Genomic DNA, 72,089 nt, shown 5'->3' on the forward strand with positions numbered 1-72,089 from the left:
ATGGCGAGGTTGATGACATGGCACCCTCTAATTTGTCGAAAATTCAAAGTTTCATAACTTCTGATCCAAAGATCAAATTGAGGTAAAGTTTTATATCACCATATTTGTCTTGACGATTCGAACATAATGGTGACGCTTATTTCTAGCTCTAGAGACACAAAAAATAAATAAAATAAAAATAAAAAATAAAAATAAAAAATTCCATCTCTCTAACTGCTTACAAGGGAGATTATATTAGCAAGTGAACACTTTTCACCAAGGTTAAGGTGGGGGGTGTTTACATGGACACATCGCCAAATTTAAGGATTATTGGGAGTTTGTTAAACCATGTCATGACACACACGGAGAGTCGTTGACTTTTTAGGATGGTTTTATTATTAATTATAGTGAATTATAATTATAATTATAAATATAATTATTAATTTATAAAATATTTTGATTTTGAAATGAGTTATGGTTTTTGTGCATTTGGTAGTGATAAGGCATAGTATTGGCCCATGATATTGTAACAAAGCCCATTTACAAGTTAATAATATCCATGGTAAAATGGGGTGAATATCCATGGCTAAGAATCTTGTTGTACATTAAATTTATTGTAAGCATTAAATTTTTATGTGATTATTAATTAAATTTAAATATGATTAAAAAATCATTATTTTAAACCACTACACCTCCTGTGCCTTTTTTTAATTTTAGATTTAAAAAAAAAATGGTTATAAAATTAAATTAAAACAAAATATTTTGATTTTGAAATGAGTTATGGTTTGCATGTGGTATTGATAAGCCATGGTATTGTAACAAAGCCTACTTACAAGTTAATAATATTCATTGTAAAATGAGGATGAATATTCATGGTGAATAATATTGTTATATTGTAATTTTGTTGTAAATATTAAGTTTTCTTGTCATCAATTAAATTTAAATATGGTTACGAAATCATTATTTTACACCACTACAGCTCCCCCATACCTTTTTGCTTTTAGATTTAATTTATTAAATGTTATAAAATTAAATTAAAATGAAGTATTTAAAAATTATTAAAAAATGTTGACATACAAATTTTTTTACATTACGCCTAATGCTTAGGCATATCCCCATGCTTGACTATAAAGGGGGGCTGCCCCGAGAGGGATCAAATCTCTTTTCACTCTAAAAGAGGTGTGCAAGAGATTTGATTCCTCTCTACCCTTGGTAGATATAGAGCTAAGATGGATTCAAACTGATTTTCTTATTAATTATAATTATTATAAATATAATTATTAATTTATAAAATAATTTGATTTGAAACTAGTTATGGTTTTTGGGCATGTGGTATTGATAAGACATAGTATTGGCCCATGGTAGTTTAACAAAACCTATTTACAAGTTAATAATATTCATGGTAAAATGGAGTGAATATCCATGATTAAGAATTTTGTTGTATGTAAATTTATTGTAAGTGTTAAATTTTTATGTGCTTATTAATTAAATTTAAATATTGTTACAAAACCATTATTTACATCACTACATCTCCCCGTGCCTTTTTGCTTTTAGATTTAATTTAAAAAATGTTATAAAATTAAATAACATATTTTGATTTTGAAATGAGTTATGGTTTTTGGGCATGTGATATTAATAAGCCATGGTATTGAAGAGAAAGAAGAAAGAAATCATTTTAATGTCCACAAGTCTAAAGATAACCAATGGGATAGATTGCTTCTTCATTTGCTTGATGTATTCAACCCTTTTTCTGTGAAGCTTCGAAATAAATGCTCCCAGCTTCTCGACAAACCCCTCACTAAATAGATTATCCCAAGAGCTAGCTGCCAGCATATCTGCATAATTTTCCCTATTGTCTTTGAAGGCCCCACATTCTAAAATGAAATGTTTTTCTGTTTCCACTTTTCCGGAAGAACAAAAAATGCACACTCTTTCCTCCCACACTTCTTTTAGCCTTATCCAGCATCCAGTTTCACAACGGAGTTGATGAGAATTAGTCCTTAACTAAGCAATAAGAATTTTGGCTCTCCAAGAGATAGTGGCCTCTATGTATGCTTTTGGTTGAGGACTACGAGTGGGATTAAACACTTCAATATAGTATTTTTCTTTCTTCTTAGCTCTTTATCCCAAGTATGCTTGTGGAACTTTTTCATAACAAAAACTTTTATCTCTTTGTTGTTTATGGGACATGCGTTCAAGCAAATACCCCATTTACTAAACCATTTGTTATTTTGTTGCATCCAAGTATTTTTTCTCTTGCACAATCTGTCATTAAAGACAATCTTAGGCCATCTACCCTCTTCCATTTGCTCAATTTTTTTTAAATACCTTATGACTCGCACCATAGCAATTGCTTCAATAGGAGTCGTCCTCGTTTCACTTAACAAGATAGCATAAGGAACTGCACTTTTAATCTTGAATTTGTTTGTAATCAAACGCTTCTGAATTTTCTCAATTTGTCTCCAATGCATGTCGGATGTAGTATTGGTCCATAGTTCACAACCATAGAGAATCACTGGAATCACTAGAAGCCTACTTACTAATAATTTTTAGAGTAGTATTTAAGTGCAAATTTTTGGAAAGTTTTCTTTCTGATCTAATTTGTCTAGAATCCAACATGAATTCATTGGATTCACAAGTTTGACATGTGAACTTTTCACAATCGAAGTGCCCTAGGGGTTTTTTGAGGGTGTTGAATCCATAGATGCAATAAAAAAAAACCAGTTTAAACAACACAAATCAAGATTTGACCACAATTTTTTCGCCGATTCCAGCCATAAATTCATCAGAAACTCCAAAAAATTGCACTTAAAGACTACTCCATAATAATCATGGTAAAATGGGGATGAAGTGAATAATATCCATGGTAAAATGAGTGAATATCTATGGTTAAGAATCTTGTTGTACTGTATGTATGAAGTTTTTATGTGCATATTAATTAAATTTAAATATCGTTACAAAATCATTATTTTACGTCACTACATCCCCATCTTTTTGTTTAAATTTAATTTAAAAAATATTATAAAAATAAATTAAAATAAAATATTTATAAAATATTATGATTTTGAAATGAATTATAATTTTTAAGCATATAATATATACCATGATATTAACAAAACTTACATTAAAAAAATATATATATATATATATCGATATTAAATAATCTTATTATATTATAAATATTAAATTTTTATATAGTTATTAATTAAATTTACATATCTTCACATCAACATTATTTACACCACTACATATTTTCTATACCTTTCACTTTCCAATTTAATTTACAAAATATTATAAAATTTTAATTTTATAATATTTAATTTACAATGATTTATAACATAACTCCAAAAAAAACCACCCAGCACAATGATTTATAACCAGATTTTTTAAAAACTTTTCATCATTACCAACCACTCTAAATTTGTAAATTAAAATTTACTTATTTTATTTATTATCGAAATTTAATTGGGAAGAACAAGATTTGAACAAAAATTTCAATCCAATAAAAGGAGGGTTGAGCCATCAACTAACGGGCCCCACAAATAGCACAAATCACCATCAACTACTAGACCCCACAAATAGCACAATCACCATCAACTACTAGACCATGAGTCTCAGGATTGTTCACGCTCTCGGGAGTTTCTTTAACCACCAAGCCTGATCTGAAAGTCATCCGGATCTGAAAGAGAGGCTTGCACTTTTGGACTTGGGTGTTGGTCGTAGTACTTGAATTTTTGTGTTTAACACCTATGTCTAAGAAATTTGGGGTTATATTATGGTGGGCACTTGGATGTGGTACAAAAGAAATCCTGGTTTGCACTGGTGAGACCATTCAAGGCTCATTAATTAGGTTGTTGCATTAATTTAAGTAATAGTGTCATAACAAACAAGAGGGCATATTTAGTTAAAAGATACCATGCAAAATTATTTAAAATAATTAGTTGTATTGATCTTAGTAATAATAATATAATACAAAATAATGGAGTTTATCAATTTGAATGTAAAAAATGGTTCAATACATTAATTAATTGAAAATTCACATTAAAGAAGTTGATTGGGTACAATGATTTCAACACTAAAATAGTGTAAATTATTAAATGAATGACTTTGAAATAATATAGTGTAAAACAATTTCAAAATATATAAAGTTGGTCTGTTTGGGGTAACTCAATTGGCAATGGCTGTGGAAATGAAATCTCACTGAGCTAAAAGTTTTGGGATCAAATCTTGTACTACCCCCTCCCCGATCGGGGTGAGAAGTTGAACATGATGAAGAAACAACTATAGTTAAAATCTAATGTTCTCAAGTTCAAAGTCTTCATTAATTTTATCACTTGATTTGTGTTTGGATTGTAGAGTTCCATTGAAGAACATTGGAGAATAAATTTGCCCAAATTCACTGTCACATATTTGAAACTATTAGAAAAGTTGTTTCTTCCACACTCAAAAGGATACATGTGGGATGATCTTTAAAAGCAAACAAATATTTTGTGTATAAAAAATCTGGTTCTTTTCAGTGATTCATCAGCGCTTGAAGAAAAGGATGATAGGGGATTTTTGTGAAAACTCTTATAAAAGATTTACGTTGAAGATTTACAAAATAATATAACTTGCTATTATCATGTCGCTGGCACGTATAACACATTGATATGCATTGACCATGAATTAATCTGGGTTTGACAAAAAAAACAATTGTTTCCAAAGTTCACATTATAAACCAATTTAATTTATTTTTCACATATTTTAATTTTGTTTTTATTTTCACTTTGATTGGTTATGGTTTTTAAGTGTGACAGTCTAAGAAAAACATACTCAATGTTAAATCAATCCATATCAACTCGTAAGGACTTGAATTCTCATGCCATAGTTCAACGCAATTAAATATGGTCAGCAACCATAAGCCTACAGGGCATTCATTTTCCACATCATCATAAAATGTGTGTTAGGATACGAAACGACGACGGTGTGATAGTCCCGTTAAATGGGGTTTGAGCCGAGCTCTATTCTTCTTCTTTTTTTTAACGGGTGAAACTCGATCCACGGTGGATTCTCAGGTGAAGAATGTGCATAATGAAATGTGGGCTAACATTCATAAACTCCCATCAGTTTCATCTGGCATTGCAACAGAGATAGGCCCAAATTCACAGATGCTAGGCTAAGAATGCTTGCCTATCACACAACAACGTTGGAGTTTCTAATCATAAATGTGCATTATTTCAGTGTGTTTCAGAGTTCAGAAAACGAAGACAACGTGGGAACGACACCAAGACTGTCGACGAAAAAATATCTCTAATAAATTATTTTATTTTCTCGGATGTCCTATACATCTATTTAAAACGTTAATTGACAAATTAGTGATCCTTTTGTGACCACTGAAATTAAAGTATGAAATTAATTTTTTATATTTTATTAGGTATCAATGATATCACACATATTAAATATTAATATTATATTATCTATTTGGAATTTTAAAGTGTTAAATTTATTTTAAAAGTAAAAGCCAATAATAATTTTATTAATTTAGAATTATAATTTTAATAAAAGAGTATTTTATTTATCTCGGGAATGTGATGGCAAAGCGTTTTAACTTTTCTAATTAGGGTTTCAGTTTGTAAACTTTGACATCTCTGCATCAACCCCTCGGCAGCGAAGACTTTAGCACCTGTACCTGCCATGCTCAAGCCTTCTGATAGAGGTATGAGTACTGTAACAGGGGGCGAAGAGATCCCCTCCTACCGAAATGTAGTGGCAAGAGAAACAAGCAATCAAGGAGCAGTGACGACAGGCAATCACGACAACAATAGCAAAGGACCTCCGATTATGGGAGCCCAATGGCAAACACGCTTGAGAGGTCAATGTCTTCCAAGGGCTACCAAAAAACTGAGATTTGCCATACCCAACAACAAATTGGAGACATACATGAAGTATATGAAGGACCATGCCCTAATCTAAAAATTTATTGGGGTATGGCCGGCAGAAAGGGATCTAGTCAAATGGATCCAACACAGATGGTAGCCAAAAGGCCATATTGAGCTAAAACTGGGAGAAAAAGGCTTTTTTACAGTGATCTTCACCAACCTAGAAGACAAAGAAAGAGTTTTCGAAGATGGCCCATACTTTTTTTAACAACGCATGTGCCTTTATGAGACACTGGGAGGAATGTTATAACCCTGATCAGGAAAAACTCTTAACACCACTAGTGTGGGTTCGTTTATTCGCCCTACCAATCGACTTCTGGGATCGAGAGATCTTAGAGGGGATTGGTAACTCCATTGGAAACTTTGTCAAGGTTGCAGACTCCACAAGAAAGGGAAGGTATACATCATATGCCAATATCTGTGTCTACATGAATATAACAAAGCCATTACCTGAATTCATAGAGCTAGAATACCATGATGAGGTCTGGCAACAACCCCTGGACTACGAGCATATACCTTTTAGATGTCGTAGATGCCATGAGTACGGGCACCTGTTTCGTGCATGCCCTTTGAACCAGAATGAACCGCAAGAAGCACCCAATGCAAATGGTGAGACCAAAGCAAAAGAAGATGCAGAGGGCTTCCAGGAAGTCCAAAGAAGGAAAAGAAACCAGAGGAACCCACCAAATCCCAATCAGTCCCCAAGCGGAAAAGGCCTACGAAACCACAATCGCTACGAAGTCCTTCAGGAGGAAGAGGAGGGTGTGGAAACCCTTAACACAAAGATGGGCTTGGAAAATCACCTAACCCCTCAGAAGGGGGGGAACAATACTAAAAGAAAAGTGGAAGAGGAACCCCAGGAAAAAGAAGTCTCCATGCAAATGGTGGACCAAGCTAACATGGAGATCGACAGCCAGAAGGAGGATCTCAGCACAGAAGAACAAGTGATGAAATGACTATTGAATGAATGGTGACATCTAGATGAGAGATTCATCCCAGAGGATCAAAAACAGCTATACAAAGACACTTTTCAACAATACAAAGCCAAGCAGGGAATGACAACTATGGACCAACCAGAGCATCTGGGCTCCCAAGCAAGCCAAGTTCTAGAACAAGGACCTCAAGGGAAAGGAGGGAAGAAGCGAGGAAGGAAAAACTTGAGTGAATCCATTCAGATGGTAGGAGAAATGTTGGTAAACTCTGGAAGGGTGGTACCGCTATCAGCGGTTTTCCACCAACTTAATAAACCCTTGAAATGATTATTACATCCTGGAATGTACGAGGCCTCAACAACAGGGGAAAACAAAGGTATTTGAAGGATAGACTTAAAAGAGACAAGTCAAGCATCATGATAATCCAAGAAACCAAGATCGTTGAAGTAAAGCTTAAGGAAATCCTAAAGAGCTACAAACCCCATTATGAAGTAATAGCTCAGGACACTAGGGGTAGTGCTGGAGGCCTAGTTATGCTCTAGAACCCAGTGGAAATAATATTTGAGGACTGGGTTAGTCTCCCGAGGATACTCTCAAGTAAATTTCGACACATTCGATCCAGAGATTGGGTCCTCTTGACAGGGGTTTATGGGCCTCACATTCCAGGAGAAAAAGGGGTTTTCCTCCAGAACCTAACAAAGTTGAGAAAAGCATATCCAGAAGACCTTTGGATAGTAGGTGGAGATTTCAACATGATATCATTGTTAGCAGAAAAGAAGGGAGGGATCCGTCGAACAGAGGCAAATATGGAAGCATTTGGGGATCTCATAGCAGAACTGCACTTAGTAGATCTACAGACGAATAACGGAGTCTATACCTGGAATAACAGATGGGGAGGATCCCATCAAATTGCCTCTCGATTGGACAAGTATCTGATCTCGGAGCATATCATTAGCAGGGACATCTTCTTTGAGGCCTCGATACTCCCTTGTATGGGATCTGATCACTAGCCTATACGCTTGGAGATGGATTTAAAAATTAGACCTAAGAATTGCCCATTCAGATTCGAAGCCTTTTGGTTAAGGAACCCCAACTTGATGAAAAAAATCAAAAGATGGTGGAGCAACAGTGAGGATAAAGGTAGAAATTGCATGCATACCTTCCAACTGAAATTGAAGGAGATCAAACACAAGATAAATAAATGGAATCAGGAAGAGTTTGGCCATATCATGAAAGACCAACACCAGTTAACTAATAAAATCCAAGATTTTCAACAACGAATCATCCAACACTACAAATATGATAATCTGGTGAAAGAGGAAGGGCAGTTAATTAATCAGCTAGAAGAACGAAGAAAATAAGAGGAGATATTATGGAAGTAGAAATCAAGGTTCAATTGGTTGTAAGAAGTAGAATGAAATACTTGTTTCTTCCACAAAGCTATGATTCATCATTAGAAACATAACTGGATTTACTCTCTGAAAGATGTAGCTGGGAATCGAGTGGTCCAACATGAGGATATGGAGGATCTGCTGGTGGATCATTTCAAATCCATCCTAACAGAACCATCCCAAGACCACTCAAAAGCTATACAAAGGATTACGAGGAACATTCCTCAACTCATTTCAAGGGATCAGAACCTAGCACTTATGAGAGCTATAATGTTGGAAGAAGTTGAGGAGGTAGTCAAAGGAATGGTGAAAAATAAAACCCCAGGACCAGATGTCTTCACGGCGGATTTTTTCCAGGCTACATGGAGTTTTTGGGGCAAGATATATTTGAGGTGGTGGAAGAATCACATCATAACCAAAAGTTATGTCCTAGCCTAAATGCTACTTTCATAGCTCTAATTCCTAAATATTCTAAATCTAAAGATCCTCAGGGTTTTAGACCCATTGCTCTTTGCAATGTCATTTACAAGATCATAGCCATGGTGATTGTCAAACGCCTCAAGCCTCTGCTCCCTAACCTTATATATCATGAGCAAATTGGCTTTGTGGAAGGATAGGCGACCCTAGATGGATTTGTCACCTCTCAAGAAATAGTGCATTCCCTAAAGTACATAAAACTCTCGGGCATGATGATTAAGTTGGACCTATCCAAAGCCTATGACTGATTAAGTTGGGATTACCTAAACAATGTTCTCAAGTCTTTTGGGTTTGATCAAAGATGGATTAACTGGATCTTTGCTATGGTCTCTTCCCCTGTGTTCTCCATTCTTCTTAATGGCTCCCCTTCCCATACCTTTAACCCTTCGCGTGGCCTTCGCCAAGGCGACCCTATATCCCCATTCCTCTTTATCATTGTTGTGGAAGGTCTGGGTCGATATCTAAAGAATGAAGCCAGAACTTCTCAACTCAAAGGCCTGAGGCTATGGGGCAATGACCTCCCCATCACCCACCAACAGTTTGTAGATGATATTATTCTCTTCTGCCATGTATCGCTGAGAGAATCTCGCCACATAAAAGAGGCTCTCCTCGCCTTTATGGAGGCTTATGAGACAATGATAAACCATGAAAAATATTGTATTTTCTCTTTCAAAACCCCAAGAACTGTACAATCATACCTTGCTTAGGTTCTTGGGTTTGGCATTGGCTCTCTACCATCCAAATATTTAGGAATGCCCCTGTCGATGAACTCCCTGAAGACCTCATGTTGGCAATCTTTGCTCCAAAAAATAAGTGGGAAACTCAGCAGTTGGGCATTCAAATTTTTAAACTTGGTAGGTCGAATAGTCCTTCTCAAAGTAGTTCTCCAATCTATTCTGATCTATCAGCTCTTAGGGATGGCAGCACCAAAAACCTCTTGTTCAAAGATGGTGGAAACCTTTAAGAAGTTTTTATGGGGAGGAGCACAACAAGTAAAGAAATGGGCTTTGATGTCATGGCCTAACCTAACCAAGCATAAGATGGAAGGAGGTCTGGGTCTCCGGGATCCCTACACCTTGAACCAAGTAATGGGCGTTAAACTATGGTGGCGTTGGATAGGAGGAGGGCCTGACCTCTGGAAACAAATATGGACTCGAAAATACAACATGCCAGCTCAAACAAAAGATATTCTCAGATATTGAGATCCTCCCAAAGGATCGACTATTTGGAACTTGGCAATCCAAAACAGAGACCTCATACAACAACATGTTTTTTGGGAAATTCAAAATGGGAAAACGACCCTGTTCTAGCAAGACTCTTGGAAACAATGGGATAAACTTCTTGGCAAACAGGACCTAAGGACCTCTTTTTGTATACTAATGGCAAGAATTTTCATACTGTTGATCAATTTTGGAAAGAAGATCAGGTTAGTGAGGGATGGAGGAAATGGAAGGAGTGCTCGGATTGGCCACAAGCCCCTGAGTCAGAATAATGGAGTCAACTAGATAAGGAATTAGATTCTAGAAAGCTATCTATCCTAAATGGCCTAAATATCCTCAGATGGGGCTATACCACAAAAGGAACCTTTACTATCAAAGAGGCCTACGATCTAAGGATAGGTCGAGAACCGAGCTGCTAGAACCTTATTTGGAAGAAGATTTGGAAAGGAGGATGGTGGCCAAAGGTGGCCCACTTCCTATGGCTAGTGTGTAGGGGCCGCATTTTAACCTAGGATCAACTTCAACGACGGGGTTTCTATGGTCCTTCATTTTGTACGTTGTGTAAACAGCATAGTAAAGATCTAGAACACATGCTCAACTCTTGCCCATTTGCTGAACAAAAGTGGCATCAAATGCAGGATCTCTTCAGAAGAATGGATCAGGATAACCAAAGAATTCGAGAAACCATCCTCCTCTGGCAGACAGGCATATTTTCTAGTCTTATCCTCAACAGAGCCTGGGGGCTAGCTTTGGGATTAACTCTTTGGGCCATCTGGAAAGAGCGGAATCGCTGAATCTTTAAGAACCATCTTCTTCCTCAGGAGGTTGTGTGGGAAGGGATCATCCAGAACATTCGAGAAACAATCCTGGTAGAAAAATGGCATCCTAAGGATTGGCAAGTACCCCCCCACGAGGCTCGAATAATGCAGAGGTTGAACCTATCGCCGATGATGATTGCCCCATCCTCTTGGAAGGTCACCTTGCTGGGGGTAGACTCACTCAATTACTTCACTGCCCCCCCGAGGTATTTATCAAGTTGATTTTCGATGGAGCTTCGAACAACCCAGGCTTGGGAGGCCTCTTCCAGGATCCCAGAACCCAAATTAGTCTTATTTATGCAGATCACTATGGGTATGCTAGTAATAATGAAGTTGAATTTGCTGATGTTAGACAAGGCCTACAAAAAGCTATCAAAATGGGTTATAGAAATATTGTAGTTGAAGGGGATTCTAGGCTAGTAATCAATACGGTGAAAAATTGAATCAAGGAACCAAATGGGATAAGCTCAGCCATAGCTGGAGAACCACAAGACTAATCTAAGAAATAGGAGATCTTATCCACAACTTTGACTATATAATGACTAGTCATGGATCACAGAAGTCTAAATTCGTTAATGACTAGTCATGTCAGGAGGGAGGGCAATAGAGTGACAAACTTCCTAGCCAACTGGGATGTAGTCATCAAAATGACCCTCTTGAGAAAATATGGTCGAATCAACCTAGGGATGAGCGGTTCAGGCCCGTGGAAGAGATGTTGGAGCACGATCGAAGACAAAGCTCCCAGTGTGGCCAAACATCAGACCAAACCCCCAATCAAGGTGTGAGCCGAAGGACAGCCCCATCAAGACAGTTTCAATGCTGAGTACGCTAAGGTACAACACCACCACCCCCCACATGCTTGAGGCAATGGGTGCGTGCATAAGGCTACCACCACAGAGAAAGGTGGCAGAGGTTTGCGGGTAAGTTTTCTGGCCACTAGTGATTATAGTGGGAAGGGTGTTGGTAGTCTCCATGACCAAGTGAGTGTGGTTTAGCATTTGCGGCAAGGGGACTCTGTAAACGGTTCAATGAAGCATATCCAGATGCAATGGAGGTTCCATCAGCTCCAAATGAAGGCAATCGAGTACGTAAACTGCTTGTTCCTCCCCTCCATCATGCTCCCTATTTGTAGTTTGGTTTATGGGTTCTGCATGGGGGCAACTGGCTGGCGCGCGGGGGCAATTTGGGTTGGGGGAATTGTCTGGCGTCGATAGTCTGGAAGAAGAACTTGAGTCCCACTGGAACCTCTTCGATGTCAATCCGCTATGAGATTTTCCTCTCTCGCATGGGGTTAATTTGGCTATGGGGCAGGGGTGTCAACCCTGGGGAATGGTATTGTCTAGTCTGGTTTGAAGACTAGGGGGTCGGGTGCTGGGATATTGTTAATGTTTGTCCTAATGTTGAAGCTTTCCTTCTTATGGCTGGATGGCTTATGGGTTTGTACACCCAAGGCCTGGGTCAAAGGGTCTGCGGGGTCGCTGTTGTGGGGAAGTGTTATCTGGGGTTTGGGAAATGACATGCAACAAGAGTTGGCTATGCCAGACTCGGAGTGTTGGGTGAAGGTTGTTTGGCAAAGGGGTCTTTGGTTGGCTGGATTTTGGGGCTGTGTAACCAAGGCTTGTGTCGTAATGGCTGCAAGGTCACTATAGAGGGGATGAGCCACCCTAGAGTCTGCAAGGTTGTTGAGGTGGTGTTGCATTACCTGGGTTGGGGGAATGGTCACAAAAACGCTAGAATTGGGTGCGAGAGGCTTGGAATTTGCGTTTTGGGTCGCTATGCTAAAGGGCCTAGGGTTGGCTAGTTGTTAGGGTGCCGCACCCATAGCCTAGGTTGCAGAGTCTACAAGGTAGTTGTTGTGGTGGTGCGCCAGCTGGGGCAAAGGAATTCTCACACAGGTGCGGGAATTAGCCATACTGGGTTTGGGATTTTTAATTTTGTTTATTATGCAAAAGGACTTGGGGGCACGAGATTGCATGCACAGTTGGGATGAAGGACTTCGGTGGGTGGCAGAGCCTGCGGGTGATGGAATGACAAAGCATAATTGATTGTCAATTATGGTTTATTGCCTTCATGACAGGTACACAACGAGGTAAGCCTTCCCAGGCGCAAGGGGTTTCGAGGCTTGCCTCCTCATCGACACAGGCTTTTGCTAGTTCGTATTTGATTACCAGACGTCGAGTCTGTGTGGCTATGGCTTGAACAACAAAGGCTAGGGGCCAAGGCAAGATGCCTCGGGTGACTAAACACGAGAATGAACCCAGCTCCTCGGGAGGGAGACGCGGCAGAAAGCATGTCGCTAACCTCATCAATGAAGTGACCTCAACATATAGGGAGGGAACCAATGAGGAGATTAAGGGACTGATAAAGAAATGGGAAGCCTATTTGAATTGCCAAGTGAGCGCGACCGAGATAGAGATGGAAGACGGCCACATCCTTGTGTCGGACCCTGGGCACACTCAAGGGTGAGTGACACAGTGCAAGCAAACCCTATATCTGTATTGGCTTATGAAAAGTCTCTTGGGCAAGGCCATGGGGAAAATTTCGGTGAGCATGGCGAAAAATGTACAGGACTTTCCTGATTACAAACGGGATTTCCAAAAGCTGCAATTTCAAATGTAGAAACAAGAAGGCTGCCTCGACCGCATGGAGAAACACTTCCCTTGTCTGTTCTCACAGACAGAGCTGCTCGGTTCCAATGTTAAAGGTCCAGCTCCAGTCGAATCTGCCTTTGCTGAGCAGGATGATTATAATGTTTGCTTTCTGTCATTTTTTATTAGTATTTATGTAGATAGCCTTTACTTTTCAGTTTGTAGTTATATATGCTTATAGGAAAATAGAGTATGGATGTGGACATGATAATCAAACTTATATAGCTTGGATAGAAAGACTCAGTATTTTTTGCTACTGGATGACTTATCATGCGATTAGGTGGCCAACAGACTTGGTTTCCCGATGGGCAAGTTGAGGCCACCTAACCTGTTTTATGTGGTTGTAACTTGCTTATTGATTAATTAATGAAAAGGAGGATCTACCAAGCTTACAAAAAAAAAGTATTTTATTTAGGTAAGTCTATGAAAATGTAATTTATAATTTCATACACTTAAAATAAAATTAATATATATATATATATATATATATATATATATATATATATATATATATCTATATATCTTTAATTTTTATTTTACTCGTTTTTTTGAAGATGAAAAAAATAATTTTAATAAAAGTAAATATAAAAAATGGATTAAGATTTTCATAATTTTAATAAAAGTAAATATCAAACATGGGTTAAATAAAATTATTTTGAAGTTAAAAATAATAGTTTTATTAATTGAAAATTATAATTTTAATAAAAATTAATATTAGAATTTTATCCTTTGATGTTTTTGTTTTTTCTCAATGAAATTCAGTGTTACAATATATTTTGAAAAAAAGAGAGGTGAAAATTAGAATTTAGTTTATATAGATTTAATAACTCAAATTTACCATTTCAACAATTTTAGCTAGTTTAATTTTTTTTTTGGAAAATATGTCGAGAAAAGAATAAAAATATTATTTGATAAAAAATAGGCAAAAAAATATGATTGGCTAATTTATCCATGAACTATGATACAATGAGCCTCTTCACCAAACACCCTAACATCAATTGTTCTATATTTTATATATAAAACCTAAACAACATTAGAATATAGATTATATAAATTCAATATCTCAAATTTATGATTTTGACAATTTTTAACATAATTTTAATTAAAGTTCACTAAGAAATATGTGTGTGTGTGTGTGTGTGAATTATACTTTTTAATAATTATCAAATTTACATAACATACCAAAAAACTAGTGGTCTCACCCCGACCATCTTTGTTGACCATCGATAATAAACTGTTACAAAATATCCAAAATATACTAATAGATGTCGTCCAAATCTTACAAGGCCAAAAGCACCAAAACACCTGCAAAATGCACAACACTCCAGTCACCATAGCTAGTCATCAAAAGTGATGGACGTTGAATTGTCAGACCCTGTCCTCGGGGGGGTTGGGAGGTGGGCGAAACTAGCAACCTGCATGTTGCTCCAAATTAGTCAGCCATGCTTCCAATTTATCCAGGTTGGCAGATAGAAGAGTCTAGTCGGGCCACACCACAATCACTCGCTCACAAAGATGGCTTTGGAAATATTGCAGCTGCTGAAGAGTTTTCATCATTGTCTCATGCTCTTCCTAACGAGCTCTGTCCTGAGCCTCCAGCATTGTCTCATGCTCCTCCTAACAAGCTCTGTCTTGAACCTCCAGCATTGCTTGCACAATCTTCCCTAAAAACTTAGATGGATCCTTACGACGATGAGTACCCCCATGACCTTGACCACGCCCAGTCACTTTTCTACTGCCACCTCTATCGTTGCGCCTATTCGCACCACCTCCACAGTAATGACCCCCCGCTTGAATTGCTGCCAACTCCATAACCACAACCCACCATAGCACCCCCTCGTCGAGTTTTCCTTTTAGGACCAGGTGGAGCTGGAGAGTCTCAGACCACACGAGAGGACCTCGGGGCTAGTTCCATGATTTCCCCTACAACACAGGAAACCCCAGATTACCAACAATCGCATGCAACAGCAGTTGGGCTCCTTCCCTCTTGACACCACCGTGACCACTACAACGCTCTCATAGGATGATCCCATCCCTCAACCCACCCACCTCTGCCAACACTGAAAGGAATTGAATGAAGGCTCCCTACCTAAAGCCGCCACCCACTCACAAGGCCGATAATTCCCACCTCCCACTAAACATTACTCCATCGACGCTTTTCCTGCCATTGTAAGCCCACACACTTGACATACGACACTTACCACTTTGTTGGAAACTGATAATTCCACCTCTACCAAAGCCCCCTCACTAGGATGAAGCAATGGCACACCTCAAAGCATCAGACCTTTACCAAAAATCGAAGAAGGAGCCCCTCAACTCCCCAAACTTCTCCAAGCACCCCAAGTAATAACATTGTTTGCACTTCAATCACATATGCAGACTCTAGAGGATTAATTCCCCAATGCACCAAATATAATAATTCCGAGAAAGTAAAGATTAAAAAGGAACCTAGAAACTATAAGAAACCTTGCAGACCTCCATGCACAGTCCACTCGATCGACACAGAGTCTTGAGAAAACTAGCCTTTCAACCACGACGTCCAGAGCATGCTCTGAGCCCACTTTCCGTGGATCCCAACCCACTGAATAATGGGGAAATACCTCCCAACAGGCAGAGCATACCAGAACATGATGAAACTAACTAGAAGGTAGAGATAAGGGCACTTACCAAAGGAGATCCACCATCTTGGAGTCTAAGCTCGCACCATCCATCGGAGGTTCCTAATTCCCTGTTTACGTCATTAGTTGCATGCACAATTTTTCCTTTACGACTCCCAATAATATATTAGATAAGCGACCACACTTGTTTTCTCGAGCGGTTTAATTGCGGAATGGCCTAGCCAGGTACCTCCTTGGTCTTTTAAACACTTCCATCTACACTACCGCTAGCTCAGACGTTCACACACTTCCCAATTGAGAGTTACATTACGGAGGAGCGACAGGCTTACCCTCCCACCGCCTCACCATATATAAGCTATCATGGCTCCACGTGTGTTACGACCCCATGTTAGTGGCAGTTATAATCCACTCGTGAGCACGGTGCAACATCACCTAACTCTTTCGTTTCACCACCACTCAAGTTTACAAACTACGCCTATCATCAACACTTAGTCATTTTTTCATTCAAGTGTTCTCTTTCTTCAATAACGCAGTGGAAATCAACAATTTTTATCATCTTTAACAATAACTTCATAACATGTGCAACATCAATAAACAACAATGTGCACACATTCATGAAGGGCGGGGCAACTCCCCAAATAAGTCTGCCCCAATTATAAAATTTTGTAATAATATACAAAGTTACAAAATTTATAATCGTGCAACAATCTGCCATTGGTTTGCCAGTTCGTGAAGCCTGTCGTGCAGACTTGCCCGACCCTTGCCTGTAACGTGCAACCTTCTGAACATGCCCTGCCCGTCGTGTAACAATGGCCCTTCAACTCTTTATGCATTCCATGTTGCACACACCCAACTTGTGCAACTCACTTGTGTCGTGCAACTCACCTATGTTGTGCAACTCATCCATGTTGTGTTGTAAACTAGTTCAGCATGCCTGTAACACTCTCCTCCCACATCTACCCAAGCAATTGGCCAGTAGGGGTAAACATGTGACGAGAGGCCACTATGATATGATTCAACCTCCTAAGTCAAGTTAAGAAAGTGGAACCGACATAAACACACCATATAGACATTAATCATTAGCTACAGGACCCTCAGGAACTAATCCAATGCTTTAGACAGCTTGCCTTGGGGTCCCACTAAAATTTTGGACAACTTAAGCCTCAGTCGCTCTCATGCTATAAGCATGAGGGCGACCAAAAACCCAAATTCGCTGTCACAATCTTGCCTGCCAACAACCAGAGACCAAAACTGTCAGCGCTATGCCAGCGACTCCGAGATTTGAGCCACTTTTTCAAGCCCAAAGCCAAGGTCACTGCCCATAATTGAACCATCTCTTCAAATCAACAAAATAACATGGAAATGACAATACTAAGGCAATCACTTGTTCAAGACCTTGACTGGACCCCTACTAGCCATGACAGGCATTTCGTCAAACATATTTCCAATGTGTAATCTACAGGTGTAATTAACAATTCTGAGCACAAGGGTCTCATACTTATCTGAGAATCGCTAAGAACCATTGATGCAACACATCAACTGCCATTCCATCCATTAGGTCATAGATACACTAATCATTCAATTAGAAGTAAAACATGATGAGAGCCACACATAGTTGTTGTCATAAAACACATACATAACCAACATAATAGCAACAGAAATACTCATGAAAGTATAATTATATAAACCACATATAATCCACCAAAATGCTCGTAGAAATACAAGGAGAAATACCCTTTCATTAATGATGCAAAATCCAAACCCGAGATGCGACTTCCACGCTCCACCCGACCGTAGAATGGCTAAGCCAAATCTCTCTTCAAGCATTCACCCTCGTGCCATATTCCAAGCATGAATGTCGGATCTCATAAAAACACATCGATCAAAACTCATACATGGCTTCAAAAGGCCATCCACATCAACCCATCAAGCAATGATTCCACCTCACGGTCGGACATCACAAAACCATCATGAGATTGGTCTCCATCCAAGCCTTCTAGGGCTTCCAGAGTGTTTGTTCCAACCAAATCTTCCAGGACTAGTAACTCAACCCACAGCTGTCATCGGGCTTCTAGAACGTTTGTCCAACCAAGGCTTCCAGGATTAGTAACTCAACCCACCAAGGGCTTCCAGAGCGTTTGTCCAAATAAGGCTTATAGGAATAATAACTCAACCTAAGCTGTTACAGGGCTTCCAGAGCGTTTGTCAAACCAAGGCTTCCAAGAACTAATAACTCAATCCAAGCTAAGGAACATGAGAACTAACCAAAACAAAACAATGAAAATAAACCCACAATCACCATGGTTATACAGGAAATAGCAAGGCTAGGCAATCCACTGTCAATCCAGACAATCCTCCATGCCAATGACATATCATAACCAAGAAACCACATGCATGTGCCATGCATGCCAAAACTTGTGAAGGAAACATACATGAAACTCTATACCTACAAAAAAATATGATGTAGTTGCTGATCCCGATGCCTTCTTGCACTTTCCTACTCTTTCTTTGCCTTCTTGCTCCAAAAATCAAAGTATGCCACACCCACCAAGAGTGCTCCAAGAAAACTCTAAGTCTCCAAGAGTATGAGAGAGAGAGAGAGAATAATGAGAGAGCTCCAAAACTGAACTAACAAAAGGTTAGCAAAAGCTTGCCCATTGATCCTCAAAAGCCTTTTTATTAATGAGGCCTCTATTTTCTTCATTTTCCTCCTCACATGCAACCTGTGACCTTTCACCTTCCTTTTCTCATAATTTCCATTATTTTCATAAATAATTGTGCCAAAAATGTCATTTTGCCTTTCTAAAGACTTAGCCATTATCTTTATCGATTTCCTTAGCCATAAATAATCACAAGTGATCCCCATCACTAGGATTCTGCCCAACATCAGCTTGGAATAAGTGTCCCATCAACCGTGGTTATTATTTTGCCTTTATTTACTTTTATTACATGGAATTTTCACCAAGGTTGTTACAAAACCCTCCCCCTTGGGCGAAAACCGTCCTCGGTGTTCAACAACACCTATAACCACAAAACTGTTGTAAGCAAAATATATTGTCGATGAAGCTTTATAATTTAGCTCAATGCAATACTTACAATGATCAACGTGCTGAAAAGAAAACCAACATGAAACATAACATCATAATGACATGACACCCATACCACTTATTAGAGCTTTATAACATAGCTCATGGTGATATTTACATCCATATACATATGTACATAAACCAACATCATCAAAACATATACCAAAACACCAAGCCAAAACTACTTTGCCTCAACCAGCAAACAAGGAAGGATACATAGCCGACATTTGATCTGCCATCTCCCATGTAACTTCATCGGGCCCAAAGTGCTTCCATTACACTTTAACTCGTTCAATTTCTCAGTTCCAGAGCATGAGCACCTTTTTCTGCAATATACACTGAGGCTCCGGCTGGAATTCTTGATCTGGTTCCACCTGCAATACTAATCAATCAATCACATGATCAACATATTTAACATACTTCTTAAGCAATGACACATGGAAAACATCATGGACTTTCACTATCAGAGGCAATGCAAGTTGATAGGCTACTGGTCCAATCCTCTCAACGACACTGAAGGGTCCACAAAACTGTGGTGCCAACTTGGCACATGATCCAATCCTCAAGGAGCTCTTCTTCGGTTTGATGTGTAAGTACACTTGTTCCCCAACCTAGAACTCCTTGCACAACATGTTCCGATCTGCATAGCTTTTCTACCTATCTTGTGTTGCCTTTAGATTTTCTTTATAACCTACATTTCATGTTCCATATCTGCCAACATATCTGGTCCAATCAACACCTTGCTAACCGGATCACTCCAACTGATGGGAGTGTTACAACTCCGCCCATACAATGCCTCAAAAGGACTCATTCTCAATGATTCCTGATACCCATTGTTGTACGTGAACTCTACCAAGGGGATATACTCTTCCCATTTCCACTGTTGATGCATCACGTACATCCTCAACATGTCCTCCAATATCATGTTGACCCTTTTTGTCTATCCATATGTCTATGAATGAAAAGCTGTACTGAAGGCCAACTTTGTGCCCAAACCTGCAAACAATTCCTTCCAAAACTTGGAAGTGAACTTCACATCCCTGTCTGACACAATCTTCTTTGGAACACCATGCAATCTAACCACATATTTGATGAATACCTATGCTACATCACTAGCTAAGAATGTAGACTTAACCAAAATGAAGTGTGAAACCTTTGTCAACCTATCCACAATAAACATGATGGAATCATGTTGTCTCATTGCCTTTGGAAACCCTATGATGAAGTCCATGGAAATGATCTCCCATTTCCATTATGGAATCGCAATCAATTGTAGCAGTCCACCTAGATGCTTACATTCTGCTTTCACTCATTGTTAATCAAAACATCTAGCCACAAACTCTACTACATCCCTCTTCAAATTCGGCCAATAATAAAATTTCTTCACTGCTGTCAGTGTCTTTTGATACCCTGGGCGACCCGAATATAGTTTTGCATGAAACTCCCTCAAGATCACCTTCTTGAGCTCACTGTTGTCCGACACATATATCTTGTCTCGAAACATGACCTATCCATCTGCTATAAGGCAATAGTCCAAATCCTATGCACCTGCACCTGTACCACTACCTGTACTTGTACCACAACATATACCCGTACCATTACATATACCCGTACCACTACATGTACATGTACTATCACATGTACTATCACATGTACATATACATGTACTATCACTTTTACCTGTACTTGTACTATCACCTGTACCTATACATGTACCAGTACTCTACTGCAATCTGTGCATAATCTCCATGTACCTGACATCTTGCTAACCTGTTTGCAAGATCCTATCATGTAGATTTGTCCCATAGGAGCTCATAGTTGCTAAGTGATTCACATGTATCCGCCTACTCAGAGCATCTGCCACTCTATTCTCTTTACCTTTGATGTACCTGATCTCAAAATCAAACTCATTGATCGTAGCCAACCACCGAGCCTGCCTGGCGTTCAGATTCAGTTGATCAAATAGATATCAAAAACCACTGTGATCACTCATTAATGTGAATCTCCTGCCCAAAAGATAATGTCTACACATCTTCAATGCATGTATAATCACTGCCAACTCAAGATCATGTGTGGGGTAGTTCTGCTCACGCTCATTCAACTTTCGCGACTCATAGCATACCATCTGTCCATTCTGCATAAGGACTCCACCAAGTCCTCTCTTGCAAGCATCTATTCACACTACAAATTCTTTGTCTAGATCTGCAATCTTTAGCACTGGTGCATGTGTCAACAACTGCTTGAGCTGCTCAAAACTAGCCTCACACTCCTTTGTCCATTCGAACTTCTTACCTTTCCTCTGTAATGATGTGATAAGATAAGCAATATGTGAGAAGTTCCTGATGAACCTCTTGTAGTAGCCTGCCAAACCCATGAATGATCTCACTTCATCCACATTCTTAGGAGCTACCCACTCCATGATGGCTCTTATCTTTTCTGGATCTACTGCAATACCTTCCTTGGATACAACATGCCCCAAGTAGTGTACCTCAATCTTAAAGAAACTACACTTGTTGAGCTTAGCATACAACTGATGATCTCTCAACAAATTCAAAAGTGCTGCTAAATGTTCGACATGCTCTTCCTCATTTTTAGAATATACCAATATATCATCAATGAACACAATAACAAACTTATCCAAATATGGACCCAACACACTATTCATTAAGCTCATAAATGTAGTTGGAGCATTAGTTAAGCCAAATCGAACAACAACAAACTCATAATGCCCATACTTGGTCCTGAATGCGATCTTGTAAATGTCCTCCTCTTTGATGCGTACTTGATGATATCTGGATGTCAAGTCGATTTTAAAGAACACTGTTGCTCCCTTCAGCTGATCGAACAAGTCATCAATCCTTGACAACGAATCCCTATTCTTGATGGTCACTTTGTTCAACTGCCTGTAGTCAATGCATAATCTGACAGTACCATCTTTCTTCCTTACAAACAATACTAGTGCGCCCCAAGGTGATACACTTGGCCTAATGTACCCCTTGTCTAACATTTCCTTCAACTACAACTTTAACTCAATAACTCAGTTGTGCTCATCCTGTAAGGTGCTTTTGATGCTGGAGCTGCCCCTGGCACTAACTCAATAGAAAAGTCTACCTCCCTGTGAGGTGGCAACTCTGTAATGTCCTCAGGAAATACATCCTTGAACTGCTATAAAACTGGGTACCTGCTCAACACATCTGCATCCTCAACTTCCTTATCCTTATCACTAGAAATGTGCACTGCAAATAACTTACACCCTTTCCTGCGACTACGCTTTGCTTGCATAACTGTCACCATCCTAACTGATGTAGATTTCTTCTTACCCTGTAAGACTCTTGGTTTTCCATTGTCATCAACACACTCAATGGCTTTGTCATAACAATCCACTTTGGTTCTATGAAGATATAACCAGTCCATGCCCAACAACATACTATATGATTCCAATGGTAATACATTCAAATGTGTCACGGTAGGCATACAATTCAGGTCAAATGCACAAGCTCTTACACAATGATGAACTTGCTTCTTCGTACTGTAACCAACTACACTAACCAAGACTCTGCATGCAATTCCTTACTCAAACCACACTTATCCACCAAGTCAGGACTAACATAGCTATAATTAGATCCAGGGTCAATAAAAATAAAAATAACATGATCACAAAGCTTACTGTCCATCTCAATGATAGATACCTGATGATTTGCCTATTTGTTATCTAATGCTACATAGATACATGGAATACTCCAACCAACACTCCCAATAGTTTGTGCCTCCTGCACACTATATATCTAAGGTCTACCACCCTAATTCTACAGACAATCTCTCCTGTGATGATCCTTGCCACATATCCAACACTCTATAGGCTTCCAACCCGTCTCCTTGTTTTATTCTCCTTATCAAAATCCCTATCTTCTATTAGATGCATTGAAATTCTTAGGTGGTGTGACATTCTCCTTGTTACCTGTATCTTGAAGCCTTGCTCTCTTTCTATCCCATTTGCCTTTGTTCTTTGCATTACCTCTCTAGTCTGGCTTAGTCTCAGTTCTGCACTTTGATTCTTCATAGCAATACCTTAGCTTCAGAATGGTATCCTCCAATGATCTAGGCTCATCGAACTCAATTCTGTCTTTAAATGCGACCGATAACCCACTAATGAACCTCTGAATCTTGGCCTTTTCCTCTGTGAGATAAGACACATACCTCAACAACTCCAAGAACCTGCTAGTGTACTCATCATCTGTCATGGAACCCATCTTTAGCTCATAAAATTCTTTTGCTCTGTCATTAAGGTATATCTCTGACAAGTACTTCTTCTTGAATAGCTGCTCAAACTCACTCCAAGTCAAATCATCCTCATGAATGCATCTAGCATTCTTCACACCTTCCCACCAAATGTTTGCCTTACCTTTGAGACTGAATGTAGCCACTCTAGCTTTCAAGTTCTTTGAATAGTCATGCAACTTGAAGAATTTCCGCATGCCAAGAAACCATGCCTCTGCATCATGTGGTTTCTTCATATCTACATCAAATGTTGGTGGCTTTGCTTTCTTAAACTCATCCGACAAATATCCCCTATCACTTCTCCTGTAAGGATGATACCGATGACGATCATGGTGCTTATCTGAATCAGAACTAGAATCATACTTGTGCCTATCCCTTCTCCTATTTGGAGTGTCCAACCATCTGCCATCTCTGATTGTGTCATCTCTATCTAATTTGTGACCACCATGCGACCAACTACCATATGCCCCATTATTTCTATCCTCTTGCTCATAGCTGATCCGACGTGGTCCCTGTCATTACAAATCTGACAAACTCTAAAGTATTACTGCATTTACCTCTACTTGTTTCTCCTGTGCCTGTATGATTTTGTCATTATATGCCTTACAACTCCTTATTTCTTCCTTTAAGCTTCTCAGTGTAACTTCCAAATCAGAAGAGTTCCCAACACCATACCGCTCTTCAGATTCATAGGGAGAGTCTTTGTAGTCAACCATCTTGCTAGCCGTTTGATAATTCTTTCTGTAAGGTATATCATGTTAGCTAAACCAAATCACAATAAACCAACATACCTTAGTATAGGTTGGAGAGGATACCTTGTCTGCAAGATCAACAAATTAGCATGATACATATATAACATAATCATGACAACATATAGAAACATAAAACACAAGCATATGACCATGCAACCACCATTCTAGCTAGGGTCTAGCCATCAATGCATGATCTCAACAACAACACACACCATGACCTTATGCATGACAACCACTATCATTACATCACTATAAACTTGACCATATGCAAACATGAACATGCATAAGTGATGTGTAAACATCCACACATATGCATAAACATGTATGATTAAGCATGAATGAACGATACTTGATATCAACCTTCAAGAATGATACATGCAACCAAGCATACAAGAATGTAACCAATCAAGCAATATTGCAACAAAAAATACTACAACGATATATGTAAGCGACATAAATCAACATGTAACCCATCATATACTCACGATGTTGCATTCCACCACAAGAACCTCAAGTTTCACTTGACGACATCACTACAACCATGAACAACATCATGCAAATGCAACAAGCACATGGAATGCAAGTGTGAGAGACACACATGTGACTAACATGCATGCATGACCAACACATAGTTCATCCAGTCTGAGGGGTGAACCATGCTCTAATACCACTATGTAACAGCCTCCTCCCACATATACCCAAGCAACAGACCAACCGGGGTAAACATGCGATGAGAGGCCACTATGATATGATTCGACCTCCTAAGTCACGTTAAGGAAGTGGAATCAATGGAAACACACCATACATACATTAATCGTGAGCTATAGGATCCTCATGGACCAATCCAATGCTTTAGACAACTTTCCTTGGGGTCCCACTGAACTTTTGGACAACTTAAGCCTCAATCGCTCTCATCCTATAGGAATGAGGGCAACCAAAAACCTAAAGTCACTCTCACATGCTTGCTTGTCAGTGACCAAAGACCAAAACTGTCAGTGTTATGCCAATGACTCTGGGATTTGAGCCACTTTTTCAGGCCGAGAGCCTAGGTCACTGCCTAGAATTGAAACATCTCTTCAAATAAGCAAAATAACATGGAAATGATAGTACTAAAGCAATCACTTGTTCAAGACCTTGACTAGACTCTTACTAGCCATGATAGGCATTTCGTCAAACATATTGCAAATGTGTAATCTATAGGTGTAATTAATAGTTTTGAGAATATGGGTCTCATAATTAACTGAGAATCACTAATAACCATTAATGTCTCAACACATCAACCACCATTCCATCCATTAGGTCATAGATACATTGATCATTCAATTACAAGTAAAAACATGATGAGAGCCACACATGGCTGCTGTCATAAAACACATACATAACCAACATAATAGCAACATAAATACTCATGAAAGTACAATCATATAGACCACATATAATCCATCAAAATGCTCATAGAAATACAAGGATAAATACCCTTTCATTAATGATGCAAAATCCAAACCTGGGATGGGACTTCCATGTTCCACCCGACCGTAGAATGGCTGAGCCAAATCTCTCTTCAACCATTCACCCTTGTGCCATATTCCAAGAATGAATGTGGGATCTCATAGAACACATCAATCAAAACTCATACAGGGCTTCTAGAGGCCATCCACCTCAACCCATCAAGCAGTGATTCCACCTCACGGTCGAACATCATAAAACCATCATTAGATTGGTCTCCATCCAAGCCTTCTAGGGCTTCTAGAGTGTTTGTTCCAACCAAGGCTTCCAAGACTAGTAACTCAACCCACAACTGTTGCCGGGCTTCCAGAGCGTTTGTCCAACCATGGCGTCCAGGGCTAGTAACTTAACCCACCAAGGGCTTTCAGAGCGTTTGTCCAACCAAGGCTTATAGGACTAGTAACTCAACCCAAGTTGTTATAGGACTTCCAGAGTGTTGTCCAACCAAGGCTTCCAGGAACTAATAACTCAACCCAAGCTAAGGAACATGAGAACCAACCAAAACAAAACAATGAAAATAAACCCACAATCACCATGGCTATCCAGGAAATGACAAGGCTAGGTAATCCATTGTCAATCCAGACAATCCTCCATGCCAATGACATATCATAACCAAGAAACCACATGCATGTGCCATGCATGCCAAAAATAGTGAAGGAAACATACATGTAACTCGGTACCTGCAAGAAAATATGATGTAGCTACTGATCCCGATTCGCCCTTCGTCCAATATATATGTTCGTTTGCCTAACGAATTATCAAGGGTCGTGTTCGTGTGACCCATTCAGCTTATCCGACCCGTTTCGTTTACTTCACCTCGTTGACTCGTTCAACTCACACGGTCGACCTGCCTCATTTTCTCCACCTGGCTGACCCATGTGACTCATTTCGTTCAGTCGACCCGTGTGATTCGTGCAACTCACACAGTTGATCCGACTTGTTTAGGTGGACACCCTTCGACGCCCTCGCACGAACTGTCCGCATGACCTCGTCACACTTCGTTGTGTTGGGTAGGCGCTCACCACTACTACGCGCCCGCCTCACATGTCGCATGTTTTTAGTTAAACGCGTCTGGGTGACTCACCCCTCAGTTATATGCACGCGCCCCTTTGACTCGCCCATGTGCGTTCGGTTAAACATGCCCACTTTCCTCGAGTTGGTGGATCATCACGGACGCTCGTCCAACTCGAGGCTCTGACAACGTGGGTGCTATTCGTCACCTAACTATCCTACTCTTAGGCATGCACCCCCATCGAGCTCATTAAGAAATATATTTTAAAAACAAAAATATAAATATTTAAAATACAATTAAATTTATAATCAAATTTAAAAAAATATATATTCAAAAATTAAAATTCATAAAAAAATATTACATATTCATTTTCCAATTTTTATATTTTATATAATAAATAAACCATGCACACATTTTTAACAGTTTACCTGACAATTTTTTTTCCCGTGGGAAGCCTGGACTTTAACAAAAATTTAATTAAAAAAAGAATATATTTTAAAAACAAAAAACATAAAATACACTAAAATTTATATTCAAATTTAAAAAATAAAAAATTTGAAAAATTAAAATTCATATAAAAAATATTACATATTCATTTTTCGACTTTTACATTTTTAACAATTTTATCATGATAGATTTTTTTTTTTTTTTTTTTTTTAAGCTAGGCTTCTACCCCTTCGGTTCCCCATGAGATTTGAACCTATGACCTAATAAGGACTAAACCCCTTGGTACACGTCATGGGTACTGTGATAAATCTATCCTCTGTATAAGTAAACATGGCAAGGACTAAACCCCACAGAAACCAATTGGTACACCTCATAGATACCGTGATAAATCTATCCTCTATATAACATAGTAAACATAAAACTCGGTGTGATTGAAAAATCATATGACAAGTTTGGCCTTCTTTTATGAGAACACAATATAATATGTTAAAGAAATCATATGGAAAGTTCAATTTTACTTATTATTTTGGTCAAACCCATATATTTGACAAAAAAAAATAAAATAAAATTTTCTATAGTTTAACTTGCAAATTAAAATTTATTATTTATTTTAAATTCCATTACTTGAAATCTTATTTTATTTTACAATAATTTCAAGTAAATATTGTAGTGTACCAACCAATTAATAAATTTTTTTATTTATTTTAAATTCCATTACTTGAAATCTTAATTTATTTTACAATAATTTCAAGTAAATATTGTAGTGTACCAACCAATCAAATTAAATTTAAACTAAAATGTACCACTTGTTAATTCAAATTAAATTTAAACTAAAATGTACCATTTATAGATTAAAAAACATAATAAATATTTTATAGCAACATCAAAATATTTTATTTAAACTAAACTACAGTCAAAATTAACCATACAGCCTTATTTATTTCTCATTATATAACTAAATAACTTTAATTTTTTTTAATGCAACCTTAGTATTTACGTCTGCTTCCCACCTATTCAATATTAAATTAAAACACAACGATCTTTACTGCTAATTTCAAAAATTCCAAAAAACCAAAGGCCTACAGTGCGACGTTTCTCTCGCGAGTCGGCACAATAATTGTATCATCGTTTTCCCTATAAAATATGGCTGTCACTCTTTCAGTTTTAGCATCGTTTTCCCTATAAAATATGGCTGTCACTCTTTCAGTTTTAGCCTAAAAGTCGAGTTTCGGCCTTTCAGGCTCTCATAAAAAAACCAATCTCTTTTGTTTGATTTTCAAGAGGGCAGGGCTAGTTCGCTCGAATACGCCAGAATTCTGAGCACCCCATTTAAATTCAGGCAGCAAGGTTTGCGTTTCAGGAGTCCATAATCGATCTATCTTTTTTTCTGGTTCCTTCATTTTCGCAAGAAGAAGAGCAGTTTCTGGTTGATTTTTTTGTGCATTTGAACGCTCATTAGGTTATTTGTAGGTTAATCCATTGCTTTGTTACCTCGGGCTCAAAGACAAAATAAATCATATACAGACCTAAACAATCTTCTTTCGGTCCTCGATCTCTAAATACCATTGAAATTTCCAGGAAAACAATGTCTGACAGGGAAATAAATGACGGAAGGGGGCCGTCTAGGAAATCGTCTACAGACGACGATGCTTTGTCTGGAGAAGACCGAAAGAGTAAAAGTCATTTAGAGGGAAAACACTATGAAGATGGCGAGTATCGGCCGGAAATAGGGGATGCCTATCATTCCAGAAGTAGGAGAAAGACTTCTGTTGATAGCGGTGACGAGGATAGGGATCTTGATGATTATGGCAGTAGGCAGCGCAAATCAGTTGATGGGAAATCGCGCCGCGTGAGGGTTTCTGGTGGTGGAAGAGATATGGCTGATGCGTACGGGGTGAATTCTGAAGACGAAAAGAGCGAGAGAAAGAATTCTGGAACTAGAAGCAGTGCGTCTATTGACAGGGATACTGCTAGGGTTTCGGATGGAAAACCTAGCAATGAACAGGATAATGGCAGGCGGCAACAATCGGATGATGAAAAATCTAGCCGTGAAAGATACGGCAGAAGAGAAAAATATGTGGATGAAGAAGAAGGGAGGGGGAGAGATTCCAAAGACGAAAAGAAAGGCAGAGAGCGCTTGCAAAGCAGTAGGGATGCAGATAGAAGGGATGGAAAACTTGAGAGCAGTACGCGGCGTCGGCATTGGCACCAGCATCGTTCCGATCACGATGATGATGATGGCAGTGATGAAGAAAAGAGAAATAAAACCAGGAACAAGGGAAGAGAATATACAGGTGGTTCTTTAAATGGAGGAAGAGTGCAGGATGAGGAAAACAGTGATGTTGATCGGGCCAATGGCAATCGGAGAGATGATTATAGCAGGAAAAAGTTTTCGGATTACGAAGCAGATAGAGGCGGCAAAGACAGGTCCTCAGATGGCCGGAAAAGGCGTTCCAAAGAAGAATCTGATAGAGGGAGGGAGAGACACTTAGATTATGACAGGAAAAGGCATTCCCAGGATGAATTAGACAGAGGTAGGGGAAGATATGAAGATGGTGCTGAAAAGTATGAAGAGAAGAGAAGACGGTATGATGATGATAGAAGATACAGGGACAGTGCTGAACACAAGGTGAACCAAAGCAGTGGAAAATATGAAGACAATTACAAGAGATCAAGGTCGAGCCTTTCGCACAAGGACTCAGATGCGAGTGTGGACAGACACAACCGTGAACAGAGGAGGGATGCTGATACTTCTAAAAATGGGACAGTAGGGGTCAGAGAAGGAAACATTACTGTGGAATTGCCAAAACCAAAGGCCCCCGTTGTCTCAACTGGAAAAGAGGGAGTTTTAAACACTGAAAAGGCGCTTGGAAGAAGTGGTGGTGTTTATGTTCCTCCTTTCAAGCTGGCCCAAATGATGAAAGATTTGCAAGATAAAAGCAGCTTGGAATATCAGCGTATGTCTTGGGATGCTCTTCGTAAAAGTATCAATGGGCTTGTAAACAAAGTGAACGCATCAAACATTAAAAACATTATTCCAGAGCTCTTTGCAGAGAACCTCATCCGGGGAAGAGGTCTATTTTGTAGGTCATGTATGAAATCCCAGATGGCATCACCTGGATTTACTGATGTTTTTGCTGCCTTGGTTGCTGTGGTGAATACAAAGTTTCCAGAAGTTGGTAATCTCCTTTTGAGAAGAATTATTTTGCAGCTTAAGAGGGCTTTCAAACGCAATGACAAGGTTGGTTGTCTTTGTCTTGTTAGCTAATTGTTAGCCTTGTCAATTCCTTTTGTTTTTGAAGCTATTTTTGGCATGATATGCTTATTTTCTCTTTAACTATTATGCAGCCTCTGTTACTAGCAGCAACAAAATTCATAGCTCACCTAGCGAACCAGCAAGTTGCACATGAGATCATTGCTTTGGAACTTCTTACTGTTTTGCTGGAGAATCCTACAGACGATAGTGTTGAGGTATACAATAGTAGCTTATGTTTACATTGTTTGTTATTATGTTTAACGGATACTGGCTCGTTGGGGATTTTCTCAATGTTGCATTTCTTTTTTAAACATGTCGATATTTAAGATAAGTTCACTTTCCTTCAGGTTGCTGTTGGATTTGTAAAGGAATGCGGGTCCATGCTTCAAGACCTATCACCTCAAGGCCTCTATGGTAAGATAACATAAGAGCAAGCCTTTGCCCTTTGCTAGTGTCTGAATGCTTGAAAGATCTGAAGAGTTTAATCATGAGTTGATTACTGTGCTAGGAATCTCAGCACAGGATTGCAGTTACTGATAATTATGCCAAATAAAATTTAATCCTACATCTTTCGAAGATAATGAATTTGAATTGTCAACCTTTAAATCTAAAGTTCTTTTTGTACTACTTACCAAATTAAGATAAGGTGTAAATAAGTAACCCGCCATTATACCCATGCTTTTTTCAAGGATTTGAGTATGATATGTGAAATTAAATTTGACTTAGATCTGCCTTTTTTCGTATCTTAAAATTAACTATCGATTTAATTCAAAGATTCAATAGGTATTTTAATTTAATCTATCTGAAAGTATCTATCATAATATAGGATCTGTTTAAATCACACTTACTGCAAGTTTCTTATTAGGGTTACATAAAATGTTGTGGTGACTTAGAATTCAATTGTGTGAAGGAATTTTTGAGCGATTTAGGGGTATTCTTCATGAGGGAGAAATTGACAAACGAGTGCAGTTTTCAATTGAAGGACTCTTTGCAATTCGCAAAGCCAATTTCCAGGTATGATATGATGCAATTCCTGTTTGTGCTGTAGTTGCTGGTTTTCAATGATATGTGCAGGAGTTTTTAGTATTTTTTGGAATTTTGTAGGGTTATCCTGCTATTCGTCCAGAACTGGATCTTGTGGAGCAAGAAGATCAGTTTACCCATGAATTTTCCCTAGAAGATGAGCTTGATCAAGAAGTTGGCCTTGGTATATTTTGTTAGATTTACTTCATTAATTTAGCGTCTTATTTTAAATTTGACAAAATCTATATGATTTGTATGCCTTTTTGTTTTAAGCATGCTGTATTAAAGTCTCGGTTTTGCATCTTTGGGATGTGTAACAGATATTTTCAAGCCAGATCCAGATTTTTTGGAGCACGAGAAAGCTTATGAAAACCTTAAGAAAGATATCCTTGGAGAGGAATCTTCAGATGAAGTAGAAGGAGAGAATGATTCAGATCAGGAGTCAGATGAAGATGAAGATGAAGAGGAAGAACAAGAGGAACAGCTCCGCATACAGGATGAAACTGAGACCAACTTGGTAAATTTAAGACGTACAATTTACTTGACAATCATGTCAAGTGTTGATTTTGAGGAAGCTGGTCATAAGCTGCTAAAGATCAAGCTTGAACCTGGACAAGAGGTACTAATCATGTCTCTGTGGATGCTGAATTGGCCATTTCCCTTTCATCAGATTGTTTGCTAAATGATAAAATTAACCTTATTAAAATGTGTTAGTGAAATGTTGACAATGCAGATTCTGAATTTAAAAATTTGTGATTTTGTAGATGGAGTTATGCATCATGTTGTTAGAATGCTGCAGTCAAGAGAGGACATACCTGCGTTACTATGGTCTCCTGGGGCAGAGATTTTGTATGATCAACAAAATCTATCAGGAGTTTTTTGATAAGTGTTTTGTACAACAGTACTCTATGATCCACAGGCTGGAAACAAATAAGTTGCGTAATGTTGCAAAATTCTTTGCACATTTACTTGGTACAGATGCCCTTCCATGGCATTGTCTTGCTTACATACGTCTGACAGAAGAGGATACAACTTCATCATCCCGCATTTTTATAAAGATCCTCTTCCAGGTAAGGTGCAACTTTAATTGTACTGAATTCTTTTCTGTTTTCCCAGGGAAAAAATTCCTGTAATGTTTTTTAATAAAAAGCAAAATTACAGTTGACAAAGATGCTATATGTATTCAGTTCTAGTCTCTTAGGTCCAGAAGGGAATGACATTTTCAGGTCTCATTATAAAACATATCATAAAGCTGCTACATATATTCATAAAATTTTTCCAGTACAATGATCATCTTATACTCTGGCATTTCAAATATCATCCCAACATCAGATAAGGAGTCCTGAATAAACTGGAGGATATACATATAGGTCCAAAATGTTTTGAAAACTGCATTAGATTTAAATAAAACTGATAGACATGAGTAAATTCTGTTCAACAGACGGCTTGATATTTTGTTTTACCTGATACAGGGGAAATACAAATAAAATATTTAGGCTTTGAATTGGCACATTTTAAGTGTAAATTGCCATTTTCTTCAAACAACTCTGCATTTCTGGCCAACTAAACTCCCCATGCTATATTTTAGAGGAAGATGCCTAAATTTTCCTGTGTCAGTGTTCTGGTGTCAGTGTCGTAGTGCCTCAATGGAATATGCTGCCCATACATTGTTCAAACCTCTTAGACCTTCTACTCCCCTTGATGATTGATTAACATAGGTACAAGACTATAAGATGATTGTTGTTTCCTCATCTTGCTGACATAAACAGCACCAACATTCCTTAAAAATTCCTCCTCTGCAATATATCCCATGTAAGAGCTTTATTGTATAGGAGAAGCTTGATGAAAACTTTGGATTTTGATGGCAGATTAATATTATTTGAATTTAATGATATTGCAGGAGCTGGCGGAGCAGCTTGGCATACGATTGCTTAATGAAAGGTTGAATGATCCTACGATGCAGGATTCATTTGAGTCAATTTTCCCAAAGGACAATCCTAAGAACTCACGATTTGCCATCAACTTTTTCACCTCCATTGGTCTTGGTGGTATAACTGAGAGTTTGCGTGAATATTTGAAGAATATGCCAAGGCTTATAATGCAGCAGCAAAAGCCCATTTCTGAATCAGATGCCTCAAGTTCTGATGATGATTCCTCTAGTTCTACAGGGTCGTCCGACTCTGATAGCTCAGAATCAGAGTCTGAGAGTGAAAGTCAGAATGAGCGGAAGAGAAAAAGGAAAAATACCAGGGTTTCTTCTGCTTCTGAGAGTGAGAGTGAGGATGAGAGAAGGAGAAGGAAGAAGACCAGGAAATCTTCTCATTCTGAGAGTCAAAGTGAAAGTGATAGTGACAGGAAGAAAGTCAAAAGAAAGAGAAGGTCGTAGAAGTACTTCCATTTAGTGAAAGTCTTTGGTGGAAGCTATATTTCTGAAGCTCAGAAATTGAAGGGAATCCTACAGCTTCTTGAGTTTTGTTTCCTATTGTGGTTATTATAAGATACCACAATGCTGTATTATGTACTTATGAGGTGGATACTGGTGTACTTTATCTCCCTTCTATAGAGAAAAGTTGTCTCTCTAACGGTGTGCTATAGATGTTGAATTTTGTTTTACTGAATCTTCATACGCTGTAAACATGATTGTTATTTGGGATGCCTGTTCTGGTTTTCAGGCATTGGAATATGTAATACTTAATATGTTGAATTTCTGGGGTTCAAAACTTTTATGTTAAGAGCTTATCTGCATTTGTTGTTGGTGTAATCTAATTTCAGTGGCTGTGGATATTTCTTGTGAAGGATTCACTATTTTGTGTTCTTGGACCTAGTGGAGCTGGAAAAACAATTATAGTTATCTCTCCGACTGGAATCACTCCAATAACAGCTGACAATGGTAATTGGATGTTGCTGACTTCTAATTGAGCCCAAGTGTTGAGGCTAAGACGCAAACTGAATTATTTGGGCAGAAATCTGTTTATGTGTATGTGATTCAGATAGAGTAATTTTGCTTTCACAAAATATTTTTGGTTAATAATTGCTGGGAATTGTTTATTGGGTGCTGGGTTTGGTAAATTTCTTTGGTACAAATGTTAAAGGAAATAGGATGCATTCACTTCTCAATGTGTTGTGTATTCAAATTTTTTTCTTCCATATATGTCTTTCTGGTCCCATAAATGAATTGCGTTAATCTGCTTTTGACCTGCAATTTGACATTTTATGGGAAGTTCCGTCATCTCAAGAGCATCTCTCTTTGCTAGCGTCAAGGGCATACTGTCAGCTGCAATCAAAGAGGTATGTTCTAAATGGTTTTGAAATGCACTGATGTTTATAACTTAATGCCTTTCATGTCTGCAATTAGTTTGTGTTGCACTTTACTTCTTCATTTGTAGTTACAGATCATCAGTTTTTGTTTTTGGGAACTTTAATTTACTGATTACTTGAAAACTGTAACTTCTTTAAAAACATATGTTTTTGGAGATTTGCTTTCTTTTGATATGTTTACATGGGTCAAACTAACAGCTTGATGACAGGGGATCCTTTCTAGGCTGAGATCCATAAAAGATTGATGTCCTCTGTCTTTTTTTGTGTAATGTCAGGGCCTATATTATATGCTGATGTGTGTAGTTCTTATGAAATTCCTTAGGAATCTGTTTGAAATTCCACTCACTTCATTGTATTGTGTCAATTCTAGTTTTGAGATACTGCATACTTGTTTGATAGCTTTCAACTGAGTGGCAGAGTGATGGAAACCCAAGTTATCTTGCATTATGACAGTCTCTTAAATTAAACTTGCTCAGTTCTTGATGCAGTGATGCTTATATAAAGATTAATAGACTGGTTTTTAGTTTCAGCTGCTCTTAGTGATACCCTATTTTCTATTGTAGATGTTGACTATTGACAGTTTTGGCCTTGTGCTTATATCTTGCCTGTGCAATGTTTTCAACAAGTCTTTTCATGTCATCCTTTTGCCTATATGACAATCGTGGTTAGAGGGAAGTTTTGATGCATTGGCACTTCAATTCATTTGAAAAATCGTTTTGCTACTGGCTTTATTGTAAATGTAAGTGTGCATAGAGAATACTAGAAAGTGCAGGGAATGGATTCTTGCAAAGCAGGATTGGTTCTTTGCAAGATGGTGGATTTCAAGTTCAAAGTGACTCTTTAAAGTGTTACTTCGAAGATTATGCACACGAATTCTCTCAAAAGCAAGCTCACTGTTTCTAACAAATGTTTGACAGAATTTCATTCTATTTAGTTGAAATTTTCTTTAACTTTGGCAGCATTTACATGTTGAACTAAAAGAAGAGAAGTCGTCCAACATGGCATTTGTGATTCCTTGTGATAAAGAGGAACAATTCATGGTAAATCATTATTCCTCAATTTTCATTATCCTCAACTTGCCTCATGAAAACTGATTCGTACTGAAATTCTACTAGTATTGATTTGTGAACTTGTAACATGAGTTTGTGAATTTATCTTTTTCTTTGGATGTCTTGTGAATATATGATGCATTAGAAGAAATACAAATCAAGGAGATCTGTCATTTTCCATGTATTGGAGGAATTCTTTCCAGATCTCCAAGGTAGATGATGTAACCTCCCAAGGAAGGCAGCTTTGTATGAGCTGGAAGGTTCTCCTAATCAAGTCAAAATGCACTGCAATTTCAGCCAGAAATAGGGACCCAAAAACATGGAGACTGTCAAACTAGGTTATCCTGTTTGCATATATTTAGCAGGTCAAACTCACGGGGAGCCCCTCCAAAACAGGCTCCTATGCAAGCCAAATATACCCCATCTAACACAAGCAAGCTTCACTCCAAATATAGCAAGGATAAGCCCCCAAAAAGTCTCCAAGAACACCCTTCCTCAACCAATAACAGCATGTTCTATGTATCCTTGCCTCTTTTCTCCTAAGTTACTGGAAATGCTTGAAGAAATTGCTGGATATGATACTTGTCCGAAATGCTATAAAAACGTTTTTGTGCCGTTTCAAAAAATCGAAAACTTCGGATTCGGAATTGGATACATTTCCAAGGATTTTAAATTTTTTTGGATCCTTTTCCAGATTTAAATCGTGATCGGAATCCACCCTTACAATGTTAAAACGCATGAAAATTTGTTCAAAAATTTATACAAACAGAAAAAGATAAATGTTCAAAAATACAAACAGAAGGGTTTGATTAATGTCTTCATAAAGAGATTTATTTATCAAATTTAAACAAACAGAAAAAGATAAAATGTTCAAAAATACAAACAGAAGGGTTTGATTAATGTCTTCATAAAGAGATTTATTTGAGCGATAATTTTCAGTTTGGTTAAGGTTTTGTTAATTGTCATTGATTTTGCTCTTGATTTCGTAAATCCCTCCAATATAACAAATCTTCTCTAGCCAATCTTTTGCCTGCATATAGTCAAGAGACCAAGCTGACATTGAGAAGATTGAAATGTTCAAATAGGTCTTGACAGAATATCCCAATGATCCCATGGGCCTTTTAATTGTCATGCAAGGAAGATAGATACCATATGCCATGCATGACACCTTCTTTGAAGGAGTTGGACCCGAAAGCACAAAGGTTGTAGCATTTCTGATTACATTGCTAATGATGATAATATGTTGAATGTTATAATAAACACTAATGATAGTGACTGTTTATTCTGAATTGATGATGATGATTTGTTTATGTTGAATTCATGATGATGATTATGTATTTTTAGATATAGAATCTAGATTCTAAAAGATGAATGGTAGTATGAGATATATATATGCCGTTTACTTGCCGTATTGTATCCAGATTTTTTTAAAATTTGTCGTATCCGTTTCAAACCCCGTATACGTATCTATTCCCTTATTTGTTTCAGTGCAACTTAGCTTTTCTCCGAATCGATTATCCAAGATTGAGGTGAAAACTCCTATAAAATCTACCTTATGGACCTGCCCATGTGAAATACCAAAACAAATGCTGGCAGACCTGATTTTGTTGTACCATGAATGCATAATGTGCTGGGCATTGAACTTCACAAATCTGCATGTCGCAACAGCTAAGAAATATCTGTCAATAACACTGATGACTTGACCATGGGGCCACCATCAAGGGCAAGCTCCAAAAGGGTTGGATGCATGTGGTAAGCCTTCTCCATCATGCACAAGTCAACTAGACCACTCAACTCCTCAAGCAAGGCACCTTCATCTCCATGAATAGACCCAAAAAGTACACTCAAAAACACTATGCTTGCTGGTCAAGTGAACCCCATCTAGTATTGGGTTCGTTGAAGACATCAATGCATGAAGTTCTCTGTCTTAATGAGAGGCGTGGTTGGAGGTCCTTTTCTTTTATTCCTTGGCTTGAAATGTGATGGAACGTGGCCACCACGTTGGCCATGAATTTATATGCTTCTTGTTAAATTAGGAATTTGTGTTCCAAGTTGTGCAATTTAAATGCTATGGATAGAAAAATTCCCACTCATCAGTTGATGCTATTAGTAAGATTTATTAGAATCAACTATAATCCTTTGCATTTTTAATGCCTTGAATTGAAAAGTTTAATTGTTAGTTCCAGTGTTACTTGGGAGTGGGGAGCGGGAGCGGGAGCGAAAACGGGGGCGGGAGCGACATTTTCAAAAGCTACCGGTTTGGGAGTGAATCCCAGAGCATTTTTTATATAATATATATATTTTTTATATTTTTATATTTTGATACATATATGTCAACAAAAACATGTAGAATGATGAATTAGATATAAAAACATAAAAAACATAGATTGAGCCATATATCAACAATCATTTAGAAGTTATAATCTTCATCAACCATGTCCACAAGTTAGTAACATAGTAACATACAACATATTGAGTCATGATTCATCAATCTTAAAGTTTCAAGCTTTCAAAATTCAATATATAAGTTTATGACATTTATCATCATTGATCACCAAAGTTGTACTTGTAAGATATAAGTGTAACCATTACAACAAATAATATCTAACATGAAATGAAATGTTATAAAATGAAATGAAACAAATTTCAACTTTCATGAAGCATCATATTCATAATTCATTACTACTGAGTTATAATTGCCAACTTCAAACTTAAATTGTCATATATTGTTTAAAAAAATATCATAATAAATATGAAAGAGTCAATAGTTATAAAAAATATGAAAGGGTCAATAATAAACTTGTTGCTTATGTTTGGGCCTTTTGCCACAACGAAAAAAGTCTAATTTTTAGTCTTGTTGGAAAATCATGATCTTTATCATTAATATCACCCTCTAAGCATTAATATCCAGAGTTATCTTTGTCATTACCTCTGTATCTGTATAGGGATCTTTGTCATTAATATCACCCTCTAAAAAGCATAGCATGTCAAGTCAAGATTTTGTTTGAGTGATGCGTACATTTTTAGGAGGGTCATGATAGAGGAGTTCGACAACCAATGTCACTAACATCAAGGTACATATAGGGATTGGTGCTCTTGATTAAATACGAGTTCCATACCCTAATACATGACAAAATTCAATGCAAACAATGCAATCCTGAAATCCTAAAAAACTGATAAATCTGTTGGATTTTGAATGAAATCTAAAATTCTACTTTTTGCATATGAAATCCAATGAGGTCGGAATCACTCTCAAACATCCTGAGTCATTTCAGGGTAATGTTAAAAATTTAAGTAAAAGGATGAAAATGAAGATTAAAGAGAATGTCACTTTTACTTTAAGAATTTAACATTACCATGAATTACATATCAATACTAGAGCCATATACGTGATCATTAAGCTGCCCCACTAAAAACTTATTTGTTTTTTTGAAAAACAATTGCATTTGGAACATCATTGCAAAATTTTTTTGCATAAAAGGCAAAACGCTCCCGAAAATGCTCCCAAAAAGGCAGGGAGTGATTTTTTTATATCAATACTAGGGCCATAGACGTGATCATTAAGCTGCCCCACTAAAAACTTATTTGTTTCTTTGAAAAACAATTGCATTTGGAAGATCATTGCAAAAAAAAATTGCATAAAAGGCAAAACGCTTCCGAAAATGCTCCCAAAAAGGTAGGGAGCGTTTTTTTTTAGGGAGTGCACTCCTGAAATTGCTCCCTTTTTGGGAGCGCGCTCCCGACTTGTTCTCGAGTCACTCCCGCTCGGAGCGCGGATTGGGAGCGGGATTGAGGGGGGGGGGGAGGCGCTACCCCGCAACTATGGTTAGTTCCTTCCAACACAGGGCTATAGTATCCACTTTGTGGATTAATTAAGAGAATTCAAGTTGTCCTTTGTAATAGTATTAGAGACACTGGGATTAGTCCTTCCTTAGCTAGGTTATTTGCACTCTTGAAAGAAATGAAGTGGCAGACACCAAATCTGTTCTTGCAGCTAGTATTACTGGTACCAGAATGAGACAAAAAGGAGGAAGATTTATCAAGAGGGTGTAGAAATAAAGTTAGCTTTTGGGTCTTGTTAACCACCCATGTGAGTGACCTGTAGACGATTTTTTTTCTCCTATTGTTTCAGCTTGCCTGCCAGCATCCCTGTCATGATCCACAGATAGACACCTTGAGATGCTTGTCATCCATGCTCCGGTAGGTGCTTTCTTCCACCTAGTATGCTCATTTGACGAAGGCGGGTCATTTATTGTGAGCCACATTAATCATTTTTGTATTCGAGTGCTTTCATTAGATATTTAAGGGCATTCTAGTATGGATCATAGGTTGAATTGGATGATAGATTGCTTTTGGTTGTACACTTGTTTCCACGCTTCACCTTGGTGGTTATCACTTGCCACTAGTCCAGTGCATTGTTTTAAAACTTCGACTCGGGTTTGGTACCGGCCGAGGGTAGACTTCGACTCCGACTCGGTATCGACTTCACCAATTTGATTTCAATGACTCGGTCATTGTAAAAAATACGTTAAATATTTATTTTTTTATGAAAAAACATAATTTTAAAGATTTTCATTCATGTTTCCAAACACAAATGATCAAAGTAGGCTCATGAATATATCCATTATATCAAAATGGCACCCAGTTCATTGTCCAATACATATATGATATAGAGATCAAAACAAAAACACATAACCAAGGAAGCTCTAAATGGCCTCTACAACAAAAGTAAAACATCACTAGTCACTATTGGCTACTACTAGAGAAGCCAACATCATCTGGCTCAAACTTTGAATCAGAGTCAGATAGGGAAACCCACAACTTCTCCTCATCACGATCTCCAACTATAACTATAGAAGTAGTAGCATTAGTAGGTGCAACAACTACACGTTGAGATAGTTGTGAGCAAATGTGAGGGGGTTGGGTAGGTTTTATAGGCTTGGGAGAGGTTAGATGGACAAGAAAAAAACCTAAAACCAAAAAATAACCAAGTTTGGAGTTTGCTTTCCCTCCAAATTCTACTGCGGACCGAGTTTGAATGGCTTAGCCGGTTTAATTCGGTCTTTGTCGATCTAGTCGGTTTGTTATTGAACCGGCCAAATCGGTGACTGACTCAACTGGTTTGGTAACAAATCGACCTTTGGATCGGTTTTTGTATCGAGCCGACTGGGAGGGGTTCGACTCGGTTGGCTCTGCCTATTCCGAATCGGCTTGGCTGAATTTTAAAAAACTGGGACTCTAGTGTGACCTTCCTTGAGGCCATTCTTTCACTGTCTAGGAGGGGCACAAATAGGAGGCTCTAATTGATGTTGCATTTCCATGGTAATCCATACTTAACAACTTCCAACTTCCCCATTCATCTACATCCCATCTTTGGGTTGATTGCTATTTGTTGCCAATGTTAGTTCCTTGTTCTCCTCATCCTTGAGTAGGGGCCTAGAAACTTTTGCCCTAAAAGGTCAATGCAGCGGAAAGGAAACAAAAAGCATGAGCCATAATGTTAAAATGCAAAACACTGTAGGGATAAATGAAAGTGTGTAGAGTAAATGAAAGGAAATTTAAATATGTTAACCCCAATGAGCAAGGAAATGCTTCACCTTTAAGGGGTCAATGATGAATCAATCAAAGCTTATAACCTAAGCTATATATGTGATAAAGAAAAGGAAATTAATCATGAAAAAGGGGCACAAGAGGGGTTGTAAAAATAGGGGGAGGAAAGGGGTAACTTAGATCCCATGACCCTCCCTCTTCACATCATAATGCTTAAGGATGTTGGAATTCCATAGCTAGTATAAGATGGTGGTATCCTCTTTGAAGTAGACACCATGTCATGTCATTGATCACTTGCACCTACTAATTGATGGGTTGGCTTAGGAGATGTTCCACCCCTTAGGGTTGGAAAGAGGTGGTTGATTATATATATATACACCCACTATCAGTAATGGATTTGTAGGCCGATCCGGGTCATTATTGGATCCTCTATCATATGGAAACCTATCACACACTCCATAAATGTCATTAAGCGAGGATTGGCTTGGCAAATTGGAAATGGTGAGCTGGTTCGACTAGGCATTGATGCTTGGTTAGGATGTGGCAAATGCACACATTCTTCCATTGGAGTTCAGACAAACACTTGCACTGGATGGTATCACTCAGCTCTCACATATAGCAGACGGTAGGAACACATCTTGGATCTCACAGAAATGGTTAAATGCACAGGATCTCAGGATACCAGAAAGGTGGAGCAGGGATTGGCACCGTTTCATTGGGGCATTGGAAGAAGCTCATATTAGGATTACTGTTCAGGAGGATGAAATCATTTGGGCTGCAACATCACACGGTCGATATATCCCTCGGGATGGATACTCTGCTCTTATATCAGCACAGGAATCAGTGGAGGCGATTTGGTGGCGGTGCCTACTATGGAAGCTTAAAGCACCACACAAAGCCCATCTATTCATGTGGTGTATTCTATCAAACAAAGCGTCCACGAACGATAACCTAAATCGCCATGCTTATCATGGTCTATCTCGATGTTGTCTTTGCAAAGACCAAGTTGAAGATATTGATCACCTTTTACTACATTGGCTTGTGACAAGTTTGGTGTGGCTACAGATTACTAGCTCCCTTAACATCATGCATAGATGGAATGGGACTCATTTATCTAGTGCATGGCGATCTTGGTGGAATTCTGCAACATCAAAAAAATAAGGAACCTCCCTCTGCTAGTTTGCTGGGGAATTTGGTTGGTCAGGAATCGAACTATTTTCAGGATGCCCCTATTGTATGGCCAACTACTTGCAATCACTATCACTTGATCCCTGAGGAATCAGCAACAAAACCTGTCCATGTCATCACTCCTAAAGTTATTGATGAGAATATCCCTTGGACATATTTTGATGGGTCGGCTCAGAACACTAGATGTGGGGGTGGAGCTGTACTTCACATTACTGAATCACATTATTACAAGCTCAAAATGGGATTGGGGAGAGGCACCAACAATTTTGCTGAACTCAACAATCTCAGACTCCTCATGGGGCAGTGGATGATTCAAGAATTCTAAGACCTGGAGACCAATCAGTGCTTCCATCGACCTTTCATTGAATTGGATGGGGAAGATTCTGAATGATTTGCCATGATCATTCGGGGCTATAAACACTTTTGTGTTTTTCTGTTTTGAACTATATGAACAGTTTATGTTATTACTTGTATATATTTATGTCTTTCAATGTATATAATGGATGATCTATATGAACACTGATCTGGATAGAATGGCTTGGTCCATTTCTGCGATTCTGGATATTCAAATGCAGATGATATAACATGTAATTTTCTTATTGCTAATGAAAATTACAATTTTTTTCTTGGGAAAAAAAGCACAAATATAGCACACCTGAACACCAGCAATATAGCACAAATATATGAACATATACATGGTTAACAATGGCCTCTCCAACGAACTTGTTGATGCACTAATGAGAAACTTGGATGGCTCCTCCTCTAAACCAACTAGGGTATATAGTTTCATTACCGAAACTAGTATTGATTGGCTGGAGTGGATAGTTTCACCACTGAAACCAACCTAGAATCAGCTATAGTTGGTGTCTCACCACTGAAGACTAATCCTGATTGGGTTCACACTCTTGCACCAGCTACGAGATCTCCCAAATCAAATAGGAGACAAAGAACCAGTGCATGTTCATGAGAGAGCTCTAATCTTGTGTACTGTGATCTTTACTTTCTGTATGTTTTTGAATGTATAATAGCTTGATGACATAAGTGAATAAAGTAAATGTTAAAAGGAAACATATATATTGGTCACAAATAATTATCATGATTAGAAATTCTGGCTTGAACTCAAATTTCAACATAGTATCAGAGCTATTTTTTAAGAACAGATCAAATTGCCTCTATGATAAGGTCCTCATCTCTGTGTTTTGAATGGTCCCTGTGAAGTAACCCAAGTTCTATCAGTGGCAATACATTTCTGTGAAATTGTGATAAGTCCGAATTGCATTTTGGCATCTAATAATACTAAACATGATCCTGAGTTAAGACTGAGGTCAAAAGTTTGTATATTAACCTAAGCTACAAAGTATGGCCAATAGTCTGAAGTACATCAAGTGTGACCTTCCTGATTCTGAATCGGCTGGGCCAAATTTTAAAACACTGGGACTCCAGTGTGATCTTCCTTGAGGCCATTCTTTCACTGTCTAGGAGGGCACAAATAGGAGGTTCTAATTGATGTTGCATTTCCATGGTAATCCATACTTAACACCTTCCAGCTTCCCCATTCATCCACATCCCATATTTAGGTTGATTGCTATTTGTCGCCAGTGTTGGTTCCTTGTTCTCCTCATCCTAAACATATAGCACACCAGCAATATAGCAATATAGCAATATAGCACAAATATAGCACGCCTGAACACCAGCCATATAGCACAAATAACTGAACATATATATGGTTGACAATGGCCTCTCCGACAAACTTGTTGTTGCACTAATGATAAACCGGGATGGCTCCTCCTCTAGACCAGCTAGGGTAGATAGTTTCACTACTAAACTAGTATTGATTGGCTAGGGTAGATAGTTTCACCACCAAAATCAACCTAGAATCAGCTAGGGTGTGTGTCTCACCACCAAAGACTAATTCTCACTGGGTTAACACCCTTGTACCAAGCTACGAGATGTTTCAAATCAATTAGAAGACAAATAACCAATGCATGTTCATGAGAGAGCTCTAATCTTCCCTTTAAAGTTATGAGCTGTTAGAATACCATGGGAAAATACCATGGGCCATTCAAATACCATCCGCAAATACCAAGGGTCCCCTTTTTTCCCTTTTGATGATCACGTGGAAAGGGACATGATAGTCACTAGACTCGGAATCGGCAAAAACTCAGCAATGTAGAAGACAAAGAATGCATAAGATTGGGAATAAATCAGGGAAAAAAACAGCTTCAGCCATGCATTGGGATGCTTGACCCTAAAGGTTCTTGAAGTCCCTAAGGCAAAAATATGAACGTCCTTCAATAGAAGCTAGTTTAATGTAGTATAGCTCTTCAGAACAATTTCTGAATGATCCAAGCCAGTGATGATCATGAAACATTAAATGGGAACTATATTATTTAAACTTTAAAAATTAAATCAAACCTTCAAATTCAAATGTGTAAGCCTTCAGATAAACTAAGCCAAACTTCATGTTTCTCACTTTGATTTGCCTATTGCGAAGTTGAAGGTTGTAATGGACAAACACAAGGTCATTTAAGCTCTTTCGTGTTAATTGGTTGTGCTTTTTGGAATGTATTTTTTAAAACATGCTCTACTTGCCCTCCCAACCTGAAGCATTGCAGGTCTGATTTGAGATCAGAATGGAAAATTTCTTAAGATACGATGTATCACTGCCAAAATTTTGCCACCAAAGACCTAGCAGATGGCAAGGGTTCAAGATATGAGAACCAATACCATAAAAATATAATAAAATTTAATTAAAAAACAAAGTAGAGAAAAATTTAATGAATTGATCAAGCCTTCAAGGCTACCTGACAACATATTCTTCTTTTCACGCATAGCATTGGCACAGGCAAACAAATTTGTGTTTGCTATACAATCCTCTAGTTGGGCAATGACATGGCTTTGGATTTGTTGATCAGGAAAACACCTTTCAGTGCACACCATAAAGCTCTCTATGGACCGCACCATCCTCGTTAGATTTGGTCTTATGATAAAAGTGTTTTTGGTTTAAAAAGTACCCAGCAGCGTGTAAGGGGGAATGCAACTGCCTATCCAAACACACTTCAATAATATCCTAAATAGGAATATACTTGGCCTTTCCATCCCGATCTTTTTTTGAGGCCCTACTTGGTGAGATCCATCACCTTGTAAATGTATTTTATCGCGGGTTTGTTTCCATGCTTAGATGCCATCCACTCGGGGCCCAAAACCATTCTCTTGGGATTTATCTTCAGTCAAGCACAGATTGCAAGGATGTGAAATTTGTTACAAATCTGGTCACTGCATGATGAATAAGTTTCTTGCATTCATTATATATTGTCATGGTGCTATGGACATTTGTGTGATTGTAAGTGTATTTGGTTATGAATTCTGCCTTATCCACAGCCTCTTGTATCTAAACAATTTTACCAATTCCCTCAAGCATTAAATCTGTGCACTGTGCAGCACAAAAGGTCCAGAATATGGAAGGGGTGCCTAAGCCCAAAAGGGTCTACCAGCCACCATATTATTAGTTGCATTATTGGTGACAATTTGTACAACATTTTTTTCTTCTCCCTCATGAACAACTTCCTTCATTCTGGAAATCACTTGGCAACTGTTAATGTTGTTTGATGCATTCACAGATTTGAGAAACATTGTGCCCTTTGGACAAGATGTGGGGAACATTCTGGAAATCACTTGGGAACTGTTAATATTGTTTGAGGCATTGTTAAAATTGGCAGCTAGGGCCAAATCCCACCTTGGGGCAGCTATTTTGATGAAGGTGATGATTGCATTAAATCCCTCTTTTCGAGAGGACCAAAATTGATATAAAGATAATCTCATTTGGACAAGCAGAAGTATGATTTTGAATTTATGCACACTCATGTACTATTTGTTCAGGTCGGCCTCATCATCATGTAGGCTTATTAGAAAGCCCAATGGATGTGTCTCTTCACTCACAACAAATTGTATAAATACAAGTGTCCCCCCTCATTTGGCACATTCATCATTCACTCATTCTCTCTTCTCTGATTGGTTCATACAGCTATTGGGCCACTTCTCTCTCTCTCACACGTGGCAAGAAGGAAGAAATTTCAGACTAAATTACAGGGCTGAAAATCGCAGGAAATTCTGCAGGTTGACCAGCATTGACCAAGGGCTTGTTGACTAGCTTTGACTGTGATTTTTGGAGGATCTTCTTTCCTTTTAGGTCACATTTCTGGGCACAGAAATCAATGGAATCTGGGCAGTTTGACCAGCACTGACTTCAGGGTTGACTGTAGTTTGACCGAGCTATTTTTGTCTGACTTTGAGCTCTTTATCAGGCCAAGTTTGATTGTGGAAGACTGAGCTGCTTTGAGGATGATTTATTGCTGATTTGACCAGTGTTGACTTTCTGATTAGGGTTGAAGTTTGACTGCAGTTGACTGCAAAAATTTACAGGGCTGTTTTGACTTTGAATTAGGCAAAGTCAATTTGACTTTTGTACTTTCTCTCTCCGCCGAATTTTTGATATAATAATAAGAAGAATTGAATAGAGTTTTACACACATTGGGGTTTTTCCCTAGTATCCACCAAATCTTGTGTCCTCTTGTCTTGGCTTGTCTTCTGCGTTTTGTTTCATGTTCTATTTGCTTTCACTGTCAATGTGATTATTGTGATTGCTATTGGAAATTGGAAATTGTTATTGGGCTGCTAAGGAACATTGAAGTAAATTATGCTAAGCATAGACCATACCACATTGTTAACTAAAATTAATGGACATCCACAGATTTGAGAAACATTGTGTCCTTCGGACAAGATATGGGGAAATTTATTAAGTTTATGTTCCTTGCATCTATCCATCCATCTCTCATGATGGTGTACCCTGATTCTGACAGGATGAACAATACTCAGCAAATATAAAGTTCACATCATCAATGTTTTTCTAACAGCAAATTGGAATCCATAAGGCTTTTAGATGTAGAGGCTTTGAACTATGGAGCTCCAACAATGGTTACATCAATCATAGATTGCTAGTAAGGGCTTTTGACACAGTCAAATGTAATGTTGCAATAATACTAAAAATTAGCAATGGCCTTCGTTGCTTTACCATGAACGTCCAACCTGTGCTGTCCATGTGAGGTTGGGAATCTGGTTGTGTGTGGGTAGCTAAGAAGTGTATATTTTTTTTTTCAGAGAGCTAAGAAGTGTATATATTTGCATCCCTAGTGCCCAAATATGTAGGAATGGAGGAGGAGGTGGAATTTGGTTGACTTTGAGTTTGATATTGAGGCATGTATGAGAAATTGGCTCTGGCATTGATGATTCAGTAGAGGGATTCGATAGGGGGTATTTGAAAAAGATATGACCACCTCTGAGATTTTCCATTCTGCATTTATTCTTGCTTTCTTGGTTATATCCTCATTTGAGGGTGACAATGCCCAAGTTGACTTGGTGTTTAGCATCTTTGGTCAACATGTAAGCAAGGACCAATGCCATGGCTGGGAATATGGGCAAGGTTGTATTGGAATCTAAAAATGGCAACAGTACAGAGAGGCAAAAATTTACATAAAAGCTTAGCTGACCCCAGAATCCTTTCACTGTGAGCCCAAGCAAAGTTTCCTTTTGGCATTCTCACTGTTTTGGTTTAATATTTTGCTGCTGTTTAGGGGTTACTGTAGCACTGCTTGCTGTCATATCCACTGGTTCATTGCTGTTACTAAATGGGGCAATGGACAGCAAGGTAACAGCCTACATGTCAAAGGGCAAGGCCACTGTCTTTTCCAATGAAGGCCGTCAGTGACAGGCTACAGTGTTTAAAGTTTAAACACCTGGAAAAAAACAAGAGCGAATCAAAACATGGAGAACTCAAAAAACCTAAATAACCTTAAGTTTCTGTTATCCCTAATTAACAAACAATCATGAATAAATGATGAAGGAGCGTGTAGAGGTACCTCCAAGGGTGAAAAAGGAGCTATAAAAGGCCTACAACTGTTGCTGAGTAAATCCCTGAAAAAATTCCCATTGTTTTTGATGCCCTAAATGCCCAACTGTCTCGGTGGATGTCCAACAGGTTTTGATGGCTACTCTAGATGGGCTATATTGCCCCCTGGTTCTTTGTCACTTGAAGTCAACTGGCAAACAGGAAATTTGCTCAAACAGATAAAGAAGAGAAAAGTCTCTGTTGAAAGGCTTATTTTAGGTTTCTTGGGCAAGTACGTACTACGAACTAGGGTGGACCAAGTGAATCTAAGTCAGACCTGAGTTTTGGCTCACCTGGTTTGGAAAAAATCTTCCAGGTGCCGATCCATTTCAAACCCATCATCTGCCGATTTAGATTGTGATCTTTGTGATGTCGATTGAAATAAGTGTTTTAGGCTATTCATAGTTACTCTCTATTCCTGGTCATGTTTTCTGTTTTGCCATTTTCTTTCTTTCTTTTCTTTTAATCAATATTTGGAATACATTCTTGTGATGCATCGATTGGAGAGCATTCTGAGATTGAGTACCTAAGTTGTATCCAGTTCGGCAGGGAGGTTTTGGCCGTTTTGGTAACGCAACTGGAACAAGATCTGCAGCAGCGCAGACAGGTTGGTATTCATTAGATAAATTGTTAAATTCTGTATTTAAATTACATATTCTGATATTTTATGAACAAAATATTGTTAAACCCTCTTAAGTTTCGAATTTAGGGTTCTTACATCCAACGAGGTTGGAACCACTCAAACATCCTAAAACAATCAATGGTAACGCTAAAAATTTAAGTAAATAATGAAAATTACCATTAATTACATAGCATTAATGGGCCCTAGACAAATCCACTTCCTAACACTTGGAATCCATTCTAACAATGCTTAATCGGCCTTAGCTGCACTCCAAAACCTGTAAGAGCTCTAAACCTATCACTGAATTATGTGAGAATGAGGCAAAAAATCAATTTTCCTGCGCGCTTTTTCACTGGACGTTTTCACATTTTGGGGTAATGAGTTTGACTCGTGTCCTGCAAACATGACACAAGTCAAACTTGTGTTGGACACATGTTGTCTGGCATGTGAAATACGTGACATGGGGTGTGGGTAGGAGAGGGGAGGCGAACACGTGCCATGTTTTTTAGGTTCTATTTTTGGTACTAGAGCTACCACCAGATTGCCTAGGCAATGTATATCCTTTGTGATGTTGGTGTTGATCATACCTATCATACAATAGTCATATATGGCATTGGGTAATTTGCTTTAGCACTCAGACTACATTCACGGTACAATGCTTTTACCCAATGATGTCAATTACGAATGCAATATGGACTTTTAGCTATGGTGTTGGTCTGGTGCTTTGACACACAACTTTTTTATGTTCCTATTGTTTGCATGGCATATTGCAACATGCTATAGGATACTCAAGTATATATTTTGATCTGTTTTTCTATTAATAACATTGAGGTGTTCAGAATGTCGATCGCTATGATTAGAGTTGTATCTCTCCAAAATATCCTTTAAATCAGTGCAAGCAGTGCCACTGATATATGACTCTGCTTGATATGTTTAATGACAGTGACCAATGTGAACACGGTTGATGAACGAGCTACAATCATTATTGAATCATATATACATAAAAAAAAGCTTGTAATGTAACCGTGTAGATACTGTGTTTGGAATGCTTGGAGGACTTTTAAGGTTAAAAATGAAGAAAACGATAAATGACATTGAAATGAAATAAGTTTTTTAAGAAATGATGACGTGTTCTACATCTTGTCCAGCTTTTACTTTGGAGAAGGGATGGTTCATATTCATATGCTGATTCTTCTTGGTTACCTTGCTGTACATGCAGGTGACAGTGAAGCTCTTGCTAAAGCTCAAGCATTGTCAGCCCTGGGATGTATGCAGGCTACTCATTCAGGATCCTGTTTTTGGAGAATCTGCTTCCAGAGGCAAAAGGCTATATTAAACACGAGTCCAGAGGATATCATCGATTGCAATGAATTGAATTGAATTAATTGGAAGCACATCAGTTGGCATTGGCTTTGGTAAATTGCTTAACCGCTTGAGTCACAATTAAAAGAAAGTTTTCTTCATACTGGTCTATATACGTGGAGGGGTGTTTCTACTTTGTATATTGTAAAGAAACTGATTTTATCTGTGTTCATGATTGATCGATTCATGGCTTTTTGAAGATTTTTTTGAATTGCATTTGTACACAACATTCTCTTCAGTTTCTACTGTGTATTGTGAAAAAAAACTGATTGTATTTGTGTTCATGATTGATCGATTCATGGCTTTTTGCAGAATTTTGCTTTGAATTGCACTCGTACACAACACTCTTGAGTTTCTACTTTGTATATTGTAAAGAAACTGATTTTATGTTCAAGATAATGGTGTCTTATTCATCTGTCTGTAACGCCAGTCAAAGAATTGTTGCTTTGTTTATTCAATTTAGCTCATCTTTGAGCAATTTCTATTTTTTCTCAGGGTACTTAGAGGCTATAGCGTATGCACATGATAGTTTGATCTGATCCATTCTTGTTCTGTTAATCTGTTCTTCTTAGTGTTCCAAGCCATTCAAGGGCATTTTGCATGAAATCCTTTGCCATTCAATTGTTCTGTTAATCTGTTCTTCTTAGTGTTCCAAGCCATTCAAGGGCATTTTGCATGAAATCCTTTGCCATTCAAAATTTCCTGCCTGAATGAATGTTTGCAAATTAGTCTGCTAGCTTTTGGCATAAAGATCCTTCTACTGAATGTGCCTCTTGGTACCCATTTCTGCGAGCTGCCTCGTTCCATGTCATTGTTAAGGACTTTGCTGCTCCGAGGCTTGTAATGTAACCGTGTAGATACTGTGTTTGGAATGCTTGGAGGACTTTTAAGGTTAAAAATGAAGAAAACGATAAATGACATTGAAATGAAATAAGTTTTTTAAGAAATGATGACGTGTTCTACATCTTGTCCAGCTTTTACTTTGGAGAAGGGATGGTTCATATTCATATGCTGATTCTTCTTGGTTACCTTGCTGTACATGCAGGTGACAGTGAAGCTCTTGCTAAAGCTCAAGCATTGTCAGCCCTGGGATGTATGCAGGCTACTCATTCAGGATCCTGTTTTTGGAGAATCTGCTTCCAGAGGCAAAAGGCTATATTAAACACGAGTCCAGAGGATATCATCGATTGCAATGAATTGAATTGAATTAATTGGAAGCACATCAGTTGGCATTGGCTTTGGTAAATTGCTTAACCGCTTGAGTCACAATTAAAAGAAAGTTTTCTTCATACTGGTCTATATACGTGGAGGGGTGTTTCTACTTTGTATATTGTAAAGAAACTGATTTTATCTGTGTTCATGATTGATCGATTCATGGCTTTTGAAGATTTTTTTGAATTGCATTTGTACACAACATTCTCTTCAGTTTCTACTGTGTATTGTGAAAAAAAACTGATTGTATTTGTGTTCATGATTGATCGATTCATGGCTTTTTGCAGAATTTTGCTTTGAATTGCACTCGTACACAACACTCTTGAGTTTCTACTTTGTATATTGTAAAGAAACTGATTTTATGTTCAAGATAATGGTGTCTTATTCATCTGTCTGTAACGCCAGTCAAAGAATTGTTGCTTTGTTTATTCAATTTAGCTCATCTTTGAGCAATTTCTATTTTTTCTCAGGGTACTTAGAGGCTATAGCGTATGCACATGATAGTTTGATCTGATCCATTCTTGTTCTGTTAATCTGTTCTTCTTAGTGTTCCAAGCCATTCAAGGGCATTTTGCATGAAATCCTTTGCCATTCAATTGTTCTGTTAATCTGTTCTTCTTAGTGTTCCAAGCCATTCAAGGGCATTTTGCATGAAATCCTTTGCCATTCAAAATTTCCTTTCTGAATGAATGTTTGCAAATTAGTCTGCTAGCTTTTGGCATAAAGATCCTTCTACTGAATGTGCCTCTTGGTACCCATTTCTGCGACCTGCCTCGTTCCATGTCATTGTTAAGGACTTTGCTGCTCCGAGGGTCTTGTTTTTACTTGTGAATGGATGTCATTATTAGTGGTGTGTCATTTTCTAATTTAGTTTTATGAAAGTGTCGTTATAATAAACAAGGCGGCATAGCTAGCGTTCCCTGCGGGTTAGTTTAGTTATTGAACCTTGAAAGGTATAAACCAATTTCCACATTTGAACAAGGGCTACAAACTGTATACATGGTGGATTCACTTTGTAGAATATATGCTAGTGGGGTCTAATTTAACTAATAAATGAAATGGTCATTTCATGTTATCTTTTCCCACATATTTTGTTAAAAATATTGAAGAAAAAATTAACAATTAAAAGTTTAAGATATTTAATATGTAAAATAAAAAATATAAGATATTTAATATGTAAAATAAAAAATATAATATATTTAAGATTTATCTCCAAATAGTTAAGACCATTTTTCTCTTTTAATTTAATTAATTAAAGAAATGTCATATGAAATGAGCTATAGGTTTCTTAATCATGTGGTATTGATAAACCATTGTATTGGTCAATGATATTGTAACAAAGCCTATCTGCAAGTGTGGTAAAGTGGGCATGAATTTCCATGGTTAAGAATCATGAAGTAAATAGTTTGATGTTTATCATGAATTGATGATCATAGTTTTTTACCAACCATTTTGTTTATATGATTACAATAGTAACATAAAGCTTCCATAATTTTAATTTAATTATCAATAATTATTAGGTAGATGGTAGTGATTTAAAGTTCACATAATATTCTAGAATATTCGTAGTGGTGGATGGCAAATGAAATAGAGATTTATTTTAAAAGTAGTTAAGCCCTTTCTTCATTTTTAATTGGAGCATGCGCTATTTGCAAGCCATGGTATTGTCCCATGGTATTGTACCAAAGTCTATTTATGTTAAGAATCTTCATGCAAATGGAATTAGCCTACATCATTAAATATCTCATTACATGTATTTTAAAATGTACATATATATGTGTTTAAATCATCTAACACTGGATCTATCATGTGTAGAGAGGGATCAAATCTCTCGAGGTGCAAATGTTCTTTTGGAGTGTAGAATTTGAGGAAAGATTTGGACCTTGAGGGTTTTGATCACTCTTGGCGCATGATAGATCAAGGGTTAGATGGATCTACGCTGGTTTCATTCGAGGGAAACAATGTCACATTTTTAGTTTATCATTATTATGTATATGTTTGAGATTAACTTCAAAATTCACATTATGTTTTCTTTGCTTGGCATGACCATATCATTCTCTTCTTTAATTTAGTCTGTGTTGTTTGCCTTGAATGGTTTGTACATTTTTGTTTAGATGCTTTGAGTAGTTTGTGTGTTTATGTGTTTGGATTTGGATGATAATGTTTTTGAATGTTACAGTTCTTGTGTTATATTTTTATATCTGTATGTAATTGTCTATTGGTACTTAGTTGGCGATGAAGAAGGGAGACGATCGTGTCAATAGTTTGTAGGAGGATTGATATTGCACATCTATTTCATTTAATTTTAGGGATTGATATTGCACATCTATTTCATTTAATTTTAGGTATTACAACTTATGACAACTAATTAATTCTCAATAGTGTCTTTCCAAGTATTACTAAATATGTCTCTAAGATTAGTTTTAACAATTTATTGCATAAAGATTACTCTTGAATTTGTTTTTTCTTTGCTAATGTTTGAAATAATTTGTTTCCTTCCAGAACATTTTGATGATTTTTTTTATCTATAGTCTATTCAACAAAGTCAAGAAATAATGTATTTTTGGTTTTTTTTTTAATGCGTGGTTAGAATCATCAAATCTTTACATTATTTGTTTCTCCAAACAATTATCACATCTCTTTGAAGAATATTTTGATTTGTTTTGAATGTTTATAAATATATCTTTTCATTTTATAAATATTGTGAATACATTATTATATGCAATTATTTTTTAGTAATTTTAAATATATGTAATTGTCTATTAATAATTAGTTAGTGATGTAAAAGGGGGGCAATCTTATCAATGCTTAATTTGTGCTTTGCAGGAGGATTGATTGTTCACATCTATTTTAATTTTAATTCTAGGTATCACAACTTTTGACAGCTAATTAATTCATAATAGTGTCCTTTTAGATATTACTATATATCTTGAAAATATTTTTTCTTAATAGTCTACAACATCAAGATTAACATCTAATGCATCTAATGCAAGCAACCAAATAAGATTAGAAAACAACATCTACACTAAAATTAATGCAAGCAATCAAATGAGATTATAAATCAACATCTACACTAAAATTAATGTATCCAGTGAAAGCAATCAAATAGGATTAGAAATCCAACTCTACGTTGAAATAAATGCATCTAGTGCAAGCAATAAAAAAGGATTAGAAACAAACATCTACATTGAAATAAATGCATTTAGAGCAAACAATCAAATATGATTAGAAATTAACATTTACACTGAATAGTGCAAGAAATATTCTTCCCTCTCTCCCTTCCATCTAATTTTGAAAAATATTTTTAATAATTTACGCTTAAGATTAACAACATCCAATCCATCTAATGCGAGCAATCAAATAGGATTAGAAAACATCTACACTGAAATTAATGCGTCTAATGCAAGCAATAAAATAAGATTAAAAATCAACATTTACACTGAAATCAATGCATGTAATGCAAGCAAGCAAATATAATTAAAAATCAACTGAAATCAATGCATTTAGTGCAAACAATCAAATATAATTAGAAATCAACATCTACACTGAAATCAACACATTTAGTGCAAACAATCAAATAAGATTACAAATTATCATATACACTGGAATCAATGCATCTTGTGTAAGAAATCTTCTTCCTTTTCTCCCCCCTACATCTATATCTCCCTTCATATCTCCTTCTTTGCCTCTCTATATCTGTCTCCCTTTTAATATAAAGAAAATATTGTTTACAATATTGTACTGGCACTTATCTGTAGAAGGCTACAACCTTCTTTCGTTCTCGAGCTTCTACTGGAAGGGAGCTACAACCCCCTAGCTCTTGCACTTGCTGATATGTTTATCAGTACGTAGGCGCTGGCCTCAAGAAGGCTACAACCTTCACTAGTTCTCCAGCTACTACTGGAAGGGAGCTCCAACCCTCTAGCTCTTGTACTGGCTGATATGTTTATATTGAGTTTAGACTTCTGTGATCCATATTAATTATAACATCTTTCGGTAAAAATCACATAGGAGATAATCTCGTCGACACGTTTCGAACCAACCAGTGTTTACCAGTACGTAGGTGTTGGCCTATAGAAGACTACCACCTTCACTTCTTCCTCTAGGGACCACGTTTCATAAATTTTCAAATTGAATACTCCCGGTACACATCAACACAATATGTAGGCCACGTTTCATCAAATTTTCATACTGGACCCATCAGTAACATTGAAGCTCAAAATCAATCACCACTTTAATATAGCCATCAAATCATCTGCATCAACCAATCACTGAAACCCAATCATCAATCTCTGATATAACTGAAACCTAATCATCACTTTCTGAATCAACCAATCACTAAAACCCAATCATCAATCTCTGATATAACTGAAACCTAATCATCACTTTCTGAATCAACCAATCATTAAAACTTCTGACACAAATGAATCAAATAATCACTGAAACCTCAGACACAACTGAATCACCCAATCATCAATTTATGATACAACTGAATCAACCATTCACTCAAAACCTAATTAACCGACACTTAATCAAAATTCAACCAATCAACTGGAATAGTCAGATCACTATAACCAGAACACATAACTGAACCCTCAAAAATAATGTTAGAATGTATACGCTATTTCAATGAAGGGAACCTGCATGTATACGCCAGTTTCTGTAACCTAGACTGCGTATACCTCTAAAGATACTGAATCATAAAACTTCTGAACCATAAACTGTACTTCTCAAAGACATTCTAAAGATCTACTCTCATATTACAGAGTTCTAAATAGATAGCAACAAATATCACCCTTCTTACTCAATCAATTAATCAACAAGACTCAATCTCCTTATACAATCAGTGTTACTCTTAGATCTAATGAAGACATCATTGACAAACATAAGTAAAACAACAACACTGATAAAATAGATCAGCCTATCCATTATCAGATCACATAATGATAAGTCATTTCAGGGCTTATGATCCTGATTCATCATTAGATCTCATCCATCATTAGACACTCGAGTGCATACTTAGTTTAGATCAAGCAAAGCATAAAAAACCATAACATGCATATTTTATTTTGTTCTAACTCTTCACGAGATATTTATTACTTGCACACCCTCACACTTTGATATTCACTTCCTTATATAGATTTAGCCTTTTATCAATACCATGCACCAAAACAAAACTTAGAACCTCTGGTATTTTTAGATGGGATTAAGTAATCGTTATTCCACTTAATATTGTGGGATAATACCATGGTATGGATTCTTGGCATTCTATAACCTTAATTTTCCATCCCATATGCGCTTTTACTCTTGTGAAGGTGCGTGCATATGTATACGTTTTTTTTGTTCAGTGTACCCGCGTGTATATGCTACTTGGACTAGGGTAAACATCGTATACAACTTAATACAACTTGAAACATTCTTTTTCTTCATTTGCTTGATTCTGATCTGAAAACCTTTGTCCCATCATCCTGTTCTTGTGTGCCATTGCTCTGTTACCTCTGAATAGACCTGTTACAATGTGACTTGCCATCACACATCATTTTTGAACTGATTCATTTGAACTGCCCTGCATTTTGTCACATATGTAAATACAATTGCCATGCATTCTGTCACATCTTGTTTATATCTTTATCAAGTATTCCATTCATCAAATAGGTTGTCATTAAGGACAACTCATTAGGTAGGTTGCTTATCGAGGACAACAAAACACAATCTCCATGTATCAAACCTTTGACCATTATTCTTTTCCATCATTTTGTCACCTCTGATATCTCTGTGTTCCATCATTATGTCACCTCTGATATCTTCGTGTTCCATCATTCTGTCACCTCTGATCTGTCCTGTAGATTCATCTAGTTACCATATATGGGTGAGTTTCCATCAAGGACAACACATGCATCATAATGCCAACAATTAATGTGTGTTAGTGTGAAATTTCTTGGAAAGTGTACCAAAAAAACTTCACTTAAGTCACTAGGTGACACGTGACCTTAACAACAATTTTTGGTTTCTTACGCTTCAGATCTGCGATAAAACTAGAAAAGCTGCAACAAAACAACATATACGATTCAAAACAATAATCAACAATGTATATATCCAATGTAATAACCCAAATGGAAAGACTTTTAAAATGAATAAATCTTTTATTGATAACACTTGGTGAAAGAGATCTACAAAAAAAGATCTGCAAGTCCCCATTTGTGGGATGGGTCCTTTGATGTCCTTGATGCTTCAGTAATTGATTCTCTCTCTAAATGCTTGAAAAAACAAAAACAATGTGGAGAACTCAAATGGGAGCTCAAGTGAAATGAGACGATAATGGCGACGATGATAATGATTACGGTGAAAAATGAATGGAAAACCCTCATATTTATAACAAAGTATTGAATTAATCTTGAAAATGGAGAATAATAAAATAATGTTGACTAAATCAAGATTTAACAATTAGGAATACTTTATAGAGGGAAAAGATATTCAAAATGACAAAATATTTTTATTTAGAAATAATTAACAAATAAAATGATTTATTAATTATTTCACGAGAATTAAGAATGGTGTGAAATTGAAATAATTATTAAATAGTGATTTAACAATTATTCCAATAATAGAATTAAGGGATAATAAAATAAATAGTGATTATTTAATTATTCCTAGGTGATTTATTCAAATGTGACAAGGAATAATGATCAAATAATGATTTAATAATTATTTCTAGAGAAAATTAAACAAATAATGATTTATTCAATTATTCTCATGGGTTTTTTAAATTTTAATAAAAAAATAAGTTAAATAAAATGGTTAACTAAATTATTTTCCATGGCGAAAGTGATTTTACTATGGTAAAATTAATCCTACATGGTGTACTTCGATCCACCTAGTTAGAAATGGCTAGGTAATCATTTTTTGGTGATAACATATTCCCCCCAACGTATGAGTGTTAGGAATCATATGACCGAAATATGTTATAGGTTACACTTTCACGAGACACCAAAAGGGAGTCAGGGAGAGAGAGATTGTTGAAGGAATGCAAGGACATAAAAAATGGAGGGGGCGAGACATACTAAACTGATATAAGTCTCTTTTTATGTTGAAGTACATGATCTCAAATGAGGCGGGGGAGGCATATCCATACCCGCCGATATAATTATGTACAAAAAATAATGGTGAGCCCAACAATGTGGGACTGAGCTACAAAGTACATGATACATGATATGCTGGCATCAAAGGGCCATAAAATAATACAATGAATCCGTTTACATAATGTTCCTGGAAAGACATAGGTCAAGAGTGAATATAATAACATCTGAGTACATGAAACATAATTCCCCTCAATTTGACATGGTGAGGGGGGATCAAACCCAAAGAATCCATGTTGAATAGGAAAGGGCTCTGAAGATTTGAATGGATCATTTGAAGGAGACATGCATGTTGTGGGCATTGCAAGCGGCAAAAACCGAACCCATCACATCTGCGAAACTGCATCTGAGGCTATATATGCATTGGCATACATCCGGTCATGTAGGGGGCTACCTAAAGGGCCACCCCCTCATGAGGTTTGAAACATCCCACACACACCTAAGAATCACTGGGGTAATCGTCCGGATGTCCAAACCATCAAGTGTACAATTCTCAATTGTGTGATAAGGAGTTTGCATTGAGCACATGAGAAACAACCAAGTCAAAGGGCAATAATGATTCCCTTTTCTTGACCTGAGGCACCAAACAAAGATGAAAGTTGGAACTAAGGTATACTGCCCTCCACACCACACTTTTTGAATAAATGTGTTGAAGTAGACAGAAGAGGGCTCGCCAGAGTTAAGGAAATAAGGAATTCTTAACAAAGGCATGAGGTATCATAGTAGAGTGACTAATGGATTGACATCGGGGATGATGATGGAAAGAAATTAGATGAGTGGCAGACTGACAACTTCCCTTTTTAGATTATGATATGTATTGTTGACCTGATAGCAATTGACGCGATTTTGGAGGGGATGGTTAATGACTTAAATGAGGGTTTTCAAGGACAAAGTATTAGAGCTGGAGGCCAAATATGAATACGATGAGATGGATGCGACACAAAGATGTATGGAAGACTCTAACTGGACTCAAGGGGACTCAGAATAGACTCCATAGACACAAGGGTGACTCATGTCGGATGCTCTAAACAAGGGTGACTCGATGATGCTACCATGTGGGGGAGGCCCGGAGGGGACCATAAAAACATGAGTAAATGATGGTTACTCATAATGAAAATCGACACGTGATTCAACCAATGCGCGGGTAAAGTGGTGCCAGAGTATAGATTGCTCAAATGAAGAAATTTGATTTTAATAGGCAGTAAAGTGAGACCTTGTGAAAAAAATGGATTCTTGGTGAAGTGTCAAATTACTAAAACCAATGGGAGACCCATTATAGAACTTGGTGATACCTTTCCAATGATGTTGATGATTCATCAAATAGAGCTACGGTTTGGTCGCAATGGGTGACGGAAAAACTACGGTTTTTCTTATAAAAGGGCTTCTTGCCCCCAAATCCAATTCATTTGCACATTGATCTGTTGGAGAATTTGGAGAGGAGGATAAGGCCCTAAATCTTGAGGAGATCGTAGTGGACAAACTGACCATCATAATTCATATTTGTAGCTTTCAGGTAGGTGACCTTACTTGTCTAAAAATGGCCTTAATGCTTCTTGGAAGGATGACTCCTAGTGAAGAATCAAGGTAAGAAAGGGATACATGAATGAACTAGTAGAGAAGGTCTAGGATCATCCCTACCCACCAAGTCAAACATGGGGACTAGATGGTAAATGTGACATCACATAGAGTAGAATTTTTAAAATATGGTATCAATCATCTACAATATACAATGTATATATGGCTTGTCGGAGAGGCCGGTAGGACAAACTATACAAGAAATGAAAGGATAATTGACCATACCTAGATCATTGGGGTCTAGGTCAACACTGATATGTTAATTAGGGGAGAAGGTAGCTAGAGGTGCTATCATTCCCCCACGCATGAGATACTTCCCTCAAGCATAGGTGATGGAGGGAATTGATCTAGTATGCAAAGGTGGGAATGATGCCCCTAATCAGATGAGTATTTGGAGTGCCATTATGTTCCAAGTTCTCAAATAATGGAATCAAGCATTTGTCCCTACTGGCATAAAATCCTACAAAAGGTGATGACGAAGTGTATGGGCATATATTCCCCCCAATTTTGGATGGATAAATGTAGCATGATATGAGCAAACTAGATGTATTTAGAGTAGTGGATTCCAAATGCATTTTGATGATGTGGTTTTCCATTTGTTCATGTGATGGATATTTTTATGGGAAGAACTAGTGGATGCACTAAGAGAAAGGAAATGGTGGATGACAAATCTCGCTTGGTACTTGTTGACGGTGTTGGACCCGCCAACAAAGGGGATATCCTCGGTATGAAGTCCCAACTAGACTTGACATTGTTTGGTGTAGGAGTCCCATCTAGTATGATGACCCAGTTGCCATTATCTTAGAGATTTTCCTTAGCTATTGTTGTTCAACACATGAGAGTGTTAAGCTTTTATCTTCAAAAAGTGAAGTATGTCTAGTGAGTACGTAATGTAACTTTGTCTCTAGGTTTTATTACTGTAAAGGAGAGGGTAAAAGTGAGCCTCTAGATGATAGGTAGTAGTACCACCTAGGGAGAGACACACACGCAACAACAAGGGTTTGACCAATATCCAACGGAGTAGTCCACAGCGGATGTGGCAGTCATTAAAACCAAAGTGCAAGGGAAAACATGTACATCATCCAACATAGTAGTCCACACGGAGGTGACGATCGTTATAACCAAGAAAACAAGAATGGTCTGTCTAATGTCCCGTGGAGTAGTCCACACGGATGAGACAACAACGATAAACAATACAACACATCTTCAACAATGTAAGTACTAAAATAACCAAAGTAGTTCAACTATCTTAGTACAGGTTAAACAAACATGCATTACAAATGTTTAAAGAGTAGTCTTACAAACATCTACAAAACACGCGTGAAAACATACTGGCCTGAAATAAGCTTTTGAATTAAGAAAAAATCCCAAGACATATCTGTACCCCATACATCACTAGTCCCAATAGTGGGACATTGGAGCCACTCTTCGCTCCTCAAAGAACATACTACAAACTCTTAAGGCTATGTGGGAGAAGCCAAGGTGAAAAGTACATGCCCATACAATGGGAGGGGTATATATAGCCAAGGGTGATGCTTGACCCTTGTGACTCTTAGACTACCCTCATGACTATTCAATTTCCCATGAATTTTCAACTAACATGACTCTTCGACTTTTGTGTGCATCCATTGGACTTCACTTTACATTACATTCAGTTACAACGGATATGGCCCATAATGGTGATGTGGCCGAGATAACTCATGACACAACTTGACATGATACTCCTGACATGTACTCGCTGACTGTGTTGTCCATGTCGAGATGTTGCGCTATTGAGTGATGTGTGTACTCATGGTGTCCTTTGACTTCTCCTCTGCATGGCATGGTGATGTGGGGTCTTCGATGGTCTTGTTATTTCTTGATGGTTCAATGCATGCATTACTTTTGTTTATTGCTTGATATGCTTGGTACATCTGTCCAACTGCAAGCAAGTCTTCTTGCATGTGCGCTCCTTCTTCATCCCGTTCATCGTCTCACCATGATCTACCAGTGTACTTATTCTTGCAATTCACTCATGACAAGACAACATCAAATCCAAAACCTCCTAGTCTAGCATGATGCATTGTTCTTGTGTTCCTTGTGATAGGGAGGGAGGATAACTCAATGAGATAGATTAGGTTGGAATGAGGTATTCCGGGAGGAAAACCTCCATTGTCGGGAAAAATTGTATAGTGATCACTGGGAGGAAGGATTGCACAATGAGAGTCACCAGTGTCAGCTGCAAGGAGGGATCCCGAGGGAGGAAACTTCTGTGCAATTTTCAGAGGAAAGATAAAGTGGGCTGCAGGGGAACTGCTGGTCAGTTATGCGCAATCTCTGGGAACAGTGCAAGACGGTCAGCAGGGAAACTTCCAGACATATCTGCACAATTTTTGGAGGTAGGGCAGCAGGGGTCATCTGGGCATCTCTGAACAATTTTGTGGAACAGTGCAGAGCAAGGCAACAGATGACCAGCTGGGCATGCTTGAACAATTTTGAGGAACAATGCGGCTCGAGTCTCAGAGCAGTGCAGGCTCCCGGAGGGAAGGGATGAGGATTGATGATTGTGCTTGAGAAATGTGCAGTTTAGATGGACAGGGAGGCAATCTCTGCGCAATTCTGGGAAGCAGACAAGTTTCTCATCTCCAGGATTGCGTAGTGAAGCTAACCTGGAGAATATCCTCAAGTACTGTGTATTTCCAGGCAGCAAAGCAGGGTTACTGAGGGCTGAGACTGTGCATCACAGCTTAGTTAGGGATTCGCTGGAAGAGGGCTGTTCGATTGGACAAATTTTAAGGAAAATGGCTAAGTGTCGAAAGCAAGAAAACATGTGTAGACTAACATTGTGAACATACAATTAGCTTACTAGACGACAAGACAACATAAACCACCATGAAAAAAAGACAAAACATGCCCTCAGTGAGATTGTCTTGGAGTTGAGAGCGACAACTGCGACACTTGTGATAGACCTTCAAACGACCGCGATGACACTTGCGTGAGATTGTTTACAACTTTGTGTGTGAGTACGACGAATGTTTACATGGCGAAGACAACCCAACCACACAAAGACAGATCTTCAAACTCACCAGAATAAGATCACAAGCATGACAAAGCAATCAACAAGTCGAAAGATGACCGTTGGTCAAACAACCAAAAAGGCGAAAAGACTTCACAAGAGCTCATATGGTGAGCTCGAGTGTTTGCAACAATCGAGGAAAAAACCAAGGAAGGCTTTGAAATTTGGATGCAAGCCAAAATTTTGGAGGGTGTTGCAGCCACTACAACACTTGGTGACACACTGGTTGGATACTAGCTTCTATGGTTTGGTTCATTTTCACCACAGGGCCTTGGCCTCTCAAGAAGTATTGATTCATTGTGCAGATCACTTTGGCTTCCCCACTTATCCTGCGGACAGACACAGGTCGCCTTGTGCCGATTCAATTGAACACAACACAAAAATTCAACGAGATCACAATGTTTCAAAGTGGAAAGGGTAATTTGGTTCGCAAGCGTAATATTTTCAGAGTATAATTTTTCATATCTAATGTTACTCTGCTGCCAACAGACCTGGACAGTACCCCGACAGAGTCACACAAGAATACAAGCATTTCTCCACTACTAGTGTGCCTAGACAGTACCCCGGTGGAGTTGCTTGCTTGACCTATCTACGCAGAAAGCCTTTCTCTTCTTTCACCTTTGTTAATTTTTCTGTTTTTGAAAGAGGACCGTGCATATGCACTTGTTTATTTTTGGGGTGGAAGAGGGATCCCGACTTATTTAGTAGAAGAGGTTTTTCTTTTAGAGAATCATGTAAAGACTTCTGATTCAGGTGTGCTCGTTTAGATTTCCCCCTTCTCCATTTCTACTAGTTGGATAAGATTGAACAAACATAGCAGAATACTGAGTATAGGCATAAGGTTTCCTAGGCTAGACACAGGTTCATGGTTTGATAAAAACTTTCCTTACAGACGGATCATATTTCCTGTCAAGCCCTTGTAAGTTTTAACCCCGTACAGAAATTACCTGCATACGAATTCTAAAACACAGAAAATAAACAATGCGAGAGCATAACACATATACAAAGAGATTTTCCCCTGGATCCCAAAACCAGAACTACCAGCTTGACTTTTCATTATGTTCTTTTCAATGTTATAATACATATTTATACATGCCGAAGTATCCAATAACATGGATCGAAAACCATCGCATCCAATACCATGGACCAAAAACCATTGCGTCCAAAAAACATGTGCGAAAATAATGCACAAAACCATAGGTGGGTTCGCCCAACCTAACATAGGGTCCAAAACCAAAATTTTTCGGGGCTCTGCCTCGGACCCCATAAAGTGGGGTTAGGGGTACACCTCAAACCCCCTGTGAACCCCCCTTCTAACCCCTGGTTAACTACGTGGGCGAGTCATGGAAAGAATATAACACAACCCAACATTCTCCCACTTGTTTTCTTTCTACAGGGGGTCACAAGAGAGCTTAGTTATTTTTCCAGCCCTGAAACGCCCATTGTTTCTCTACACCAAGAGAACTTCTTGGAGCTCACAAATTTTGTCAATGCATCTGTAGTATTCTTCAAAGTGTCCACCTTTACCAGCAACACCTTTTTGTCTTCTATCATATCCCTCACAAAGTGATACTGAACATCAATGTGCTTTGTCTTTCAATGATATGCGGGGTTCTTTGCCAAGAAAATTGCACTTTGGCTGTCACAGTCTATCCTTATAGCTTCATGTACTAACCCCATATTTGAACACAATCTCTGCAACCAAACTGCTTCCTTGCTTGCATGAGTGGCTGCCATGTATTCTGCCTCTGTAGTTGATAGTGCCACTACAGATTGTTTCTTACTCACCAACTGACTGCACCTCCAAATAGGTTAAACACATACCCACTTGTAGATCTTCTATGATCCAGATCTCCAGCATAGTCTGCATCAACAAAGCCACGAATATCCAGCACTCTGTCCAATCCTGGTCTTCTTTGGTAGCACAAACCATAATCACTAGTGCCACGCAAATACCTAAAAACCCGCTTCACTGTTGTCCAGTGCTCCTTCCTCGGTTTTGACATAAACCTACTCAATAATCCCACTGCATGTGCAATGTCTGGTCTAGTACAGACCATTGCATACATTAGGATACTGACTGCACTTGCATATGGAACACGGAACATGTCCTCTTCCTCTTCTTGTGTCTTGGGACACTGTTTAGCGGATAACCTCACACCTACAGGAATAGGAACCTTCACCGTTTTACTATCTTGCATATTAAACCTCTGCAGTATTGTCTCGACATACTTCCTCTGGTTTAACCAGAGCTTCCTCTTTGCCCGATCTCTTTTAATTTTCATGCCCAAAATATAGTTTGCAGCACCAAGATCTTTCATGTCGAATTTGGAGGACAATTGGGTCTTAAAATCCTGGATAATTTCTTTGTCATTTCCAACCAGCAACATATCATCCACATACAAGACCAAATAAATAACACGGTCACCAATTAATTTAAAATACACATAGTGATCTGCTTTGCTTCTTGTGAAGCCAACTCCCCGTATAAATGTATCAAATTTCTGATACCACATCCTTGGTGACTATTTTAACTCATACAGAGACTTCTTTAACTTACATACCAGTTCTTTCTTACCCTTCACCACAAAGCCTTCAGGTTGCTTCATGTAGATCTCATCTTCTAGATTCCCATGAAGAAATGCTGTCTTCACATCCATCTGTTCTACTTCAAAATCAAAAGCAGCAACAATAGTTAAAAGTAATCTAATAGAAGTTACCTTGGCAATAGGAGAAAAAATATCACCAAAATCATTTCCCGGCACCTGGGAATAACCTTTTGCTACCAACCGAGCTTAGTATTTCTCCACTTTTCCTTCTGCATTTGTCTTCTTTTTGAACACCCATTTGCTGCCAATGGGTTTCCTTCCAGCTGGAAACTCCACTAGATCCCAAGCCTCATTTTTGTGCAAAGATGCCATTTCATCAACCATGGCCTCTTTCCAAAGTTTTCCATCCTCTAAATCCACTGCTTCCTTCACAGTTCTGGGATCATCATCAGTAATAGACAAAGAAAAATTCAAACAGAAAGTAGATGGACTATACCTTTCTGGCTGCCTTCTTTATTGAACTGATCTTCACACAGCGGGAGTTTGTGGCTCTTCATCTTCTGATTTATTCGTTGTTGTAGAGTCTGATTCTTCCTCCTTTAGCTCAAAATTTATCTTCTCAGGTTCCTTTGGTTGGACTTCATGTTTAATAACATCTTTCACCTCTATAAACACCACATCTCAGCTGTACAAAACCTTCCTTGTTACTGGGTTCCAAAGCTTATAACCCTTTAAACCATCCTTATACCCAATAAAGATGCACTTTTCAAATTTACTATCCAACTTGGTTCGTTTCTCCTTTGGAACAGGTACATATGCATCACATCCAAATACCCTCAGATGTGAAAGAGAGGGTTTCTTACCAGTCCATACCTCTTGAGGAGTCTTATCCTCCAATGCTGATGAAGGTGACCTGTTGACCACGTAACATGCAGTATCCACCGCCTCTGCCCAGAATTCCTTTCCTAACCCGGCACCACTGAGCATGCTTCTTGCCCTTTCCATCAACGTCTTATTCATTCTTTCTGCAACTCCATTTTTCTGAGGTATATATGGAGTATTTTTTTGCCGTGCTATACCACACTTCTTACAGAATTCTTCAAATTCCTTATTGCAAAGCTCTCCACTGTTATCTATCCTTAGCACCTTTATCTTCTTCTCTGTCTGGTTTTCCACCAGAGCCTTAAATTCTTTAAACCTATCAAAGACTTCAGATTTCTTCTTAAGGAAATATATCCATGTATTCCTTGAGAAGTCATCTATAAATGATACATAGTACACTGACTTACCCAGTGATGGAACCTTCACAGGTCCAAACACATCACTGTGCACAAGTTCTAATATCTGTTTCGCCCTCTTATTGCTAGAGGGGAAACACACCTAATTCTGCTTCCCATATACACAATTTTCACAGAAATAAAAATCCAGAGAGCTATTACTCATACCTTCTACCATACCTTTACCATGAAGTATCCGAAGGCCCTTCTCTCCAATATGTCCAAGCCTTTGATGTCACAACATGGTCTTCTCTCCAGAGACCACTAGATTTTCTGCTCCACTTTCAGGAACCACAGAACTGTTGCGCCCATCAATAACAGTGCTACCTTGCAACATGTACAGAGTTCCAATTCGAACTCCCCACATCAATCCCAGTGCTCCCTGAATCATTTTGCAGGTATCCTTCTCGAACACTGTTTTTACATCTGCATCATCCAACTTTCTTATAGAAATTATATTTCTGGCCAATGCAAGAATATGCAGAACACCTGGAATTGTTCTAACCCTTCCACCTTGCAACTTCAACTTTACTTTTCTACGACCAATGATTCTAGCCTTCCTATCATCCCCTAAGAAGACATCACCACCATTGTATTTCTCATACTCGCAGAACCACTCTCTATGGGGAGTGAAGTGAAAGGATGCACCTGAGTTAATCAACCATGCCTCATGATCTACATGTGTACTTGAAGAAGCCAAGTACACATCCCCACCTTCATCTGAGGTGGTTTTTTCCTCTGCAGAAGAGCCTCATCAGATCCCTTTCCTTTGTCAGGAGCTTTAGATTTACAGTCCCTTTTGTAGTGCCATTCCTTTCCACATTTCCAGCACACCACCTTTACAGGTTTTCCTGGAGATTTAGATCTCCCACTCGATGACTTATTTTTGTTTTTGTTGTGGGTCCGCCCTCGTACAGACAAGGCATCACCATTTTGGCTCTCCATATTTTTTCGTCTCATCTCCTCTATCAGCAAGGCTGAGACTATTTCATCAAACTGCAAGGCAGTTGCATTGCTACCTATTGCAATAACCAGACTATCCCACGAATCTGGTAGAGAACACAACAAATTGATGCACTTATCTTCATCTGAAATTTTAATATCAACAGATGCTAACTGACTTACCATAGTATTAAATGCGTTCAGATGCTCTGTCACTGAGTCTCCATCTTTCATCCTCAGGTTATACAGCTTTTTCCACGGGAGCAATTTATTCACCAGAGACTTAGATTGGTACAAAGTCCCTAACTTGTCCCACAAAGCCTTCGCCGTAGCTTCCCCTGATACATTCAGCAATATTGAATCTAAGGCACACAATCGTATTGTGCTCTTTGCCTTCCGATCCAACTTCTTCCATTCTTCATCGGACACCCCTGTTGGTTTAGTACCCGGATCTATCGTGATTCGATGATCTTTATCCACCAACAAATCTTCCATCTTGAGTTTCCACAACTTAAAACTCTAACCATTAAATTTATCGGTCTCTATCTTTCTACTGCTTGCCATCTTCTTTCACCACCAGAATCTATCGCGCAGATCTCCCACTGAACAGGGTCTACCACAGGCCCGAGCGAAACCCCTCAGCAACAAAGGCGTCCCATTGAAGCCAAATCTGCTCTAATACCAAATGTAGGTTTTAACCCCGTACAGAAATTACCTGCACAAAAATTCTAAAACACAGAAAATAAACAATGCGAGAGCATAACACATATACACAGATTTTTCCTTGGATCCCAAAACCGGGACTACCAGCTTGATTTTTCATTATGTTCCTTTCAATGTTATAATACATATTTATACATGCCGAAGCATCCAATACCATGGACCGAAAACCATCACATCCAATACCATGAATCGAAAACCATCACGTCCAAAAAAAATGTGTGAAAATCATGCACAAAACCATAGGGGGTCTGCCCAACCTAACATAGGGTCCAAAACCAAAATTTTCCGGGGTGCTGCCCCAAACCCCATAAAGTGGGGTTATGGGTACACCTCAAACCCCATGTGATGTCCCCCCCCTCTTCTAACCCCCGGTTAACTATGTGGGCTAGTCGTGGAAAGCATATAACACAACCCAATAGCCCTCATCGGCCAAAAGTTACAACTAAGCACAAAGAAGATGGACACAAGATTGGACAAGCATTGTAGTGTCACAAGACTCTTTGAACTTTAGCCACATACACATTCATAATCCAGAACACAGTGCGGGACAACACTTATTTATGTAGTACGAATAAATGGAAAACTCAACACGAAAGGGAAAAACAAGATGAGAGGAAATGAATACGCAACAAAAACTAGAAGAAAAGAAAGAAAAATGGTCAAAGCAAACATGATGTAAAACCGCAATAAGAAAACCATGATGGACTACAAGTGAAAAACAAGTGCAAGGAAAAGGAAAACTAAGATGACTATAATCTTACTCCTATCCTAACAACTAAATGGTCGGGGTTACATGAAATTAAATTTCCAGTGAAGCCTCCCTAATCGCTCCTGGCCTGCATCCATAAAGATACAAAAAATTAAAGAAGATAAAAAGTGGTGTGCAACAGAAAATACAAAAAATTGAAAAACTTGCACACAGAAAGGAAGGTGTTGCCTGTGGGTAGAAAGATGTGTCACAACCACCCAATACATATGCTTACCTCTATGATGGATACCATTATTCAACAAACCTCGGAAGCCTCTTGTGAGTGTGTCTTTGTCTACACCGAGCTTCTTAGAAAGCATGAGGAAGGATTGAAGCTTGTTACCTACAACATGGCTTGCCAAGTAAGATTTTTCCAGCCATTGAGTGATTGGATCATAAAATTCATGATGGTTGTTTGGACAACCTTGTGATCTGTGAAAGGGTGAATTTTTTATTTGACAGACAGGATCATGATGGGAATCTTGTAAGGAAAAATATGTTTGATCATTCTCAATAGTCATGCCAAGACAATGAGGACCTGCCATAACCATCAGCGCAGGCTGAAGTGCCTCATCTACTTGATGGAAATATGAAGAGAGAGAAGTCAAATGGTGAATATCGGAGAGCACAAAGCAACTGTCATTGGATGTGTTGTTGGGAAAATGATACGTTGAATGACAGTCACCTAAGATAGAGGAATGATCAGATGATTTGGTTGAAATATCAGATTCCCAGTTTGAAATGAACAAAGACAAATTCATTTGAACAATCTTGCAAATGCTCTGAACAATGGAACCAAGTTCGCTGTGAGCTAGACATGATAGATGACTTTCCTGCAACTGGTGAAAAATTGCGCAGGCTCCATGGTCATCACAGGAATGTAAAAAGAATGCCCACGCTATGAATGCGTGAAACCATTTGGGGCATGGAAAATGAAGGGGAACTTGATTTGTGTGATATCTTGTGCGTTCATCATCACCCAGAGAGATTTATGGTGTGATGAGCAGACAAATTTGCAGTATAAGGATTGTAAGAAGACCAAGGAGTTGATCATGAAAGGGAAAATTCGATAAGTATGATTGCGGGAAAAGACAATATTTGAGATGATCCACTTCATAATTCCATGATTTCATGAGGGACAGACACTCCCATCCCGAGTTTGATGCAAGAGATGTGCATGAAGACAGATGCGCTGTGACAGATTTGTGAATTCGGTCATAAGTGAAATTTTGAAAATTTGAGAGATCACATCTGGAATACCAATTTTTTTTTTTACACGTGAATTCACATTGAGTGAGACCATGCATATAGAAGGATTTTATGTGAGAAATGAGATCTGATTGGGTTCAAGGGGCTTACCGAAGTCGCTAGGTATTGACATAACCATCAATGAATGTTGAAGTGCCTTGATTCCCTAACACATCCTGGAACTTTCCAGAATTGCATATTCGTATTTTGAAGCTTGAACCAGATCTTGCATGGATTGAGGATGGATGTTGTTGCTGATTTCAAAATTTCTCTTAGGATGGAAGCCATCTTTGTCATAGGTTGCACTAGATTTTTCAGCTTCAACAATCTGACTTGAAGAGTTGTCTTCATGAAAGAGAAGAGATGATGGGGAATGGGAAGTACGCTCTTTGATTAAACTGTTTTCAAATTCATCATGGAAAACCTCACTACCTTGTGTCAATTGAGGAGATAACTCATCGGATGAAGAATTAAGAGAACATGGAGTATCTCCGACACATGTGGATGCATTGTGAATGGTAGGACATAAGAGCAAGTGAGGTCAAGAGGAACTTTCGATATGAATATCTTCTTTGGCTAGAGAACATTCCAGATATGAGTTAGAGTCTTCATGAGAAAACAAAAGATCAAATGATGTGCTTGGGCATTAGTCACATCATATGGAAGTATGGGAGTGATGAATTCCAAAGACTGGGGGTTGATCGAAAGAATTAATTGTGCAGAATGTTCCACCGAGATTGGCATATTGAGAATCGTTCAAGAATGGAAGCTTGTTGTTTTGATGCGCACAATTTTGAATCAAAGAGGGAAGATTGATAGTGTCATCACCTTTCTACTCCTCTACTTATGTGATGTGACTTCCTTGTGCCTGATCACAATTTGAGCTAGCAACTTGAGAATCAAGAGAATGCGAACAACTGGTTGGTGAAGTGGGTTGATCAAGTGAGTCATGGTACAATGAGTCATGGCTTGTATATGATGGAGGATTGTAGAGATGTAGATCAAATTTGAGACTTGAGTTATGAACAGTGACATCCTCTTGCGGAATGGAGGAGTGAGTCTTTGTTATATGCTTCCTAAGCCATTTTGGAACTTCCTCCATAGAAGCGGCAGAGAGATGATAAGATGGGTTGGGGACATGTTACGTAGATTTCACAACTTTGCAATCACCACAAGGGGGCACCCATATTGGGACCGGAAAAGGAGGAGGAAAAGGAAAAAACAGGGTGT

The 72,089-nt window shown here is 38.2% G+C and overlaps 1 protein-coding gene and 1 long non-coding RNA gene across 5 annotated transcripts; both read left to right on the forward strand.

Moving 5' to 3' along the window:
* Window positions 1-28,237: 28,237 nt before the first annotated feature.
* On the forward strand, window positions 28,238-33,862 carry LOC149181125 (MIF4G domain-containing protein / MA3 domain-containing protein). 2 transcript variants are annotated; one of them, XM_089416456.1, is made up of 9 exons: window positions 28,238-28,429; window positions 28,661-30,323; window positions 30,431-30,553; window positions 30,686-30,752; window positions 31,249-31,352; window positions 31,443-31,545; window positions 31,682-31,980; window positions 32,126-32,431; window positions 33,262-33,862. In XM_089416456.1, exons 2-9 carry the CDS (start codon window positions 28,668-28,670, stop codon window positions 33,745-33,747), a joined length of 3,144 nt encoding a protein of 1,047 aa, XP_089272582.1. In that variant the 5' UTR covers window positions 28,238-28,429; window positions 28,661-28,667; the 3' UTR covers window positions 33,748-33,862. The 2 variants fall into 2 exon arrangements, with proteins under 2 accessions (XP_089272582.1, XP_089272581.1); XM_089416455.1 differs by having other exon boundaries at window positions 28,238-30,323.
* Window positions 33,863-34,264: 402 nt separating this feature from the next.
* Window positions 34,265-52,004, forward strand: LOC149181126 (uncharacterized). Of its 3 annotated transcripts, none has more exons than XR_016256986.1 (3): window positions 34,265-34,649; window positions 50,252-50,447; window positions 51,440-52,004. It is a non-coding gene; the product is annotated as an uncharacterized LOC149181126 (long non-coding RNA). The 3 variants fall into 3 exon arrangements; XR_016256988.1 differs by lacking the exon at window positions 34,265-34,649 and adding an exon at window positions 40,291-49,017 and having other exon boundaries at window positions 51,440-52,002; XR_016256987.1 differs by lacking the exon at window positions 51,440-52,004 and having other exon boundaries at window positions 50,252-50,678.
* The last annotated feature ends 20,085 nt before the right edge of the window (window positions 52,005-72,089 follow it).

This window comes from Pinus tabuliformis, chromosome 3_2 (assembly GCF_031772625.1).
Source record: "Pinus tabuliformis cultivar Carrire ecotype Pingquan chromosome 3_2, CPIR1, whole genome shotgun sequence".
Taxonomy (NCBI): Eukaryota; Viridiplantae; Streptophyta; class Pinopsida; order Pinales; family Pinaceae; genus Pinus; species Pinus tabuliformis.

Bases quoted from the DNA above. Each gene is read 5' to 3' on its own strand.
- LOC149181125 (XM_089416455.1), top strand. From the start codon at position 28,668: ATGTCTGACAGGGAAATAAATGACGGAAGGGGGCCGTCTAGGAAATCG. The intron at 30,554-30,685 runs GTATACAATAGT...ACTTTCCTTCAG, and splicing joins CTACAGACGATAGTGTTGAG to GTTGCTGTTGGATTTGTAAA. The intron at 31,353-31,442 runs GTATGATATGAT...GGAATTTTGTAG, and splicing joins TTCGCAAAGCCAATTTCCAG to GGTTATCCTGCTATTCGTCC.